This window comes from Oreochromis aureus, linkage group 13 (genome assembly GCF_013358895.1).
Source record: "Oreochromis aureus strain Israel breed Guangdong linkage group 13, ZZ_aureus, whole genome shotgun sequence".
Classification (NCBI taxonomy): domain Eukaryota; kingdom Metazoa; phylum Chordata; class Actinopteri; order Cichliformes; family Cichlidae; genus Oreochromis; species Oreochromis aureus.
Window position 1 is genome coordinate 17,447,071 of NC_052954.1, and position 71,271 is coordinate 17,518,341.

At 40.5% G+C, this 71,271-nt stretch overlaps 6 protein-coding genes across 9 annotated transcripts in view; 3 read left to right on the plus strand and 3 right to left on the minus strand.

The window, feature by feature from the left end:
• The window catches only part of hpse2 (heparanase 2), a 50,697-nt gene extending 41,560 nt beyond the window's left edge, over positions 1 to 9,137 (minus strand). Inside the window, exons 1-4 of one of the 3 annotated variants that reach the window (XM_039622160.1) lie at positions 7,379 to 7,718; positions 7,164 to 7,291; positions 6,927 to 7,081; positions 5,695 to 5,856 (exon numbers count right to left, since the gene is read on the minus strand). In XM_039622160.1, the coding sequence (XP_039478094.1) occupies positions 5,695 to 5,856; positions 6,927 to 7,081; positions 7,164 to 7,189 (343 nt within the window). In that variant the 5' untranslated portion in view covers positions 7,190 to 7,291; positions 7,379 to 7,718. Of the gene's footprint in view, positions 1 to 5,694; positions 5,857 to 6,926; positions 7,082 to 7,163; positions 7,719 to 8,830 lie in introns of those variants that run through there. The other 2 variants (XM_031758745.2, XM_039622159.1) reach the window with 2 other exon arrangements.
• A 3,814-nt stretch (positions 9,138 to 12,951) lies between these two features.
• LOC116335150 (metal transporter CNNM1) lies at positions 12,952 to 29,603 on the plus strand. Its single transcript, XM_031758758.2, has 10 exons — positions 12,952 to 14,747; positions 19,223 to 19,366; positions 20,453 to 20,593; positions 20,708 to 20,877; positions 21,067 to 21,166; positions 22,655 to 22,800; positions 23,283 to 23,526; positions 25,778 to 25,882; positions 27,009 to 27,110; positions 27,491 to 29,603. Exons 1-10 carry the CDS (start codon positions 13,301 to 13,303, stop codon positions 27,568 to 27,570), a joined length of 2,679 nt encoding a protein of 892 aa, XP_031614618.2. The 5' UTR covers positions 12,952 to 13,300; the 3' UTR covers positions 27,571 to 29,603.
• A 799-nt stretch (positions 29,604 to 30,402) lies between these two features.
• On the minus strand, positions 30,403 to 43,898 carry got1 (glutamic-oxaloacetic transaminase 1, soluble). Of its 2 annotated transcripts, XM_039622070.1 has the most exons (11): positions 43,798 to 43,898; positions 41,318 to 41,382; positions 34,769 to 34,858; positions 33,192 to 33,373; positions 32,984 to 33,107; positions 32,583 to 32,695; positions 32,401 to 32,505; positions 32,085 to 32,235; positions 31,603 to 31,768; positions 31,352 to 31,494; positions 30,403 to 31,160 (listed from the first exon to the last, which is right to left on the minus strand). In XM_039622070.1, exons 2-11 carry the CDS (start codon positions 41,343 to 41,345, stop codon positions 31,021 to 31,023), a joined length of 1,242 nt encoding a protein of 413 aa, XP_039478004.1. In that variant the 5' UTR covers positions 41,346 to 41,382; positions 43,798 to 43,898; the 3' UTR covers positions 30,403 to 31,020. The 2 variants fall into 2 exon arrangements, with proteins under 2 accessions (XP_039478004.1, XP_031614613.1); XM_031758753.2 differs by lacking the exons at positions 41,318 to 41,382; positions 43,798 to 43,898 and having other exon boundaries at positions 34,769 to 35,019.
• Positions 43,899 to 44,041: 143 nt separating this feature from the next.
• On the plus strand, positions 44,042 to 46,776 carry nkx2.3 (NK2 homeobox 3). Its single transcript, XM_031758750.2, has 2 exons — positions 44,042 to 44,684; positions 45,443 to 46,776. Exons 1-2 carry the CDS (start codon positions 44,294 to 44,296, stop codon positions 46,084 to 46,086), a joined length of 1,035 nt encoding a protein of 344 aa, XP_031614610.1. The 5' UTR covers positions 44,042 to 44,293; the 3' UTR covers positions 46,087 to 46,776.
• Positions 46,777 to 49,481: 2,705 nt separating this feature from the next.
• Positions 49,482 to 51,620, plus strand: nkx3.3 (NK3 homeobox 3). The gene is made up of 2 exons (XM_031758751.2): positions 49,482 to 49,950; positions 50,591 to 51,620. Exons 1-2 carry the CDS (start codon positions 49,707 to 49,709, stop codon positions 51,121 to 51,123), a joined length of 777 nt encoding a protein of 258 aa, XP_031614611.1. The 5' UTR covers positions 49,482 to 49,706; the 3' UTR covers positions 51,124 to 51,620.
• Positions 51,621 to 70,183: 18,563 nt separating this feature from the next.
• slc25a28 (solute carrier family 25 member 28) overlaps positions 70,184 to 71,271 on the minus strand; it is a 6,047-nt gene continuing 4,959 nt past the window's right edge. The window contains exon 4 of the mRNA XM_031758748.2: positions 70,184 to 71,271. This exon is cut by the window's right edge and continues 692 nt beyond it. The gene's annotated coding sequence lies outside the window, so the exon portion shown is untranslated.

Consider the following 71,271-nt stretch of genomic DNA (forward strand, 5'->3'; position numbering starts at 1 on the left):
AACAGTTGGGCAATACGTTGCATGAAAAAATATGCACACAACCTTTAATGTTTTTTCAATTACCTCCACTCTGTCCAAGAACCACAATAGCTGCTCATATCTAATAATATCATTATGGATATATACAAATCAAAGCAGATTATATTCACTCTCCTGCTGACATGGCAACTGGCTGCACTGTAGTGTTACCGTGTGAAACTTGGCAGGGGAAACTCTCATAAATCTGTATTCGGCAGTGAGCTAAAGATGGTCCGGGTACTGAAGCAGCTGCAACACCAAAAACCAAATCCATTACAGTTCACGCCTTGTGTGAACATACTAACTGAGGGAATTTTAAACAAAAAGATAAGGCAGGCATTGGAGAAACACTTCTGGTCGCTCACGAAAGAGTTTAAAGCATATGATTAAGAAGAAGAGCGATAAAGGTCTGGGAGAAGTTGGTGAGCAGAACAAATACAAAGGATAGAGCATGTTTCCCAATGCTGCGAGAAAATGTGTTTTGATTTTCAAAAAGAGAAAGTTATAACTAGAGGCTATAGACAGCTGTGCCAGTTTGTTTTGATGAAAACATTTTCAAGCCATTCACAGATGTTCAGTGAATTCCCCGTTCTGTTCCTAATGTTTGTCTTTCCAGATTTTTAACATATTCCTGTATGTTAGTGTCTCATTACGCTTTCTGTCAAGAATTTCATTTCGGTTTTCACAGTTGTACTGCACACAGAATAGGAGCTTTTCGCACAAAAAATCCGATTTGATATCTGAGCTGGGGTGAAATATTTCAATATGTGTTTACACATTTGATGTGCAGTTTTACATCAAGTGTGTACACAAAAGTACAGCTGGTTTCACAAGCTAGAGTGCAGCAGTGTGTACAGTATTAATGAAAACAGTCAAAATTAATAATCAAAGTTTGCATGTCCAGCCCTGTTCATATTTTCTAGCAGGCTTAGAAATGCTATCCTCTAACTCTGTGGAACATTTGAGATATGCACACAGTGAAATTCTCCTCTATTCTCCCATATGTTGCAACTCAGAATCTGAACACTAAGTCAATGAAACGTACAGTCGTTGACAAAAAAAACCTTCAGTTTTACATGTAGACTTCATGTTTGGGTAGGAGTGTACACACGCCAAATAAACTACGTGGCCAAGACTTCATTTAAGCATAATGACCTTTATCAAGTGCACAAGCACATTTGTTGAAAAAGAATACATTAACATATTTCACTTTTCTGTCATTCTTCTCATGTTTCCTGGGGAGCTATGCATCTTTCTGTTAGCGGTTTCTAGCTTAGACTGTGCCAACTTAAAGAGAGAGGCTCATGGTATTAGTGTCTGATCTACTCTCAGTAATGTTTGCGTATACCTAACAACTGATTAAATCCTGTAAACATTCATGTCACTTAATACTGTGAGTGTGAGATCAGACTAAGAAACAGAGAAAGAGTAGAGGCTAAATTGTGACGTCAGGCTGCAAACCATCTGCTAGATCATGAAGCCAACATTTGACTCATCTTACATTAAAATAATATTCTTAAGTGTGTTATCTCAAACCAAAATTTGATCAAGTGAAGTGGTCATCTTTGTCTCACTACACTCAATTAAAACTAATTAATCTCTTTGTACCATCTGAATGACTCCTCTTTGCAATAGTTTGTGCAGGGGACGCTACTAATTTAAAGTCCTAATAACTTTACTCCTTCTGCAGTGATCTTCATTCTTAGCTTCTCCAACAAGCAGCAGCTGGCCTTAGCAAGGACCACAAAACTGCCAGTTATCTTGGAGTTTGACATCTTGCCTTCATGAGGAAATCAACTGCTAATCAACTGCCATATTTCATCAAGATACTTCCTCTCCCCAATGATGTAACTATCCATGCATGTAAACATAAAATAACTGACCAAATAATACTGTTACCTCAGTGTCTGAGTAGGGCTGCATTGAATATGACAAATATTGATTTTATGCAGTTTTACAAAAGGTATAAGAAATCATATCATAATATTCAATATTCCCAGTATTGGCTTAAGACAGACCCTTCTTTTAAATTTTAACAGTAAAGAACATTGTAGCTTTTTGTATCTTTGTCACCAGTTGAGGTATGCACGCACACGCACACGCACACACACACACACACACACAACAACATAATATAATAACAAAAAGTGGCAAATACTGTTTCCTTGTTTATCAGTTTGTTTACAAACATGATAATAATTTTTTTCACTGTGTACTTATACACAAACTTTTGATGCACGCATTAAGTTATTCAATTTTTTTATATATTACAAATAATTGTGTAGACACAATGCAGTTTGCCCATTAGTGCAGCTGTTTTCAGCTAGAACCATAAAAACACTGATTAAAAGAGTTCTTTTTGTGTTTAATGTCAAAGAAAACATTTCAAGATCATTGATACTTCTAAAGTAAAATAGAAAACTGCTTTCCCATTCACTCTCCTGCAAGCAGCTGCAGACCTCATTACTGACAATGTCCTCCTCTTCACTCTTGCTTCTCAGATTTCTCTGTTTTTGGAAGATTTTCTTCTGGTTCCTATTCACAAATACTGATCTTCCAGTTTTATATGACAAGAATAACACAGTATAGGAGTTCCTAAATTGAGTTGTGTTTATCCGAGTATTCAATACACGGACGAGGTTTTCAATGTCCCAAGTTGAACGGACTGGTCGCTTCATTCAGTGTAAAACATGCCTATCCTCATGTGAAATCAGAATAGCTAGACTAACAGTAAATATAAGAGAGGCGTTGTGTTATGAAGAAAGGGAAACTGATAGAGTTAGAGAAGAAAAAGTAAAGAAGAAAAAGAGAAAAAAGTCCAGGAAGTGATCCTTGATGGAGGAATATTCTCCTGCAGAGAGACATGAAATGACGCTGGCCATGACCTTGTCTAAGGTCATGGTAATTTCTCAACTTCATACCCCAGCTGAATGTGTGTGCGCATGTAAACTCAGAGTGGCCCCATTACTGATAGCTCTAACAAGCCTAGGCCAAAGGTCAGACAGTGGTGAGTGGAAAAGGATGGAGAGAGACTGTTAAAGGTCTTTAAAACACCACCTGCCTTTACACACACACACACCACAAGCACACACACCTACCCACACAAACACACACACACAGATCTTGACTAATTGTTACCAGACCATATTTAAACACATCCTTAGTGCCTCTGTACCCCCGTTTCTCTCCAGCACAGAGATGAAGTTTCTGCACAGATTGGACTTTACACACAAACATGTTCACACTTTCAGGACTTTTTCAGTGTCATCAGGGTGCATTCTGGTGACTTATCTCTCAACTAATGGTTCCACATTTTTTGTTTTTGTACCATTAAAAGAAACCAATAGCCTCACAAACTTCCTTAATACATTCAAATAATTTATTTTAGCTTAGCCTGTGTTTGGAATAATTAGATGTTTTTGTGAAAAGACTTTACAGTATAGTAAAGTGTCTTTTGCTAAACTGAGTGCAGTCTGATAAGAGATGTGGCACCTGCGTAAAACTACCATTACCCTATGTGTCTCCAAACTGAAGTTTTACCATTCAATAGGACATGATTCTCCATGAGTCTTAAACACTTAAAATGTCTCAAATCTAGGAAAATAACAATTAGTTCATATTCACAAAAGGTTAAATGTATCAACATTTCCAGATTATACTTCATCAACTTCCTTCAGCAAATTTAAATACAGTTTCAAAACAGTATTTAAAGGATAAAAGAACATATATCTTTTGGTCATGGAGACAAGTTGGTGCCTCTCCTCTATGCTGCAGCTGCTGCTAACATCCTCTTTGTGACAGGAAGCAGCAGGGTTTATGGGAAATGTGGTCTTAATTTTGAGCAACATTAGCACTAACCTACATGTAAGACTGGGACTAGCTGTCCTGACCATGGTTTTTTAAGATTATGGCTATTTCTTTTTCAAGAAACAACAACTCAAAAAATACCAGAATGATCATGCAAATGATGTCAATGCATTACAACAACATTGTGTGTGTAATAAGACTGGGTATTGTTGAGATTTGAACTGCAGAACTGGATACTCCAACACTATTTTCTGCTGATCTTACAGGTTCGCACAGTAGTCATGTTATATCCTTTTCTGAACTTATAGAAGTTGCATGTCTCAACCAGCTTGGCCATAACATCCACATTACTAACTGCTCGTACTGTGTCTTTAAATTTGTATTCATGTGAGCAACATATGAGAACAATGCAAGAAAATATAATTACATAATTGCTACCAGCATGTTTGATCAACAATAGATCTGACTGTTAAAAAAAAGACAAAGAAACAAACGGCAAAAAACCCCAAAAAACTACAAACTCTCATGCGCAGTAGATGTCCAAAAACGCTGGGACTCTGTGTAAAATCTGAAGTTCCTGCAGTGATACAATGAAATACTGCAAGGCCATGGGTTTTTTTTGCACAGTCAACAGATCAGTATTAATGATAGGGTGCTACAGTAAATAACTCCTGACCTGAACTTGTGAACTGACCCCACACCCGAGCAGGTACAAATTCTTCTTCTGTGTATTTGCCTACTTTGATAAATGTGATATGTCCGTGTTTTCACTGTTGCACTTGAGACTATTTGAAAATATGCAGCTGATGTATGGTCTTCATATCTGCCTCTATCACTCATACAGCAACACACAGAGGGTCTGTCCCAGGGAAGCAGTACAGTCTGAATACATGAAAAATACTCTGTAGACCAACTCATGCGAGGCTTCTTTGTTCTCTGCATGTTATGACCAAAAATATTAGTGGCACATTCAACTGGGTTGAATTAAAGTATATTTGGATTCTTTATGTAATTTATCAATGACTTTAAGACTCACATGGCCAAATATTTTTGTCTCCAGACAGGGAACACGTGGTCATGTACATCACTGTATCTAATGATTCCCTTCAACTCAGGTGCCTGCTAATTCCAAAGTCCAACATTACTTTCCAAACGACCTTAAAGGTTTTGAAACTCTTTTTTTGGGTGGTTCTGATTTTGGTATAAAAATCCCACCAACCCAAAACACAGTTCCGACCCACTGACTTTTCATGATGCTAACAAAGATAAGAAGAGCGTGTATAAGACTTCACCTTTCCTAGTAATCAACAACAATTTTATTTTGAATCCAAAGTCCTCTGAAACCAAACAAACAGCATGAATTAGTTATTGCTGACAGACGCAGCCAATTTATTACCAAGTCCAGGTCTGTGGACTTTTCCGAGCATTACAATACTTTTAAAACGTAAATCCAATATTTTACTTTTGCCTCTGTTACTATCCTTTCCTGCAGCGTCTTATTTCCATCCCAATCAATCACAAAGGAAAACAGATAAGAAATGCAGCCCACCCAACATCAGGACGTCAGGGTTCCTTCTGCGGTCAGGTTGAGTTAACTGTAACCAGCGAAAATGTCAGTGCTCTGTTTACTTGCCTGCTGTTGCACCCCTATATCCATCCTTACATTCCTTCTTTACAAATTACATTTGTCATTCTGAAAGCTGATGGTTTACACTGGTGTGCTTTGAACCTCATGTGAGTGCACGTGCATGTGTATGACCAAACTGCAGACAATATGCCAGGATATGAATAAGTGCCAAAAAAGACCTATTTTGTGTGTGTGTGTGTGTGTGTGTGTGTGTGTGTGTGTGTGTGTGTGTGATCTCCTACCTGTTATTGTAATGTTGCTGTAGATGTTGGACAGCTGCTCTTTTAGCAGAACAAGCTGGGTGGTGGCCGCCTTCTCCCTCTGCAGCTCCAGCATTATGTCAGGATGGCTGGCCAGTTTGCAGCCCTTCTGCTTGTCCAGTGCAATGTCACTGCGCACAATATCTGAGAACCAGAATAAATGGAAGAAATTATTATTTTATTAATTTGTTGCCATAGGGAAACCTATGTTGCCATTTTCACCAAAAACTAACTGTACATCTCTTTTTTTTTTAATTTTAAAAATTTAATTGAGTCACACTGAAACCAAAAGGCTGCGGCAGTTTAACACACAGGCAAAACCAGAAGATTGAATAGTAACAGAGTTACAGACATGATTCTAAGTAACACACGTGTTTTATTGATATCTAGCAAGACTAAGTATATACGACCGCCTCCTTACGTCGCCATTTACATCCTCAGTTGTGACTTTTTTGACAACACACATTTAACTAACATGAATACAATCTAGTCTACAATGTGCCCAGCCTTCATCATGTCTCTAACATGAAGTGTTTGATCAAACTATCTAAATAAAATTAATCCATGTTCATTTTAGAGTGTACACATTAGGGATGCGTTAAACTGTAGTCCACTGGGTTATACTTAGACGTGTTTCTAATATTTTGTCAACACACTTTAGTGAAGGCATACTATATAAAAATACCTAGCCAAATATCTGCCGTTTTTATTTTTATTTATTTATGAAAAACTGAACATTTGGCTCTGCGGACCACGGCGAAAAACCGCCATATGACATGAAATGGTAGGTAGGTAAATACAGGTGTTACTAACAACTTTAATGAAGGTTTTATGCTTTTAAGGTGTGATCTTAATTAGGTGATTAGTAACACCTGTGTTCATGTCATAACGTTCTGCTGTGAAAAAGGCATAGCCATACTATAGGAGCGATATATTAAAATCGGTTGTAGCGGCTAGTAAAAATATTTTTTTCTAACTTTTCTTTTAAACTTCTGTTTTTCTCGTCTTCTCTTTCGTTTTAGCTAGGAGTCCTTAAACTGGCAGCGTAGCACAGCATTTTGCGAAGAACTCGGCAACCCTAGCTTCAGAGGATTTAACATTCCCTCAAAGAAATGGGGACTGACATGAGAGCAAACATTTAATCATCTTCTAAAAGTCGGTCTAAAATAAATACTGGGGCCAGAGAGAGAGGAGAAAATGTCGTGTCTAATCACCGTCCTCGTAGTTTTTCAGATAGTAGTCTGGTCCCGGCCCTCTGAACTTGGCGAGGTTCTTCTGGTTGTTGAACTGCAGGAAGTCTGTTCGCTTTCCACCAAAGCGCAGAAACGCGGGCGACAGGCCTCGCGCCAGGGTCACGAGCCGCTTGGAGCTGCGGATACGGGACAAAAAGGAAAACACTTCAGCAACTGGGTGGTTTTTACAGACTAGACTCACACGTTAAAACTGCTAACCTGTGTAAATTTATAACGAGGGACATATTTGTTAAAGTCAGTAAAAAGTCGTCGTTCTCTGTTATCTTCCTGTCTCCCGTTCTTCATTTCCGTTTACTTCAGACCATCCAACTATTTAAACAGATTAGCTACAAAAGAAATGGGATTTTCCCGTAACTGCTAATTTGCTGCAGGTCTATCATAAAACTTTTTTCCCCTCTCATCTGCAGACCCACGGCGCATTTGGCAGCCACCACAGCAGGTAGTACAGGGCCACAAGCTGATGAACAAAGGATTAAAACGACACACACACATATGCTTTGTGTAGTTGACGAACAATTCTATCCTCAATATTTTAAATTATACATTTTTTTCCCCAACTAACTTGCTGTTTGTTTATCCATTTTCTTTCATACACTCAAACTGCCTTTTACTTCTTCATGTGCTTTATTCACGTGAAATAGAGGCCGATCAACAGGAGCGTGTATAGTCCATACAAAGCTATTCAGGCTACGTTAATATTTAGTGAGTATGAAGTTTTCACTGTTTTGTTTGTTTTTCTTGGGTTTTTTTTTTTTTTTACACTAATTCAAAGTATAGAGAGAGACTTCTACTTTGCTCGATTGTCAGTCTAAACCACATAATCCAGTTTAATTATGAAAAATGCGGAAACGGCCCACGAGTCTTATTGAATTTTTAATTTTGGTTGATCACACACGTGAATCCTCGTCATTTCAATATAAGGGTGACAAACAGCAATACGAACTACAATAATTATAAATATAAAACCCAAAGTGGGAACAGTGGTTAGGTGACACGTAGAAGTGTAAAGGCTATGTGAAAAAAAAAAAAATCAAATGTTGTCATACATTTACTGTAAAATAATAACCGAGAATGGGCCATGCGCGTATTAAGATGTGCTCACTCTTTGTCACTGAGTGGTTTCCAGTTTATATAAGAAGCTGCACAAAGTACCGAATAACATTATCTGCCATTACTCAATCCATGTCATAGCGGGCCAGAGACTTCTTAGGGTATTGTCAGTGTGTTTAGTTTAAACACACTTTAAAGTTATTACGGAAACTCTGGGTTTTAATAATGCTGTGCTTCATTATCCAAAATATTGTGACAGTGGCGCGGGTCGTGGTCTCAGTCTGTGCTTTCCCCCCACTGTTCAGAGAAATACTCAGGGTGAAAAGTCAGCAGTAAATAAATAAATAGTTACCCTTCATTATTTAAAAAAAATGCAACATAGCTGCCATTAGAACCAGCCAATCTGTTCTTTTAGTTATTTTCAGAAGGTGAAAAGTAGATTGGCTAACTTATGAAAGTGACATTTTGCATTTTAGATTTAGATAGACATTAGATCATTTTTATCAAATCTTGACGCAACAGTGCACACTGCGAACTATAACAGCAGCAACCCTAAATGGACTGTTTTTGAAGGAATCGTTCACTCTCAGTGTAGTCTTTTTTTTAAAGTAAAACTTTGCGAACCTCAGTCAGAATCAGTATGGAGAACTGGACTGCTCGGTTCCCGGAGTGAGAAAGAAACGTGCTGGATCGATCCATGACAATTCAGACAACGTGGCTGCGTGCGTAATGAATAAAAGAACCTCCAAATATTTTAGAGGAGGGCACCCATACAGATCGATGTAGACGACAAGCAGGAAAGGGTTCTTTTGTACCTCAGAAAGTCCAGCCATCCGTCTCTGATGATCGAGGGGTCCAGTTGCAGAGAGAGGAAGTTTTCGTTGAGGACTCTGATTGAACTGCGGGTGTTGACATCCAGGAGAACCAGCGTCCTCTCCAAGAAGCCCTGGCGCTTCCCAGCGACTGCAGGTCTCTGATACGTAGAGGAGGAAGAGAGCACCGACTGCACCATCAAAATAAGCAACGATGCCAGCCACAGGGAGGGCCATGGGAATACGCGCGGAGAGGATTTGGGCATCTTCTTGGTTTGGAGAGCAGGGGGATCAGTGTGCGCAAAGAAGCTTAAAGGTGGGAAGAAATCAAGCACTAAACAAACTCTGCTGTCGAGGAGTTCGATGGCGGTTCTATACCTCGGTCTCATCGATCTGGATCTGTCTTCCTGTCTAGCTGTCTCACCCCCCCGCCTCTGCCCCCCCGCCCCTCCGAGTATTTTTGGGAGCTGCACGCAAGAGCGCACGCCCCGAGCCAGCCTTTCCCGTTGTGAGAGCTAGAACTGGGAGGAGGAGAGAAGACAGCACCGCCCCTCTAAGGTTCTCCGAGGTATGAGGACAGACTGCTCGAAAGTTTTCCCAGTTCACAAGTATAAGAATTTAGTCTTACGAACTATGATTGCAGTTTTTTTTTCCTAAACACCGAATACAGAGGTTATTGTTTTCTGAAGAAACTGACATGAATCTTTGTTTCTTAAAACGCTGCTATAATGGTAAAATCAAAATCAGATTTTGTAGAAAACTCAAGTTCAGTCCAGTAATTAAGCTACACTCAAATATCAACAAGTAAGAAGAGTACATATTTAGAAGCGATTAAGTCCTTCGGGCGAGGATAAAAGGCTTTTTTCCTTAAAAATGATAAGCCATGGCGGCTGGTCCTTTCGCAAAGATAATGATCAATCTTTAAAAAAAAAAAAAAAAAGCTCAAGAAAAGCAAAACTTGGATTAAATGTATGCAATACTGTCATATGAAAAAAATAATTTTAGAATAACTATATTGATAGCGCAATGGGAGACTGTATAAAGATCTTCCAGAAGTTGTGCTTAAACTCACCTAAACTCAGGCTGACCGTACGCAGGCCTCTAATCGCCTGGCTAAACTGAAAATCTCAGTTGTACATCATAGTAAGAAATTATTACTGCAGAGACTGACTGAAGGTCGTTTTCGCCCGTTTTACGTCGTATTTCTTAAACTAAACGTTCCAGCAAAAAGTCGAAAATATTAAACGTAAAAGAATCTCGAGGCTGTTGTTCAAAAGAACAAAAATTCAGCTTCAAAACAAGAACAGATCTTGTCAGCAGCATAACTCATGATCATTGCAAAGGCTCTGCTTTCTTGACAAACAGATTATTGATTGCACATTTTAAAGATGGCACTTGGAGATGCCAGTCTGGATATTTGGCCTCTTTTCAGAAGCATTCAAAACCAATTTGGGATGTAAGTCTCTGCACATGGAACTTACCTATAAATTCTTTATATGGCTTTAGACCAGATGTTCTTGGGACACTTGTGAGCAAGCACACACCAACCAAGGTGCAGGCTACTGCGCTTTCCCCCCCCCTTTATTTATTTTTTCCAGGGCGCAGTGCGCCAAGCTCTCCTGGGGCGATCAGTGTAGCGAACGTTGGTCGTTTAAGGTCACTGCTGTCTCACAGATGAGCAACGAAGTGCTTAAGAGAAAAAAATGCACAAAGTTAAGCTCAATTTTATCGTTTCTTTCCGGTATACAACACCTACTCACGAATCCACGAAGCCACAACACAAAATCATCCAAGCAGTCAGCTCTGTAGGTTTAGGGACGCAAACGGTCCCCACAAAGCAGATTAAAAGATCATCCTTTGATTTTATATGGTACAAAGTGGGCTGATATTTCTTTGTTTAAATGCACAGCTTAGTGTCGCTCACGAGTGTCAGAAACTCTAAAGTAACGTTCTCTGTGGGGTGGTAGCCTGTATTCTCCGGCCTGTTAGAAGAAGCAGACCCACGGTCATCATGAGCAGCAGAAAAGCACAAAGTCTGATTTTCCGCATTTCTTCATATTGTCAGTTGGCGCCGATAACATCATAATTAACATGTGCTTTCAATTCAACCACAGTTTTAGTTTTCAGTGGAAAAATATTTAACATTTTCATATAATTAGATCTCAAATGCGTTTTGGGACATCTATGTCATCCTTGAGGATATTTTTTTCTAAAAGAAGGAAAAAGGAAACTTTAGCCTATCGAAACAGCACTATCATATAATATTCCAAGAGGAAATGGCATGGATAATGTGGATGAGTACGCAGGGAATTTTTTGTCTATTATATTTCCTCTTTGCTGTTGTTTTAGTGAATGTTAGACCACCTTTAACTCCTTTACGGCCTACCGATCGACTGTACTGCTGAAATTTGAAAACGGTTTGGTTTGTTGTTTTTGGATTTGAAACTCTAATTTAAATCAAATAAAACAGAGCGGTGACTTTTTACACTCTCAGCTCCTCCACGGGCCGGTATAAAAAGAAGTGAAAAATGCATAAGTTATATATAAAGTTATGTTGTTAACTTTAAGCTGTCACTGGAAGAAGAAAAACATTCTAGGAAAATATTAAATCAGTTAAACATATTCGGTGAGGAAAAATAATCTGCTACTACAATAGACTAGTTCTTCGATCAAATCTAACCTACTCAAATATCGGATTTAATAATTTGAAGGGAGAGTTTAATCATGATCTGCGATAATGTTCTCGTTGCTTCTTTTGAATGTAAACTTTACAATAGTTTGTTCAGGAAATGATTCGCAGCTTTAATTAAACTGAGTATTTTTCTGTCTGTTTTGTGTTTAATGTTAAAGACACTGCTGCTGTTTAAAAATCAAGATCTGTTGCTTCAATCGTGGGAAAGTATTGCTCTGTGAGGGGAAAAATTACTCGGCAACACTGATCGCAGCAGAAAAGCAGCATGAGTTATATCATTCATCCAGCAGGGTGGCTGAATAAAAGGATAGAGCATACAGAAGTTTAAAAACTTCCTAAGCAGAATTAGGTTTAGACAAATACACTGAATCGTCAGAGCATTTTCGGTGACTTTTGTTGGGCGGACTCAATGGTTGGCTTTCTTTAAGATTTATTTTACCGCCTGCAATGCGTTTATTTTGATCGATCATGAAAAATATCTAATGTAAAACATATAGTCGACATATTTATACATCAGCAGAATCTTTAACGATGCGAAATTTTTTTATACGCATATATTTTTTGGTTTTGTTTGGCAAACTATTTAATGTGTTATTTTATCAGGAAAATCGTCTGTCGATGACTTTAGGATGACAGTTGGAGTGACAGTTTTACAACCTGTTTTGCTGTTTTTTGTCGTCTGAGTAAAGCGTGGCAATGACTGTTTGCCCTTTGCGCCTTCAGTTTTCTGCATCGTAAATCCCACAAACCGGTCACCGAACTGAGATGCGTTAGATCTGAAACAGCTGATCACTGAACGGTATATAATAATAACAACAACAACAATAAAAAAAAAATAATGGTGATAATAATAATTATAACTATAGTAATAATAATAATGATCTGTGGGACTTGATTGTAATTGTTTTATTTACAACTTACTTTGTTTTTACAAAAAAAATCCCAACGAACAAACAAGAACAATCCTCTTCATGTCAACATTAAACGTCATGGAAGTCAGTAAAACGTTGTTCCTTGTCATATAATATTTCCAAAGTATATAGAAGGTAAAAGTGATATCTATAATATTTATACATATATATATATATTTACATATATATAAAATGTGTGAGTGTTGTTTTAAAGTAGATTTAGAGACAGCGACATTTTGTTTTAATTTGTTAAGGGATGCGGATACTAAAACACAAACTATTATAACAGAGATTTTAGAAACACATTACATTTATGTGTTTATGCTTAAAAGCCAACAAGTACAGTTTTTCAAACTGTACTACACCGAAAACAGGTGGCGATGCTGCCATCTAGCGGGGAGTTTAAAATAAATAAAAAAATAACTAAAAATAATAATGAAATAAGAGTCTGAGCTCTGCACTAACGCACAAACTGGCACACAACACAACATAGCATTTCTTTCTATTGATTTGCTTTCTTGATACACATCCCAATCTTTTTTGTATTCAGCTTGTATCTCCTTACTATTTAGCAAGTAAATATCTTCCTCTGGCGTAGTTGTAGGTGCTCTGTCGCATGAATCATAAATGATTGGGCATTTCCTGCTTTCTATTTATAGAAAGCGGCAGAAAGCAAAAAAAGCGAGGCTTACGTCAGGGTTTGTCATTTATATTTAAGGTGCCAGCCCACAAACACACACACACATACGCACACACACTTGAATTCCTCTCTGCTCTCTCTCTCCGTGGCATGTTACCCAGCTGCTCCATCCATCCCATCCGCAAACCACGTGACCCAGTTCTCCCGTGTCCTTCAGCGGCTCATTCAGCATGATGGCTGCGGATGCTGCGGATGCTCTCTGCAGCATCCTGCATCCGCGCCGGCTCTCCCTCCTCTTTCTTACCGTCACCATCTCCTCTCTGCCGGCCAAGACAGCGGCGCTGCTCGGTGTCCGGCCTGAAGACACCCAGAGCGGAGAACTGTCCGTGCAGGATGGGATATTGAGGGCTACCGAGGGGACCCGCTTCATGCTGAGGGTTTACTACTCCGCTTCTCCAGCTACCGAAAATCCCAACATCCTGAACATCAGCGGCAGACCGGACGCAGCACCTGCCGCTCCGTGGATCGCGTTTATAGAGGAACCAGGTGGGGACAGTGGAGATGCAGAAAGTCCGCTCCTGTCCAGGGGGAATCCATGCGAAGAGGAGAATGCCCGGAGCTCAGACATCGAGCTGCTGGGTTCCTTCAGATCCACCTCAAGTCATAACTCAGTCTTAGTGGAGCTGCTCGCCAAAGACCTGCGCAGAGACGAGGTGATCAAATACTACTCCATGTGCGCGTTCGATGGAGTGAAATGGGAGCACTTGAGCACCAAAGACTTCTGGTTGGCCGTGGTGGAGAGACCTCCAGAGGCAGATGCTTGGCTGCAAGCAGGAGTCTCTGTGCTCTTGTTGGGGCTGTCTGCTCTGTGCAGCGGGCTGAATATTAGCATGCTGTCTCTGGACCCGGTCGAGTTGCGGGTCCTGCAGAACAGCGGCACAGAGAAAGAACAGAAATACGCGCGAAAAATAGAGTCAGTGCGTAAACATGGCAATTACATCCTTTGCACTGTGGTGCTGGGTAACGTGCTTACAAACACGTGTTTTGTGGTGTGGATGTGCCAGATTTTAGGAATGACCGCTCTCTCCACTGCCTCATGCACTCTGGGGATATTTTTTATTGGCGAGATTTTACCTCACTCGGTGGCATCCAGGCACAGTCTCGCCATCGCATCCAAGACCCTGTGCGCGACCCGCCTGTTGATGCTGATATTTTTCCCCATCGCCTACCCGGTCTCCAAGATTCTGGACATTATGCTGCACCAAGAAATCAGCAACTTTTACACCAGGGAGAAACTGGTGGCCATGCTGCGTGTCACAGACCCCTACCACGACCTGGTCAAAGAGGAGCTCAACATTATTCAGGGAGCCCTGGAGCTTAGGACCAAGACCGTAGAGGATGTGCTGACACCGCTGTCAGACTGTTACATGCTGTCCTCAGATGCTGTGCTGGACTTCTGCACCATGTCAGATGTGATGCAGAGCGGTTTCACACGCATCCCTGTTTATGAGAACGAAAGGTCCAACATTGTAGACATCCTTTTTGTCAAAGATTTAGCCTTCGTGGATCCTGACGATTGCACTCCTTTGAAAACAATTACTCAGTTTTACAAGCATCCCATGCACTGCGTCTTCAGTGACACCAAGCTGGACGTGATGCTGGAGGAATTTAAGAGAGGTAACTCGCTTCACTTTAAATCATATCAGAGGTTTGGTCTCTGCAGTCTCCATATCTCCCTGTGTGTCCTGTCTAGGACCTATACACAACTTATGAGTAAGAAGTCAGCTGAGCATGTGAGGCGCCATATGTTTTAAAGCAGCCTCCCACCAGTTAGGAGTTAAATGTTCTTTGAAGTGACTGTGCACTTAAGAACTACATTTTCAGTCCAGAAGTCAATGTATACATCAGCCCATTGGCTCAAAGTGGGCCTGCCAGTAAAGCCCTTTGATCCCCAGAGCAGTGAGAGACATATGTGAAATCTGATACTGTGTCACACAGTGTGTTTGGTTCAGCTAGAGTTTAGAGGCTACCATAATAGGGTTATCTTAAGAATTTATGTGATGAGAGAGATTTAAGTCGTTTTCCCATGACAACACTGTGAACTTCATCTGGCCCCATGCTCGGTACCCCATTTCTATGCAAGTATCAGTTATCGGCTCCTCACTTAAAATGCTTGAAATGCTAAACTGTATCAAAAAAGGAATTTTGCACGATTTGCCTACACCAGAATTCGTCTTTCTCTCTCCTCTGATAGCCATCTTTGCTGATAAGTGAATTGACAGTATTGCCGCACATGCAGTGATAGCATCTGTTTACTATAGAGGAAAAGTGCATTGCCTCTATTTAGGGACTATGTTCAGGCTTGATAACATTAAATATGATTCAGATTTAGTGCTCAGTAGCGAAAACCTCTGACTGCTCGACTGACAGTATCACACTGTAAAATAAAGACACACGAGAAGCCACTGCCACAGCTGTTATGCAAGGATGGAAATCTGTTTTATAGACAAAGAAAGGGCAATACATGTCAGCTGAATGCAGCTGGCCTTGGCAGGGTAATGAATTATGTTGCCACTTACAGTTCAGGAGGTCCACTACACTTCACCGTGCCTGGGATTATGAAATATAGCTTTGGTCTGGCACAAGTGATCCATGAGCTCACACTTGACCCATATGTGTGTCGGCATCGCTTGTGTGTCTCTCTTGGGTGTGAAGCCTGGTTTCACCTTTACATTATTTGTGCACACTTAATTGTCAGCCCACTGTGACTTTGAAGTTCCTTCCACTCTGTAGGTCATCGCCAACCAACCCTGCAGAGCAACCATGAAAAATTCAGCTCCAACCTTTCCCTTCCTCTCTCACCTCCCTCCGACTTTGCTTTCATGGCTAAAAGCCTCCTGCTGGTCAGGAAGCCTGGCTGGAAGCTGTGATGATGTCTCACTGAGATGGTTGGTGGGCAGAGGTGAGGTCTGTGTTAGAGTAAAGAATGGAAATGTCACCAGGAAGAAACTATCGCCTGCAAACATACTGTTGAGTGGAGAACTTAGCCATGCAGACAGTTAGCATTTTTCAGTTTTTCAGCCCTCATAAACATTCAAGTTGAAATAGAAAGATTCTCCAGTCTCAGCTACAATTATCTTTTTTTATTTTTTAAAATTGTTTGGTAAAAAAGTGACAGAGCAAGTGAAAAAGATAATGCAATTAAACAAGTAAAAATCTATCAGACATATATAAAAGTCTTTCCAAAATCGATAGCAAAGAAGCTGCTTTTCTTGTGGATGTTCATGCTGAAGAAAACCCCCCTTTATGATTGCACAGCAACTCAAAAATGCTTTCCACAATGTTCTTTAGAGGCATGTTTTTCTTTGTCAGCCATCAACAAAGAGAATACTTAATGACCACAACCTCAGACAATTCAACACGAGATACAAAATCCTGCAAACATCTAAAATAAAAAGATGGAATGCACTTTACAAAAACATACAAAAGGAAGGCCGGGGGAGTCGTGGAAGGCAAATCCTAAGGATTGTTGAAATAAACATCAGCCACTATCCAAATGAAAGAGGAAATACCAGAGAATAAAAAGAAACAGTTTATGAGTCAAAGCATACCACCTCATATGTCAAGCATAGTGGTACTCCTCTTATGGCTTGGGTGTGTATGGCTGCCAAATGAACAGGCACACTGGCTTTTATTTATAACTGTCTATTTATTCATTCTGCTGGTGAAGCGCCAGGATAAGTAGCCTGCTCACTCTGAGTCATACACATCAAAACTCTCAGGGTGAATTTTTATCATGCAACAGGACGGTTATTCTAAACACATGACAACAAAGAAATTTTCAGGGTGAAGAGGTTGGATATCCTCAGCTACCAATAAGCAGAATCAACTGATTCCTGAAGACCAGAAAAAAGATATTGAGACTTCACAACGAGTAAGATTTGAAGATGGCTGCAGTAAAAGCCTGGAAAGCTTTCCCATGGCACCTTCTTGTGTTTGTGTGTCAGAGCCTTCAGGCTGCAAAAGATTTTAAATATGACAGTTTCAGACATTATGTTATCTCTCATATTATTTGCGAACACCCAACCCTTGGAAAGTACACTATAAGAGGATTACATTCTCAAACAGTTGCTCTTATATTGATGTAAGCCTGCTCAATGTAAAGCTAACACACAGCACTTGGCAATCAAATTGACTGAGCTGATGTACGAAACCTTAAGACCAGAGCAAACTTCCCTTTATACATTTAAGCTTTTGCAGCCAGAGTGTTTTATGCTGCTGTAAATAATTGATTTTTATTAGGAAAAGACAAGGTTATTATTCTTATATTATTCTTAAGTAATAGTAGCAACACCCCTATAAAACACTGCATTATAAATTTTACTAGAATGCATTAAAGATAGACAGTTTTTCCTTTTAATATTGCTTTTGGTTGAACTCTAAACAGCATTATACAATTATAACACATTTATCATGTGTGTGCGTATATATACACACACACACACAAAGTAAAGACTTGTATCTAAAACAGAGCTGAATAGATTCAATTACACATATTTTGGAAAATAAGCCACTTTAATACAGCATCATCCCTGCAACGACTCAATAGAGTGAATGTTACAAGAAGGCAACGCCGCAACTATACTACAAAAATAAGCCCAGACTTAATTAACAAACCACAGAAGGTAGACACAGTTTAAACCAACTGTTTTCATAAGCTGTTTGTGCACCAGTGTAGAGGAAAATTACTGCTCCGGAGACATAAAATGAAATATTTTATTCTAGATCTCATTATGGCTTTAATGCTGTGGTTAAATAAGCAGATAGAAATAGGTACCAACATATGCGCAATCTAAAACACAGTTTTCTAACATAGACTGACGGAGCCACTGAAAGTGGTAGAGCAGAAACGTTTTGCAAAAGGGACAACCATGGAGGACCCAGTTTTGCTCCGGGCATGTGTGTCTGCGTGTGTGAGTAAGTGTGCGTCGTTCTGCAAGAGTATTATGTAACATATGAATGATGTAATGCGGTGCCCAGGCACATCAGCAGCTGAGAGCAAATCCGTCGCTGACTCACCTGAGCTCTGCAGAGACATCGACCTGAGTGAGTGCAACCTCACCATCTCAGTCAATCCCTCACAACCCAGAGGTTCATATTTGGATACGACTGCCAGTCAGTCAATCAGATTTTTTTTCTCTTGTTGCAGTGGATTAAAGCATTTGATCCATTTTATCCCTTGGCGATGATCCCCTAAATCGGCCCATCTTATTTGAGCCACAGATTTTATTCAAAGTGAGGCTGGAGACTTTTTTTTTATGTGTCTGTTGGAACCTGTGGTCTAGTGACATCATTTTGGTTAGGTAACTTATTTGGTCACCAGACTAACTTGTGTTGATGAAAGCAGAACAGACTGATGAGTTCAGCATATTTCAACATATCTGATTTTTTAAGTGAGTGGAACAGAAACTAATGATAATAAAAAAAATATCAATATAGAGCAACTTGTTTGTGTTGATAATTATTTTTTTGTACTTTTCTGTCCTTGTATGTTTGAGTTTGGTTGCGGCGTTGACTTCTTGTCACATTCGCTCTATCGTGTCGTTGCGAGGATGATGCTGGCGAGCTACGTCAGTGTGTCCGACAGGCTTGTCGCGTTCAGCTAAACACAGTCGCAGTGAGGTTTGCTCATGGATGTGTACAGATGTGCTGTGGGTGTGTGTGTACGTGTGGGCATGAGTGCTTACCGAGGTGGCAGCAGCATGGGCAGTTTATTCAGCAGATGCAGGCATCCCCAGACTGATTGTGTAATCTCAGTGTTTACGTAAGGAAGCCAAGTCTTCCAACTGTCAAAGTGTCTGGAGACTAATCCCCCAATGTCCACTTTCTTTTTGTCTGAGAACACAAACAAGGGCAAGTCTGGCATTGAAGTCATTTTCAATTTAACCTCTGGGATAGATCCCTCAGGTTTTTAGTTGGTGAATTAATGCTGATTTTCATCTTGACTGCACAGAGCCAGTTGGAGGCTGTTGACTGGAGTTATTTTTATCTGCTCACTTTGCCTCTCGGCACATTGCACGAGCAGTTTTTAGCCCGAGCTCCCATTTTGAAAACATTCTAACCTGTCCTCTTCTCTTTTCTGATGACTGCAGGAAAGTCCCACCTCGCAGTGGTGCAGCGGGTGAACAGCGAAGGCGAGGGAGACCCCTTCTATGAAGTGATGGGCATCATCACCCTTGAGGACGTTATAGAGGAGATCATCAAGTCTGAGATTGTGGATGAGACAGATCTGTACAGTATGTATAAACATAGTGTTTATGAAGCTCTGCATCAGGGCCGTCTTATTGCTTCCAGCTCCCCTACTGAGAAGATTTTCGCTTAATTTATTGCAGCAGCTGTCGCATTTTGTTCAGCTTTGTGCTCTCCATCAGTCACTGGAAAATGCCCAGATAATCAGGTTAAATTCCCATATCAGTTATTAGGACTGCAACTAATAATGCTGTAGTATGAATTGTGAATGGAATGGGGTTTTTTGTGGTCCATCTACTTTGCTGTTTTCTCATCCTGCTATTGGTTCCACCTTCTCTCCCCTGTTGTTCCCAGCTCCTTCCTAATTCTTAATTAAATAATGTGACTAAATGACCCAGTCTCTTCAGATAATCGCCATAATCCCCTTATTTTTTAATTGGCTGGAAACACTCTCCACGGATTCAAATGAATTCAAATGCAAAGCGCCCTTCATTTCATATCTAGTCCAGTCTGCACCTGCTTTCGCTCACTGAATTTTAGTTTCCTTTGTTATTCTCCTGTACGTTTTCACAGCAGCCCCTGCTCTCAGAAGACATCAAGATATAAGTGTGCTGCAGTTTAAATTATATACAGTGTCTAAACCAGTTTCTGTGAGTGGTGCACCTGTGTGTCTGCATATAATATTTGTGTGTTTATATAGAGCATGAGGGACCTAATCTCTTCAAGCTTTGTCATACAGTTTGTCATGAACCCAGCTGTTCTAGAAATAATGTTGTAGCAATAATGCATTTAATGAAAAAATATATATAAATATATATATAATACTCTGCAGAGGATAAGCCAATTTATCAGTCAGAGGTTACAGCACTGGATAATCTCCAGCTCTGTGCAGCTTTAGATAAATATACTAAGCATGCAGAATATAGAGGTGCACCAATTAATTAGTGCCACATCAGAGTAGTTTCTAATTAATTATAGTGCAAACAAAAATATTGACCTCGCTCTGCATATATGGCACATTAAGTAATTAAACCTAATTAATGAGGTAAGAACTCCTTAGCTTCTCTAACCTATTATCAGAGAAAGTGCTACGTTTTTTTTACTCACTTTCTCGGATTTGTGTCTGTTCATAGCTGATAATCGCACAAAAAGGCGCGTGTCCAACCATGAAAGGAAACAGCAGGACTTCTCTATCTTCAAAGTGGCAGAAAATGAGCTGAAGGTGAACATCTCGCCCCAGCTGTTACTTGCAACACACCGCTTTTTGGCTACAGGTAGTATTTGTGTGTTTGTCTCCATGAGCTGAATGCTAAGCATTTGCAAATAACATGAGAACAAAGGCCGGGGGACGAGGTGTTCCTCCCTTGACTTGTGTTGTTTCACAACAGAGGTGGAGCCCTTCAGGCCGTGTCACCTGTCAGAAAAGATCTTGCTGCGGCTGATCAAACATCCCAGCGTTGTGCAGGACCTAAAGTTCGATCCCAAGAACAAGCACGCTCCTCAACACTACCTCTTCCAGAGAAACAAACCTATTGACTACTTCATCCTGATCCTGCAGGTACTTCTAAACTGATGCAAAGGGTGTGAATAAGAATTAGCTCAGCGTTGTTCTGGCAGTGAATTTGCATTTGAATGTGCATTTTTCCCTGCGTGGGACGCTCCATTAGATGAGTAATCAATTGACTGTTCACATTATTAGCGCACTGCTCAGACCTAATCCATGTAAATGGCTGTGTTAATCTTGCAGGGACGGGTGGAGGTGGAGATAGGAAAAGAGGCTCTTCGGTTTGAAAACGGAGCATTTTCCTACTATGGCATGCCAGCGCTCATCCCACCACTGCCTATCGGTAATTCACTGGAAATATGAAGCAATATGGATGAGTAATTTTGAAGGTTCTCGCATGATGAAAACATGCAGTGCATTGGGGGAGGTGAAGTGTTTTTCCTGTCTTAATGCCACCCTGTGTCTGTATAGTGTCAGCCTGCTGAGCAGCAGCAGCCGTGGGAAGTAAGTAATTAAAAGAAGAGATTTCAGAGAATTTCCCAGTGGAAGGACATGACCTGCACAGGATTATATGAAATCCAGCTAAGACTGCAGAGCAAGTAGAAAGCCTGTCTTTTGCTTTCTCTCCCTGGTTTCTTGTGGCGGTAGTGTGTACATTTTGTACGTGTGATGTTCAGGGTGAGCTTAAAGCTATTTGCGAGACCTCATTTAAAATCTGAAAATCCCTACTTAGGACATTTCAGAATTTTCTCTCAAACAGCTGCAGAATCATCACATCTTAAAAGAGCAGCTTTTTACAGTTTTTTTTCTCTCTTTCCGACTCATCGCTCTGCAGTGAACTGACAAAAATAGCTTTTCTTGCCATTTCACTAGACAGTGCTGAACACAAAACAGGAAGAAAACAGTGTAGATGAATTAAAAAGACCTGCATGACCTTCCATCAAGCATGCTCAGTTACTGTTCAAATACATTTTTACTGCTCTCTTGCGATGCAGGGGAGATATCTTCTTTTCACTTGCGAGGGAGTCACTTAAAATGCATTTGGGGTTCAAATATGACTTCATTTTCCAAGCATGAGATAAAAGATGAGGGTGGCCAGTGCAGCATACGGCACCATGGAGGGTCCTGTTGGACCACTTCACCCACTGTATAAGTAAAAGCTGCAGCACGAGGGCCCAGTTTTTGACTTTTGCCTGTATTTTTAAGTTGTTACAAACGAATCACATCACGAGAACGATTGTTGATGCTTTTAATTTTTATCTGTGCCAGAAGTCTTTTTTAGCCTATTTTTCTGACAAAGACATTACCTGTGGCTTCCATGCTACACTGAAATAAGATGATTAAGCCAAGGAGCTGAGCCAGTGTGTGTCTTTAATGTAGTGACAGCAGATTGATTGAATGTGGAAGACTGACATGCACCGTTGAGATTGTGCCTAATTTCTCTTGACAGATTGCTGGTTATTCATCATCTGCTTTGCATATGAATGGCTCATTAAACAAGGACCTTTTTAACACTGAAGGAAAGAGATTTTTTTATTATAAAATGGTTTTATTATATAATGTTAGCTACAATTAAAGTACCTCAAGAATAACTAAAACCTGAAGGAGAGTTATGAGATTTGCTTAAATGAGCTTAGAAATATGACTCAACACTTTTTCCTAAGTGACAATTAAACATTTTGTTGAGGTATATAAAAGAAAAAGACATTACTTGGACTTGTTTGTGTGAACTCTTTATGCTTATTCTGGTTAAGGATTTGGACCCTTTACAAATGATGTATGTAGAAAAAAACAGACCTCAAAATATGTTTCCTTCTTCTGCTCTGTTCAGGTCAGAGGTATAGCTCCCGGGCCAGCAGCCTGAACCAGTCGGATTCATTACTGAGCGGAGGCAGTGTGGGTCAGCTCACTGCAGGTGGAGGGGTCTATTTACCCGACTACTCAGTCCGGCAGCTCACAGACCTGCAGATCATCAAGGTTACAAACATAAACGGCTGCACACACATAACCCAGAAAAATATGAAGAAAACCACTGTTATTATAGGCTAAATTAAATCTCTAATTTCCTGCGCACTGAAGGAAAAAATTGGGACCACAAAGGAAGAAAATGCATTTTTAAGCTCCCTCCATTTAATCTTGAAATTTCCCAAAAATGCTTCCGCTGCTGCTGGATTTGCCTTTGATATGTCCTGATCCCCGTTTCTGACTGAACACAGACATCCTGTCTCTAACTCTCCCACCACACAGCCTCTTTCCGCTAATCACTGCGGATAATTGAGCTCCATTTCAAGCATGAATATCTTAACCTTAAATGGTACATGTGCCCTCTCACTTCACCTCGCCTCCCTTTTCTTAAACACAGTGCACGTTTCCTCTCGGCCACATGCGCAACTCTTAACGGTGGCCGCACACACAGATCTAACGCTTATGATAATGGCAGATTTCTTGGCGCCCCACAGATCACTAGAAACCACTACCACAACGCCCTAACGGCCACCAGGATGGACAGCAGCCCACAGACACCAGAAGCGGTGGACCCTGATGGCAAAGGGAGGCCTCCGGTCCCAGAGGCCCGCTCACACAGCATCGCCCTCCCCCTCACGCACACACACACTCGACTGGGACTGGCACGCCTTGCACATCTCCATCCCCATGGTGGCCTTCGCAGCACCTCGCAGCTCAATGAAAGAAACCGTATTGTTCGTAAGTAATATAGATGCCTTTATTTAACAAAAAGCCAACTAAAAACTGTAATTTGTTCATGAGATTTTTCTAAGGCAGCACGAGGTTTTTACACCAGCTAAACTTGAAGTATGAGGAATTTCCTTGTGTTGGTAAAATTTTCTGTCAAAGAGGAAGACGAGCTTTAAATGCACAAATTGAAGTTTGTGTGTTTGAAAGCAGGGATAGAGAATTTTAAAGAAACACCATTGATTCATTGAATTATTTTAAACAAACATAATGATAGCCGGTGATGTGTTGTTCCCCATGTTGTTATTTGAAGATGAGCTATTCTGTACTACAGCTCATCTTCTATAGCTGTACTATTATGGCAAAACTAAGAGATTAAATGAAATCAGCTGCTCATAATAATAAAAATTTCATCCTCTAATCTTACCTACTCGTTCATAAGTATGCATGTGTGAAATCAGCACATAACTTGGAACAAATAGTTTCTTTTATACAGTACAAAGACTTCTGTCCCTGTACACCACTGCAGTGGATTGTAAGTCAACATGTGATTGAACTGCAGACTTTCAACTTCACTTCAAGGGGTTTTACAAGACTTGTGCACAAACTGTTTAAGAATTGCAGTCAATTTTATACACACTTTCCCAATTTCAGAGGTTCAAAACTAATGGGACATGCTGACATAAATTTAAATATGTTTTTAATACTTGAAAATGAAAAAACTTGGCTGCCTAGAACACACCAAATGTTACCAAATGTTGTGTTTGCTCCCTTGAGATTCTCTGCCAGGCCTTTTCTGCAGCCAGTTGTTGCTTGTTTTTGGGTCATTCTGCATTCATCACGCACTGATGAGTTGAGATCAGGTGACTGACTTGGCTGTCGAAGACTATCTAATTTCTTGACCTGGAGAAAGTCTTTGTTGCATTTGCACATAATGAGCAGATAAACAGTGTGGCATGCTCTGGATCACAAACCCTTTCTCTCCTTCTCCACATTTTTCTCTTCCCACCATAATCATACAAGTTCATCTTGTTTTCATCTGGTTGAGTGATTTTTATTTTTTTTTTCAGAACAGTGCAAGCTCTTTTAGAGGTTTTTTGGCTAAATCTAATCTGATCTTTCTGTTCTGGAATGTAAACGATGCTTTGCACCTTGTTGTAAACCCTTTGAATTTCCATTCATGAAGAAGTCTCTTGATCGTAGGCTTTGACAGTGATTCAAAACCTCCTCGAGAGAGTTTTTGACTTGGTTAGATGATGTAAAGTTGTTCTTCAGCTAGGCCTTTCCGTGTTGCTGAGGTTGCCAGTGCATTCACTCTTTTTAAGAATGTATCAGATTGTTGTTTTTACCGTCTCTGTGAGGTTTTCACTGTCTCTAATGATGCCTAATGATGGTGTTTTTTACTTGCATTAACATTTCATTGGGCCTCATATTTAAAATCAGAGAAAATGATAATGAAAAGCTATAACATAGAAATTCAACACTTTGAATCTGCTTTATTTGTCATGAAATAGCAAAGAAGCAGGTCTCATAAATGCTTTGAAACTGCTGGTCAGTCAGTTTTCCAGTTAATTTTGAACCTTTAAAAATGGGAGATGTGTATAAAAATAGCTGCAATATTTAAACAGTTCATGCAAAATTTTTGTAAACCACTTGAAATAGAGCTGAAAGTCTGCACTTCGGTCACATATTGATAGTTTGATTTACAATTCACTGTGGCGGCATACAGATGCAAAACAACATAAACTTATGTCTTCGTGCAACATAATTACGGAGGGCACTGACGGACGTAAAGAATGACTCACAAACAGCAAATATTCAAAATGACTCACTCACCAGAGTCATTCAAATGTGACATCAACCAATCTGTACTTGTTTCGAGGCTTAAAGGGTGTCCCACATACCATCTGTCTTATGCAGTGTGTAGCCCGCCACCCACTTTTGTGTGTTTGTTAGTTCCATTAAGAAAAGTCGTGGACAGATGGTTCCACTCTGGTTGTCAAAAAAAAAAAAAAAGTGTTTACAGCTTTAAATTACCATGTAAGAATTAAGCCCCCTCTGCTAGTTTTAAGTCCTCTTTAGCTCGATTTAAACTTTTTACTTTTAATCCTACACTGGGTACTATTTTAAATATTCAGCCTCTTTGTTGGAGGCCCCCAAAACACTTGAATAATATTAAGCTCTCTAGCTCCCTCTTTAGGTAGAGTTACAAATATGCTGCTTCTTGTTTTTGGTGGTTTACTTGTTTAATTTCATTTTACAGGCAGTAAATCCGATGGGCAGAGAAGTCCAAATGATACCGTGTTCCTTCGCATGGATGAGATTCCCTACATCCATGAGGACCGGCCAGAAAGTCATGGAGAGGATGGTGAGCGCGGCTCCATACAGCCAACAATCAAACATTTTAATTTTTTCATCTTCAAAGGAAAAAAAAAAGTTTCCAGAAAACGTGTTTTTTCATAAGTAAAGGGATACATTCACTGGTCACTTTATTAGATACACCTGTTAAACTCCTGTTTAACACAAATATTTTTTCACGTAGCAGTAATTAGGCATATAGACAATGTCAGGACAACCTGTGCGTCAGAATTAGGAAGAGAGGTGACTTGTGTGGCATGGTTGTTGGTGCCAGAAACTGCTGATCCCCTGGAATTTTCCTACACAACCATGAATGATGATGAATGATCTGAAAAAGAGAAAACATTCAGTGAGCGATGATTCTCTGGGTGTTCAGAGGAGAATGTCCGGGCCCCTTAGTACCAACGTTTATAGGATAATGTGACATCTCACAAATCTCAGATGATGTCAGACTGTTCTACTGAACATGACAGTGAGTTCACTGTACCCAAATGGCCACCATAGAGCTGAATCCAATAGAGGTCCATTTGGATGTGATGGAATGGGAGATTCATATTGTGGATGTGGAGTCAACAAATCTGCAGCACCTGGGTGCTGTAATCATGATCATGCCATAAAGAATTAAGGCAGTTCTGACGGCAAAAAAGGGGTCCAACATGGTACTAAGTGTACCTAATAAAGTGGCCAAAGAGTGAATATAGCTCTGTATTTCATGGTTTTCAAGCTGTGGAGGATGTGTTCATGAAAACATAATATGAGTATAACAAAACAAGGTTACATATGTTTCAGTCAGTAGCCAATAAAATGAAATGAAATGAAAGATTTTCATGTTACAAATTTGCATTAATATTGCAAACAGATTAATGTACCTACGTGCATCACACCACACCTTTGTTCAGTCCAGTGATTGTAACCAGGAGCTTGGTTGCCACAGCTTTAGTTTGTTTGATATTTGAGTTTCAGTCTGTTGATGATGTTTTTAAGTTCAGCGTGTATTTTTTTTACTTACGTCACAAGTTAAGGAATCTCAGTTTAAAGCTACTCTACAAAAGCTTTTGCAGAACTTGTCACCTAGTGTGAGCCGTGTATCTACGTAGCACCCCCCCTCCCTTTTACTCTCTCACTTTCTCCTGCAGATGTGCCTACAGAGTCTCAGCCGTCCACCTCTCCCTTCATAAGCTCTTTGTCTCTGTCCAGCTCTGAGGAAAACATTGGCAAGAAGCTATTGCGTAAATTGAGTGAGTAAGCCATTTGTCATGAACACTAATGCGACAGCACTCCCACACACGCTGTCAGATATGCCGTAACTTTTCTGTCAGACATAGCGACAGTGCCGAGTGTATCTTAGCAACAGGTGATGTGCTACGTCCTTCTCAACAGCCTGCTGCTTCCTGCAAAGCTCATTCTCCAGATGCAACTAAGCCATTCTGGCTCACATACAATATAACACAGTTAGTTTTATTTATTTATTTGAGGGTGTAGCTCTGCTATACTGTACATCTGATGTTATATCAGTTTGTGACAAGTGTAATTTAAAAGTAGTACAAGTATCATGCTTTTGGTCTTTATAAAGATGAGAGCTGCTGCATTTTCACAACATGTTCTCATCTGTTTCTAGGTAACAAGAGGAGGAAAAAGTCTCGGGATGGAGAAAACAGTTTGGAGGAAGGTTCAGAGCAACAGCCAGTGACGAGCTAGCACAGCGACATGTAGGAAGAGGGATGACGCACACATCCTCTTCCTCTTTATCATTCACAAGATTAACTACATTAACTACAACCTCTTCGTATACCCCCTTCAACTCTCAGGATACTGAGCCATCTTATCTGCTGTAGCCATCAAAAATACTCAGGTCCCACCCTGGCCCACTTGATGTATAAAACGTGATTGGACGGATCTAAACAGTAGTATCTGAGTTATCCAGCTTTGCATCAGTGCATCTTTTGTAGTTACTGGCGCATCCTTCTTTTATTTGTTAGCTCTATCCACAAGGTTAACATTTATTCATAACATTTAAACTGTAACTTGCTTTTGAATTTTGTCACTATAAACCCAACAAGGGCCTTAGATAGTATCTGAGCCAGCTGATACACTGATATTTATTATTGAGTTGTTATGTTAACAAGGCAGTTTCCACATACTGTACTGGAACCACTGTTTGCACAGGGAACTGTCCTAATGTTGCCATAAGGGCGCCACCTACTGCCACACAGCCCAACACACACTAACCAGTGGCTGAAATAGAAAGCCAAACGATAAGAGCACAACTTTTTTTAAGAGAAACATTGTAACTATATACCTATATTTAAAAAAAGCCACCAATTAATCCTCAGCTTGAAAGACTACTTGTTGTATTCAGTGACTCAGCAACGTTAGAGGGTTATAGTCACATACCCGAGTTTTTATATGGAATTGTGAGGAAAGTAATTTAAAGATAGCAATAGAAGTCCTCCTAAATGCTGTAAATCGCTTGGATTTATCACTGCACTCCATGTTCATTCATAAAATTCATAAATGTAGCTGTACAGACACACCTTAGGTGTTTCTATCAAGCAACCACCATTCCACCTTTTTTCCTCGGTGTCTTCATGTTTTAGATAAACAGTCATTAATCTGTTGTTTGATTGCATTCAGTAGAACACATTGTCTTTTGTGCATTTCATAGGGAGCATAGAAAGTTGTCTATGTACAGTTCATCTCGCACGGGGTCACTCACTAAAGCTGCATACACCAATTAAAAATAAGCTAGGGGTTTATGGGCTTTGGATCTTTGGGTTTGGGGATCCAGATGAACATTAGGGGCATTACTGAAGAAGAAGTTGCTACTTGCATGTTTCTCTGTGCTGCTTTTACTATAGAGTTACCCCCTGCTTTTCCATATGCATGACTACGATGCATGTCTAGGCTGCAGTACGTTCTCAGCACTGAGACGCTGTTTGACTTTCCTGAATCCTAAGTAGATTTTAAGGTGGCTTACACATAGGCAGCAGACATGGGTTTTAATTGCTAAAGTTGAAAAGAATCAGCAAATGCTGCCAGCTAATGGAGAAGCACAAAACAAGGCTGCAGGTTTCATCGAAGGTTCCGCTTTAACAGCTACTAATGATATACACGGGGATTGGGGAATTCAGAGGAAGCCAGAGAAAGCTGCTCAAGAAGGAACATTTTAATAAGAAATAGGAAGTAATTTCGTACTGCAATAACAAACAAATGGATTCTATTTAAATTGTGAGTGAGTCCCCCAGTGGACTACGCTGATCTCTTTTCTTGAAATCTTGAACCTGAACAGAGGGAGATTTGCCTGACGAAAGCAATATGACATACACTGACGTCAAGCCACCACCTCTTTTCAAACGCACACAAAGGTGGTGTTCTGGTACGCTCAGTGATTTAATTCAATCTGCCTGGTAAGGCTAAGTACAAAGGTTATTGCACTGCTAAGCTTTTTACAATGACCCCGCTGTACCAAACACGCAGTGGGGGCGGGGGGAGTGTGTTTTGATCCGTTGACTCTAAGTGTGAATCAGGAACTTAAAGGATGATGCTTTTACAGAATTGCAGTTGGTTTCCATCTTTATATTTGTAAGGATTGATGTACTGTTTGTTTGGGCTAAACTAGCAAAGATACATTTTGTAATGCAAAATTCAGAAGAATATATTAGCAACCCAAAGATATCAAGAAATGGATCAATTATTCTACACAAGGTTAAATTAATTTATTAATAAATCTACTGGAGTATTGCTCTTGTCTGCTTCATTTGTCTTCATCTGCAGGGCCTGCTAAAGGTTGGTGCTTATATGCAAATGCTATCACTTAGTTTCACACACATCTGGCAACACAGTTTGAAAGTTTTTTATTGGAGTAGTTCATTCATTCGATCAGAATGTCTGAGGACATTTTCATTGCTAAACAATACGACTGCTTCGTAAATGCCCTGCGTAGTAGTGCGACAGCAACCTGGTTGATCATTAGTTTGTTTGTGCCGTGACAAACGAATGTTGCGTAACAGTGCCCTGGTGCTATGAACAGTCAACATCCACTGGCAGGTACCTGACAGAACCAGAAACATCAAAACCCTTCAGCATGCAGTGACGACCCTGGGTTCACGACACCTGTTCAGAACGCTCAGTGTCATTTGTGCTCTCTGAATGTGCTCTGAATGCCAAGTGGAAGCAAGAAAAAAAGACTACAAATACAGATTAAATGTGAGGTCATTAGCATAGAGCAGGGGTCCCCAATCTCAGTCCACGAGGGCCGGTGTCCCTGCAGGTTTTAGATGTGTCCTTGATCCATCACAGCTGATTTAAATGGATAAATTACCTTCTCAACATGTCTTGAAGTTCTCCAGAGGCCTGGTAATGAGCTAATCATGTGATTCAGGTGTGTTGACCCAGGGTGAGATCTAAAACCTGCAGGGACACCGGCCCTCGTGGACTGAGATTGGGGACCCCTGGCATAGAGCCTTGTCATGAATATGATTACATAGTTCAGGCTTAAATCCTCCTTTGAACATTTGTTCACATTTAATCTAGAAATGACAAACACTGCTTCTTTATTCTTCATTCACCGTCGGGGTGGTAAACACAAATATACAGTTTAGTCATGTTAATATTCTCTTTTTCTCATTGCCCTTAACAACTCTTACTGCTGTCCACACAAATACTTATATTTCACACTTTGAATGGATGAGTCATGAACAGTATAACATTTTTAGACTGTAGAGTCAGCGCTGCTGAGGTAACCGTAATACAGCCACAGACTTGCTTCTAATGATGCATAAAACTTGAAATACCAAACACATATTTTGAACTACAAACAATACATTGGGGACTAAGATAAGGGTGAAAAATTATGAACACAATTACATAACTACTGCATAGTTTGGAAAATTGTGGCTCTTAAAAAAGATCCAAACCATCTTTGTGCAGTCTATAGAGAACTTGGTCCAGCATGTGTTTAGCCTAGCATAGCACAAATACTGAAAAAGAATGAGAAACCAGGGGCCTGTGATCCCTCTGTGCAAATGAGAATTTGTATTTGCTCCAGAAAAATCTGGAAACCTGGATGCAAACACATTCCCTGTGATCAGGATGGATCAGGAATGGGCAGCAGGAAGTGGTGAGAATTGGAGGTATGGTGCCGTTCTTCTACTGGACCTTGGTGACGGCCTCGTGGATGGACTCGGCCACGTAGTCGATGTTCTTGGTGGTTAAACCGCACATGTTGATGCGACCGCTCGCCATTAAGTAGATATGTTTCTCCTTCACCAAATATTCCACTTGTTTGGCTGCAGGAAATTCAACAGATACTGGTTTAACTTTTACTGACTGTGCTTGAATCATTTTAAGATCTTTTTAAAACTGACCCCCCCAAAACTAAAACAACTTAGATGCCCTGAAATTTTTAGTTAACCTGACTAGCTTCTAGTGGAACGTGCATTTTTGATTGTGTGCATAAGGAAGTGATTGCTATACTCACGGTTGAGGCCTGTGAAGCTAAACATGCCAATCTGGTCTGTGATGTGGTCCCAGGTCCCTGGTGTCCCCAAAGCTTGGAGCTTAGCTTTCAGCTGAGACCTCATCAGCAAGACCCTGTTAGCCATGGTCTTCACATTCTCTTGCCTAAAGTCAGAGAATGAAAACACTCTGCATGTCTGATATCGACTGCTTTTTAATATTGCCTCATGCACAGATATGAGTCATCTTTTAATGATGCTATTTTACACTTACCATTCACTAAAAAGCTCAGGTGAGGTAAGAGTGATGGTGACAATGCGAGCTCCCTGAGACGGTGGGTTGGACCAGGTGATCCTGACAACCTTCTCCATCTGGGAGAGAACTCGCTTCAGGTTATCTGCATCGCGAGCCACAACGGTCAGGTTGCCCACACGCTCGTCTGATGGGACAAAAACATGTCACAGCTAAACAATACAGCAGCTAATACCTATTACCTGATGTGTAGGTGCAGTATCTGATAAACAGCTCCTCCTCTGGTGAATCTGAGACTTGCTTAATTTGAATTTTGTGGCTATTCCTTTCAATTTAACTGAGTTTTTGATGTATTCTGTGCACATTATACTCAGCATAATCTGAAAATAAGACCGATGTATATTAAGATTACTCTTCCTGCAATGTTTAATCCCTGCAGTTGATTTAGCTTGGGATTTTCTGTAGATTCATACCAAGCACACTTTACACACAGGATCACTCACTATAGAGTCCGAAGTTCTTGGAGAACGACTGGGCACAGAACATTTCAAAGCCCGAGGAAACAAAGTAGCGCACCGCCCAGGCATCTTTCTCCAGACTACCTGAGGCGAATCCCTGATAAGCCGAGTCAAAGAACGCAAACAGCTTCCTCCTCTGTGAGAGAACCGGATAAAAGATCAGAGGGTTATCATACTGCGATAAACACTGTGCATGCAAAATAATATCCTGTTTAAAATGACACCTTTTGCCAGTAGTGGCAGTTCAGACCACAGTACAGACACTTTGTATATGTTTGCATGCACTTTATACGCATGTTACCATCATAACTTCAGCGATTTGCTTCCACTGCTCCTGCGTGGGGTCTGTGCCTGTCGGATTATGGGCACAAGCATGCAGGACAAAGACTGAGTGCTCTGGACAACTCTGTGGGAAACAGAGACACGAAAGAGCAATGTGAAACCCAGAAGATCAAAATGAAGTAGTAAGTGAACAGTACTTACTTCCAAGTCACCAAGGAAGCCAGCCAAATCAAGGCCTCTTTTCTCCGCGTCCCAGTACCTGTACGGACGCACATCCTCGAAGCCAGCGCTGCTGAACACAGCATTGTGATTTTCTGAGAAAAACAGTAAGAAAAACTCTGAGGGCAGTGTTCGATTTTTATCACTGCTTTCTTTAGATAAAAGAGTGAATAATGTTTTTTTAAATGCTCCTCACATCCGACCTGACAATACAGCCAAGCTCGCTGATAACATGCAGCTGTAGCAAGACATTTATCAATAGAACACTTTATCAACAACTACAGTTTAAAGTCTATGGAAAGTTCACAAAACAACCTGTAAATTAAAGTCCTTTACAGCTGTGTGCTACTTCACTGCTGGTTTGTGTGTGGGCTTGAATGTACCCCAGGTAGGTGCAGACACATAGATGGGGGTTTTGGTGTTGTTGCTCCCATTGTAGAACCGCCTTAGAAACTCTGCGCCTATCTTCAAAGCGCCCGTACCACCCAGACACTGGACAGCCCCGACCTGGCAGTGACATTCGAACAGTCAGTTTAAATGTAAAAACATTAGAAATTCAAAGAGTGTAGTATGGCTTTTGACTCCACAAACCCTGTTTTCCAGGATGGCAGGGCTGTTGTCTCCCAGTACTATTTTGGAGGCTGAGGATCTGAACTCAGGCAGGCCCAGGATGGGCAGGTACTCGTGGTTTAGCCTGTCATCATGCACAATGATCTTCTCCACTTTTTTCACCACCGGCAAAACCCAGGGCTGGCCTTCATCTGTCCGATAGGCTGCAAGGAACAATGCGATTTAATGTTACAGAAAAAAGTGAAAGAATGGCTTAATATAGTAGGAAGCAGCCCTTCCCTTCTGCATTGATATGTTGTTTTTTAGTGAGTTTTAAGAAAAAAGAAACCTCTAAGTAAGATTAAATATAACATTCCTTAAACAAATTGAAATTGCTCAGTAAACAGATACAGCAGACAAAAGTGGTTAACTTGCGAGCTTAACACCTGTACCTTGGTAATCCTGATGTTTGTGAGTTTATGGGACTCTTGAGTCATAATAGAAGTGCAAAGATCACAGGGTTTTGTGACAGGCGCACTTTCAGTATCTGTTGGGTGAATTAGCCAGGTGATGTCGGCAATCTACCTTTTTCTCTCTGTTATGTCCACTAGCTGGAAAGGCACTGATTATCTGTAATAATACATCTAAATTAAGATCTAGGGTCGGAACTAATGACGACAACATCCCGCTAAAGTCACGTGTGACAGAAAAGTCACAGAAAAGCAGAAAATCCTTACAGTCAAAGATCTTTTTCAGATCTCTGTGTTTTTTTTTAGGTAGAGAGAAATGTGTGGCCTACATTTCCCAGCTGCCATGTAGCAGCTGACCATCTGGAGAAAGAAAGGGATTACGAGGCCTCGGCCTCCTCTGCTAATCACAGGACTCAGGTATCCTTGTCCTGCCAAAACAGAACTAAGCGATCAACGCTTCTCACACTGTTCCTGTGCAATGCAAGCAGCGAAGAAATGACTCCATGCAGAGAGGTTAGCACAGAAAACAGCTGCTCTCAAGGACGAAATGTGGCAGTTTTGGAGAGAAGCACGACTGAGCTGTAATAAATTTAAACTCCTGCTTGTTCTTGTGTAATGACAGAACAGTAATCCAATCAGCTGCCTGGTCTGCTGAGTGAGAGGTGCAGGATAGCAGAGGACAGAGATGATTCAGCTCTCAGTGTCACACTAATTGCAGAACAAAGATATATTATCAACAGAGCTGCAATCAGTAGTTGGTGGGTGTGTGATGACTGAGCAGCCTGTAGCGTGGCCAGATTAACTGATCCTCACAGTCTCTATGTTAATCCGAAAATGAATTTAAGCAATAGCAATAACTACAGCACAGGTGAGCCGTCACCATTCTGGACTTCCTGGTGTACTAAACTGATTAAATCTACATCTAGATAGCCTCTGTTTAGATTTTACAGCTCAGATATCAGTCAGCAGGCTGTTTTAACTATTACTGGCTTAGTGTCTCTTTCTGATTATAATGACACTAAGCCCAACTTGTCAGAAATTCATATGAGGGCACCATCATACAAACACAGATGAATTCGGTGTAACACAGGCTGGAGAACTTTTCCGCTCTGGGATACAATGAATGACTGACAGCAATGCACAACTTACCTCCTACTCCGAGGTTCACCTTATTTGGAAACTGGTCGTTATTGAAATCCTGCGTCAGCTTGAAGACAGCAACAGGGGCAGCCTGGGGGACTTCAGAAAAGAGCGACATTTTAAAAAAAAAAAAATATATATATTTTTTTTTACTTTTTTTTTTTTTTGCACTGTGGGAGGCTGCGGCAGCACGAAGAGACGAGCTGTCACTTGATCAGCTGGCTGAGCGGGATGATGGAAGACTTTCACCTTCAACTTGGATTTGGTCACCGCAAAGTGGGTGTGAGTGGATTTACCAATAGAAATCGCTCTCGGGGTTGATCCCTGTCAGTTCAAAGGTCAATAAAACAAACGCACAGGCGCTGTTGCCCAATGAACGCCGCGGGCAGGGGATTGACAAATCCTCTAGCTAATGTGTGGGGTTGAGAAAGCATCACTGCGAGTGGGCGGTGCAGGAGATTAGCGCATTTAATTTCTACGCCACAAGGTGGTGCTATAAACCTGCTTTAAAGCTCATATCTAGAGCCTCTAACCAGAGCTTTAGTTGGCATGACTTGGTACAGAAAGAAGTCTTCCATTAATAGATTATAGAACATAAATTAAGGTCAGAGCTCACAGACTGATTGCTGTATCTGTATCAGTATCAGAAGACGCATCGTCATCATAAATGTAAATATGAACGCCGGCTGATCAGACAGCTATCACGCTTAGGTCACCACGCTCTGCAGACGAATGTGTGCAAGTGTCCTAATCTGTTCTGTCCTGAGGGCCTCGGCTGAGCTGTGGTGTAAACACACTGGCTCCTCTGTGCTCTCCCCACAGCTGTCTGCAGGAGCTGAAGTGGTTGATAAATGAAGGCCACTCCAGCCTGCTCTCCCGGACCAGGAGGGCGACTTTGTGGGAAGACAAGACTTAGTTATGTTTTCTGTCTGGTACAACAGTGCAGTTGCAAGGCTCGACTTCAGTTTTTGTAGTTCAAAAGTTTCACATTATGACAGATGATGGGTTATAAAAGTTTATGTGGGGTGAAATTAAATACACATATTTGTCTAGTGCTGAAGTGCTGGCTTTGAGAGTTTTCATGCTACTTACATTTTTTTAAATAAATTATTTTCTTTTTTCTATTTTATTTAACAGTAAGCCATTTTTAACATATCTAATTAAAAGTGCGTGTGACGATTAGATTTAAAACATGAACAATACAATAAGATTATCCATGCACTGATGGACTGTTATAGTTTAAAATGCTGATTAGAGTATAAAGTACAATTTAGCTCCACTTTCTGCATGGACAACATAAAAATCACACTTGCATGTCCTGGATAATAATTTGCAATGCGCAATAATTTGCACAAAACATATTTTAAAGAAATATATTTTTAACATTCCTTTCCAGATTAGGAATATAAGAAGATATCCCGAGCATTATTTCTTTAGTATTTTGTGACAAACCAGTTATGTTGTTAATCTTATTGCAAGGAGAAGTTATGTCATTAATTGCTGTTAATGTTTTGGTCAGATAAAGTAGAGAACACCACATGGACCAAGCCAATGTAGTTAAGACTGTGCTTATTATGTTACTATACTACCATTGGCTCAAATGACACCACCAAATCTGAAGCAGCTCACTTATAGCGATAAATGCACTGAGAACTGTCATCCTACACTAGTTCTTTATTTTTCTTTGTTTTGCTTCTGCAGCTTTGCTCTTTTTATTCAGTCCCAGGCCCGTCTGCCTTGATTTTAGCTGCAGCAGGATGATGTCTTCAGTAAGAGGTTCTTACAAATCTCTTGCAAAATATTTGCCCAGCACTAAACAGAAGACAGACAGAGTTGGCAATGGGTATAATGAAACGTAATTGTTATAGATGATTTTTTCCCTCCCAGTATTTAGTGGAGACCACAAAAACAGAACAGGATTAAATACAAGCAGCAGAAATTTATTGTTATCATTAAATCATGTGATAAATATGTACGCAGTTGTAAATAGTCTTAAATATATATTGCTATAAGTAGATAATATACAGATATTATTTTTAAACATTGCTTCTGTTCCTACAGTTAACCAGAAAAAAATGCTTTAAAAACCGATTGTGGTTTTTAAATGCCTTGAATAAAGGCATGAATGCCTTTATTCAAGGCATTCATGCTTTATGACTCAGAGAAGCACTGTTACAGACAACCTTTTCGGTGGAGCAGCGGTTAGCTCTGTCTCCTCGCATCGAGAAGGACTCTAGATTTGAACTTGCAGAGGCCTTACTGTGTTTTAGTTTGCATGCTGTCCTTGTGCTTTTGTGGGTACAAGACGTACTGTGGGTGCTCAAGACAATTCCCAAGTATTTGTCTGGATTGTTGCATCCAGGGAAACTGAACCAACTTTGCATTCCTCCCAATACAAATGCATGACTGTTAGATTAATTAAGTGTGAATATGAAGTAATGCTTTTGGAGCATACACATTTGTCAAATGTACTTTCACAATCTTCACCTCCCATCCTACCCCTCCTAAAAAAAAAATCATATAAGATAATGATAATAACTAGCAACAAAGTCTAACTTCTGATCTTTCAGCCATGGACAAATCATTACTTAAGCATCTATATATCTTTGGTTAAGCCTTATGAACCCCTTACAAAAACATACCTAGCCAAAGTGCTACAGTTAAACCCACACCTTGCTATCACACAACACCCAGTTACTATTTTCCCCAGTGTTTTGTCCCACATGTTGCTAACTTTCCCCACCACTTGGTCCCACCCCCACTCATCTCCTCACTTGACGCTGACAGTAGATGTTTTCATTCTTTCCAACCAGGTGAGGGTGTCTCGTATGTTAGCTATCGCTGTCAGCCCTGCAATTATGGGATTTGAGCTCCCAGAACAAGGCTTGGGGGCCTGGGGCGGGGCTCAGTGTGTGCATACAGAGGAGGCCCAGAGCCACGATCTGGGCTGTGATGTGAAGCGTGAGTCAGAGCAGGGAGTGACAGAAGTAGCCTCTGGCAAGACAGTTTCTCCAAAGAGAGTGTGTCACAGCTAGATCGATCAATTACTCTGCCCAACATTCACCGGCACTTTCTCTGCATTTCCCTGAGAAGGAAACATGGAACATTTGTTTTGGCATCCAGCAGAGTAACATAAATATGACCAGAAAGGCAAAGTGTGAATGGGGTTTTGTTTAATGTGATTTTTTTTTCTCTTTAAAATTTTGCATGAAGGTTATCAGCGCTGCTTATAGGAAGCTGACACTAAAACACACAAAGGCACACATTCAGGCACAAGACAGTCACATTCCAGCTGCGGTATCACTGAAACACAAACAAGAGCGTGTGCGCACACACCGCTGTGCATTCCTAGGGCAAAGTTTCAGCGCCGTTCACATGTTGCTCTGGCCCCGGTGTCTCTGGGTCAGAGAGCTGTGGTGAGTGACCACCTTTTTAGCTTCCCGCTTTGTTTGTTTTCTAAAGACAGTGTCATCAATTCTCTAACAAGGAACTAGACACAGCAACAACAAAGAGCACAGGACCTCCCTGTTGCTCCCTGAGCAGATCAGTGACTGACGGACCGTGCAGTAATAGATATCAGTAATCTCTGTGTCAGACTACATTCCAAGCGGAGTGCATGAGCGTATGTCTGTGCAAGTTTAGGTTGCAAATGTCTTTTGTGCTCCATTTGATATCATGACATGAAATCTGCTTTTTTTTTTTATTGTGCATGCAGATTTCTACCCTGCTGACAAAAGATGACAGCCTACAACTGGACTCAGTGAACTACCGTAGTATGAGCCAAGAATACATCTAAGGGCAAACTTAGTTGAATTGTATTGGAAGATGCAAAATCTCAGACATCTCATGCCTAATATTGCTTTGAACGCGGTCTGTATGTTCCACAAGTTCAAATCTATGGATCTCACAGCTGGAGGCGCATTGTTTCCACAGTTAAAAACATGGAGGCAAAAAGTAAACTCACTGACATAAGGGCTACACAACATTGGAAGAAGCCTGACAATATAAGACTGCATGTGCCACTCACGCAAAATAAAACAACACCTAAGCACTATAGGGAGCATATTTCAGCTGGATAAGAAGGTATATAGTCCTCTCGCACCTGACAATACAGAAAAGGGCAAATTGCCAGCAGTTAGCTTAACACAATGCTAGAAACAGATAATAAGATACAGGAAGTCCTATATTTATTTTACATAACATTCTCCTGAAATTTGTCTTAAGTAATCAAACATTTCCAAAACTACAGAGTTAAATTAAAACAAACCATTAAAATGCCTTAGCTGTTTTGCTCGAGTATAAGTTGGTACGTATACGTTCACATACAGTGAATAAGAAAGTGTACACAGGGCAGTATGCAGTCCTGTGAAACATGCAGAGAAACTGGACAGCTACATCTCAGACTCCACAGAACTTAGTTAGCATGTTAAATGTTAAAGTTCATGACAGCACAATTATGAAAAGACTGAACGTGTATGGCTTGTTTGGAAGAGTTTCCTCTTCTTTCTAAAAAAGGACATGGCAGGACGGCTTAGGTTTACAAAGTTGGAGCTTGCAGTCATTGAGTCGACATTGAACCCCTCTGAATACCAAAGTATTGTAGAAACAAATGTGAGGCCATCTGTCTAAAAGCTAAAGCTTCGCTAAAACTGGGTCATACAACAAGACAGTGATTCCTGGCACAGCAGCAAATCCACAGCAGAATGGATGAAAAAGAAAAAATGAATCAAGGCGTTGCAATGGCCCAGTCAAAGTCCAGACTTCAACCTGATTGAAATACTATAGAGGGGTCTTAAAAGAGCTGTGCATAAATAAATGCCCACAAACATGAACTGAAGCAATAATTTAAAGAAGAGTGGGCCAAAATTCCTTCTTAGCGATGTGAGAAACTGATAAAGTTAAACAGAAAATGATAACTTCGAGTTACTGCTTCCAAAGGTAGCTCTGCAAGCTACTGAATCATTGGGTGTACTTTTTAACAGGACTGCATTTGGACTTAGAAGGAATATTAAAAATGGTTGTGTCTCATTGTTTTTCACTGATGTGGCCTTCAAGCTGGGTGGAACCTCAAACACAAGGTCTACGTTGTGTTGTTCTACTTGATTGATTTTGTCTTTTGCCCAACTCAGGCACTTTGGCTTTATACAAATATGCATACTAAGACACAAAGACAGGAAGTGGAAGACTTTTTTTCTATTTTTTTAACCCAAACTACTTGCTTTTTTGTCTGCATTAGGTAAAGAGACACAAAAATGATAAGTGACAGAGGAAACAAACTTTATCTTTCATAACTTCTAATTATGTTGTATATTTTCAATCCAGATGGGGAGACCAATTCTCCATTTTGCAAGGAGGTCAAAGTTCAGGGTCAGCTACAGATCTGGGACTCTGTATCTTCATATATGAGGATGAATGCCTGCCAGCGCTGGAGCTTGTAGCAAAGCTGTCCAATTGAAGGCCTGGTCAGCTTTGATCCTAATGGTTAATCTGAGCATCAGCATTGCCAAAATCTGCTGCGTGCTGAAGCTGCATTGTTAGATATTTTATACAGTTAGTATTTACAAAAATGGGACTTTATTGATAACTAGTCAGATATTTGCCAAAACAGTCTGTCACTTTGATAGAAATACCACCGCGGTTGCTGGACAGACACTAATATTTTCTCTCAAGGATGTTTACCTCTGGAAGCCAGGATGCACGCATACTTTTATTTTATGGTAACATTGTCCTTCCCAAGAGAGCTGTTACTGATTCAGCAAGTTAGAGAGAGTTCCTCCAGCAGCAAGCTGAACTTGATTCAACCTTTTGATAGTTTTTTTTTTGAATTTTTCACCAGCTCTAGCCAAGTGGGACAGCGTATATAAGCAGCAAGAGGCACACACATCCTCTCATTTGAAAGCCTGCCTCCCCGCACTGTCTTTATCTACATTGACTGCGTGGCAGCAGAGAGGATAAGCATATTTAGGTTGCTTGTTTCCTCCCAAACTACATTCCCAACACCGTAGATCATAGATATTACAACCCTTACATCCCCCTCTGTTAGCACTCATATATACAAACACACACCTGCTGGGGCAAGGCCGTCTGGGAGGGAATTACAGCAGCCTAATTTATGAGGCCCAAGGGAGGGCAAAGGGCAGGGGATCCAGACTGGCCTGACCTCACTTCCTCTTTTCATGGTCTCTAAGTTAGAACTGTGATACACAGAACAAGGTGTCAGCTCTCAAACAAATCACCCTCTCACAGTCTTTCAAACAAGGCAGCTAATTAGGGTATCTTTTTTCCTAACCTGGTTAACACAATGAGCCCTGAGGGAGTGTTAACTATTATCATAGGCCTGCCATTGTGGACTATATGGCTCTATCAGAGTCCAAAGTAAGTGGGTGAGAACAGGGTTTTTGCTGAAAAATCTGGCCCTGCACGGGCTCGCCTTTGGCCTCCTCATTTCCTCCAATGAGAAGGTGCTGTCATCCGTCACTCGGTCCCAGGCAGCGGCACAATAGCACAGTCTGGGTCCTGGCTACTGACACCATCACATGGGTTGCTGATAAGACTCACCTTCCGGGACCCAGAAGAACTGAGACATTACTGCCACACAACGGTTTGGTCCACTGCCATTCTTTCTGTTGACCATGAAATTAAAGGAAAACGGAAAGTTCATTATGAGCTACATGAGGCGGACACACTCTGTATCTGCTCTCACAACCTTTTCAAGTTTTTTTTTTTGTAATGCACAGCCTCATTATTTACATATTACATGCCCTAATGCAAGACGATGGGGAAAGCGTCACACCCAGTTAAATAATCCTGTTGGACTTGTTGGACATTGGGGAAAACGCACTTGAGCTAATCTATTTTCCTAAAGTAGCAATCTATTGTTGTTATTGGCTGATTAAGAGCACTTTAAGACAAATGGATAGTCACACTTGAGTTCCTCGTCACACATACAGGCTGTTGGTAGAGCCTGTTAATAATCACCTCCATTGTAAAAGGATTGTAAGTGCTCTTCTACACAACTCTGTCAAGTCATAATATCAAACCTTCATTCTTTCATAAATAAACAGCTATTTGCATCAACCAATCAGACACAAAACCCAGAAGCAGCGATTGATGATAAATGTCGATATTTCTTCAAACGTCTGGTCTGTGCTCTGTGTACCCTGTATCTCAGTGGTGTACTGTACACCTGCGCCTCTGATGCCGAAGCTCTGCTTCAGTATATGTTAGACTGCCAGAAATATGGAGATAAGGAGGGAAACAAGAAGAGACACGTTAAGCGCTGCTTGGCAAAACACTAACTTTGAAGAACTCACCAGAAAGTGAATTGTGCGGAGTGATTGAAATTTGACTCCCACGGAGGCAGAAAGCAGATCGGTTTTTTTTTTGTTTTTTAAGTTATTTTTCAAAATCCCTTTAATTTTTTTTTAATGCTTAGGCCTCTGCAGGCTGTATCCGCTCTGACCTCTGCTGTGGACTCGACCTTACCGAGGCTATCAAGACGATTCAGAAATGAAGATGATGTATTGGGGAGTCGCATTCACCAACGAGTAGCTCCTTGACACTCTCTGGGAGTCTGGGTTTTGTTAAAGGCAGGAAACAGACTCTTCCGCTCCGTAAACACGAGTCTTTACTTGGCCACTTTTGGGCTGCCGGTGGCACGCGAAGCCCGTGATGATGGTCAGTTGGGAGCTTGAGAGGCCCTGCACACTCAAGGTCGAAAGCGTGGTGACTCTGCTCGGACCCGTGTATACAATTAATTGTTTTAACCGCGTAATCTCTTTTGGGGTATTAATAATTTTCTCCTAAACACTTTAAATAAAACAAAACAAAGCACACACATACCCCCCACCCCACACACAGCTATTACGCATTTATTTCTATGTTTGGTATGTTTAAATCATTGCACTCATTAAAAAGGAATGGGTAAATATTTGGGAAACAAAATGACCAGATTTACTGCCCTTTGGGTTGCTTTACGAGCTAATTCTATCACATAAATTCCACCTAACTCGCGCAAACTTCCACTGTGTGGAAATGACTTTTCCTTATTAGTAAATCTTGATAAATTATTTAATGTTTAAATTTGCGTCCAAGCAGCACTAAGTGACCACTATATTTTTGCAGAGGGCACAGACAGTTACTGTGGCCTAAAAGCTTTTCTTTTTTTTCGGATTCAGTTCAGCTCTTCACTTAAACTACTCCACTTAAACCGGCCTTTTTTGAAAAGACGTGCATCTCCATGGGAGGGGGTGACGCTATCCATTTCTAAACAGCGCCTTGTTGATGGTGAGCGGATGAGATTATGTGGACATGCTCTTCTTTTCTTTCCACACGGTTTGAGAGCAATGGGCCCTCAAACCCTGGCGCCTGGACCTGGCCAAAGATAGTCGACCAGAAGAGAGGTGTCCCGTTTCAGCACGTTTATCCCTTAAGCACAAAGGTAAAATTAAAATGAAAGCTCAGTGTATTAATATACAATATAATATAATTATTACTATAATATAATTATTATTATTTTCTTTCCTTGTAGCGCTTGAAGCTGATCATTTATTTATTTATTCAAAAAAGGCTTTTGCTTTCCTTTTACCAGTGTCAAGGGGAACTATTATTGTGGCCAAATTTTCGTGGCCATCCTAAAACTTCCACAAATAAATAAGCCATAAATAATTCACAGACAACCATTTAGCGCTGAGCATTCTTTATGCCTCTCACGGTTGCCAGATTTATCTCATTTCCCACACTCTCGTTATATGATATAATCCAGGAATTGCCGAGAGGGGAAACAAAGATAGGCCTAATCTTAAAAATCGCCAAATCTACGATATTGTGGGACCGTCCAAGAAATAAGTGAAATCCTTTAAAAATGAAAAATAAATAAACGAATAAATAAATATTGGTTCTTCCAAGTTAAGTATTTTTGTGGGCTATTTGCATTAAACTACACAGCATAATATGCTTTGCCCAATTATTACAATTGTGTGATAGCGTTGGTGCAGTTTATTAGAAACATTTAAAGCATGAATTAAGAAGTTCCTTACCTTTAAAAATATTTCAGTTTCATTGCAGTTGGTGGCATCAATATTATTTCATAAGTAAGTTAGGGATAACTTCCTGACATATGTAGGCTACACCTAAATAGAACAGAGAGGGAAAGGGGGGGAGGAAGAGTGCGAGTGAGAGAAAGGGAGAGAGACCCTACCAATCCCTCCCCCGCTTCAGAACGTCACTGAGAGGGAGAGGACAGCATCTTGGCTGACCCTCTCTCTCCAGATAACTGAATTCAGCCAACCAAACGGGATCGACCTTTCTCTTTCTCTCTCAGCCATCCAGCCACAGACGCATATGCAACTAAGAGGGATGTCACAGCTGAGAGAAAATCAGTCGTCTTCGGTGTGTATGCAAAAACAACAGAGCGCGTCTGTTCCTCGGGTTTACGCACGCCTAATTTTCTTCTTTTGCTCGTCCGGAGGCGAATCGGTCCCGTTCTTGGACTGCTGATCGGTATATTTTGCCATCTCTTTCTTGGTGGTAATAATGATTCCTAGTCCGGTCATAAGTTCGTCCTCCACGCCTTTTTCTGTGAAGGACATTCTGAAGTTAGAGCTCCAACAGCAGTCTCAGCAGCACCAGCTACAGCTGATCTCCTGCTTCGGTCTCTCTGGTGCGCTCTCACAGCCTGGAGCTCTATCGAACAAATCCTTCCGTTCTCACTCACCGCCCTCCTGCATGCTGGCGGGCAGAGACACCCCAAGCCCCATCAGCTCCTGCCTGTCGGAGAGCGAGGAGAGGATGGCGTACCTCAACTCACTGAATGTGCAAGACCGACTGACAGACTCCGGTATCCAGGTGGAGGTGTTCGGCAACCTGGGGCAAACTCACTCTGCAGACCTCCGGCCGGAGACAGAGCAGGACGAGCATGACAACAGTAAGTACACAGTCTACTGAAGCGAGTTACTCTGAGGATGTTAATTGTATAAAAATGCACATGGACGAAAATGCCAAAGGAGAAAATCAAATCATAAAATATTAATAAAAGCTTATACGTGACAAAAACATGGCTCATCTAATCTGACATTGATACACATTTCTGGAGAAACGTTTTCCAGATTCTGTTTAAATTAGTATAAATTGAACACCTAACGCGGACAACGAAAAATACGCCCCTGGTTAATAATATACATAATATATATTTTCATAATAGGACCAAACAATGGACGGCAAAAAAAAAAAAAAAAAAAAGATTATTATTTCATACAATTCATTAGCTGCCAGCTAACTGAGTAAGCCTGGCAGAGATTAAAGTGTTTACATTTGCAAGCTGCTAATTTATGTTTGCTGAATATATTAAACTGATGATCCAAATTATCGCGCATTTAATAAGACGCAGACACTTTCAGAAACACAAAACAGAAACTATATTTAGCCTCATCTGATTTTAATGTATCAACATTGACGTTTAGTTAATGTTCGTATGTAACATGATGTAACATTATTATTATGCCTCCCTAATTTTATTTTTCAGTACATTTTACTAGCAATTTTCAATTAGGTCACTTCCACTCGAAGCTAATTCTAAAACTGTACAATAAATAATAATAATTAAATTTTTAATAGTAAATATATACTTGAAAATAATCAAGATGCCAGCTCTGATGTGTAATTAAACATGGGTTCTCCATGCAGAGAGCTGCGGTGTCATGCCGGGTGAATGTGAGGATCCAGACTCAGAGAAGCCGGCCACCAAGCAGCAGAGAACCAGACGGAAACCTCGCGTCCTCTTCTCTCAGGCTCAAGTGTTTGAGTTGGAGCGGCGTTTCAAGCAGCAGCGTTACCTGTCCGCCCCGGAGAGAGAGCACCTGGCCAGCTCCCTTAAGCTCACCTCTACCCAGGTCAAGATCTGGTTCCAAAACAGGAGGTACAAATGCAAGAGGCAGCGGCAAGACAAGACCCTGGAGATTGCCGGTCATCATCACCACCATCACCACCCACCACCGCCTCCAAGGAGGGTGGCTGTGCCGGTTCTCGTCCGAGACGGGAGGCCTTGTCTCGCTGGATCTCAGAACTATAATCCCCCTTACACAGTCGGAGCTCCCAACCCGTACAGCTACAACGGCTATCCAGCCTACAGCTATAACAACTCGGTGTATAGCAACACTTACTCTTGTACTTATTCTAGTTTCCCTTCTCTCCCGCCCAGCAACGCCTCTGCCAATGCTTTCATGAATATGAATTTGGGGAACATTAGCGGACAGACGCAAAGCCAGGCTCCCCAAGGACCAAGTGTCACACCCTGCCAAGGAGCTCTGCAGGGCATCCGGGCATGGTAGCGCGGTATTTGCGCACAATCAGAAGCCTGTCTTGATGGATAGACTCGAGCATGTAAACAACTTCAACTAATGCCTTGAAAACCACAATTTCAAATTCCGTAACACATTACAGAAAGCAGGGGTCAGTTGGTTCTAACTCCACAGGCATATGAAGAAAAATGGACTGAAATAAAATACATCTATTATAATTTTTTCCCCTCTGAGCCACGTGTTTAGAAAACTTACTGAAGTTGTTGTGTTATGTTTGACGGAAATAATTATGCCGATTAGCCAAAACTATGCGTAATGGTTCAAAGCTGATGTATTGTGCTTAAAAAAATAAAGGAAAAATCCATGCAAACTAGCGGTTACGCAAAGACCTATAGGTTTCATTAAGAAAGTGAAGCCTTTCATGGATTTTATTTGGATGCATAAAGTTGCAAGAAATTAACATGGATCACAAATGCCGGACAATTCAGTATTACTTTTATTAAGCTCTTTCCCCACTCTTTTTTAATTTGTGTGACTTGGGTTTAACCTTTAGGCCTTGTTTTTTTTTACTCTAAAACTGAGTGACACTGAAAGCCAATGAACTGATTAAAAAAAGAGGCGCACAAATAAGGCTGTTTTTAGACTCGAGTTAAAACCACAAAACGATGCAAGTTATCAGCGATGGTGGAATTAAAGGGCATAATAACTGTCATGGCACGACTGATTGAAGTGGAGTGTGCTTTGTGTGTGAGTCTGTGCGTGTATCTGTTCTTTTTATTATTTTTTTTAATGATGTTGACTGAGGTTTATTCCAACATTTCTTATCGTCTGAAATCTTTTCTCAAGCCAAGAAAACGTTTTTTTTCCCTTGTGTGAGAAAGCTTGCACTAGACTTCGGCCTGAGACAAGAACCAGAAACAGAGAGAATTTAAAGGCGAGCTAATGTCCGGTCAGGATTCAGAGATGGACATTAACCAGACGGCCAGCATCCCCGGACCCACAGAGCATGAAAACGAGAAGAGCATTGGAGGATAAATATTCTTAGAACACCTCTTCTTTTGCTAAATAATAATAATAATGATGATAATAAAATAATAATAATAATCATAATCATAATAATAACAATAATAATAAATTATCTAAAGTTGTGTCAGATTTATAATTACAATAATGTCATAATTACATAATAAATACTGATCTGCACTCACGCACAGTGAGGCAAACCCAGACCACATATATATACTCTTTGTCTCACTCTCTCTAACACACACACACACACACACACACACACACACACACACACACACACACACACACACACACACACACACACACACACACACCGTTGTTTAGAGATGGACTTAAGCAAAGCCTTTACCCACCAGGCACGGCCGAATACCCTGACGCTATTAATGGAGATAAATGGCAAAGTAAACAGCGTGTTTGTCTCCCCTGATAGCCTCACTGGCCACTTCCCTCGGCTACTGCACTGCCGGTAGGACATACCTGGTGTCAGCTCTAAGTGCTGCAGAGTCACTAGTGTAAATAGAGCTGGCGACAGGACGGCGATGCCTGAGGACGCGGCTTGGCCACGGGTTCTCTGACAGGCACTGCCGCGATCGCTATCTTCTGCTTCCAAAGATAGCAGCTCATCGCTGCGCTGTATAGGCGTGGAGTTTCCTAAAACAAAGTGTCTAGAGGCAGACACTCAAGGAGCTCACAATAGAACCGAGGCCCAAATATAGAGAGGGAAAGAAAGCGGGAATAAAAGCTCTATCATTCGGTTTCATTGTGGCTTCACGGTGTCAGCTGTTCTAGAACATGTTTTTATGTCTACAGCACTATTACTAAGTATACCGGAACATTAATATCCAGTTTAGGGGTAAAACAATAATAGGTAATCAAAAATTCCAAGTGACTTGATTGCCTTTTGTCTAATATAGAATTAAATATTTAAAAAGAAAAAGTTTTGACTGATAAAGCCAGTTGTCCATAAACGTTCAAACGTTATACTCTTTCTGTGTGAGCACAACAGTAAACTAAATCTTTCCTCACAAACCAAAGCTCATCAAAAGTATCTCTTTTGGCAGAATATATGCGCTTGCAGAATTTCACGCTTAACACTCCTCACTGGACAAAAGAAAGTAGGGTCGAGGTTTTATTTGGACACGTGTAATGACGCCTGTGTGCGAGACTTTACTCCACAATTATAATCAACAAGACACCACTGATTTCAAACCGTTTGTGCAAAATGAATAATAAACTACATTCCGACGCTGATTTGCAGAATTCAGACACGCTGTGGTTTGAACACAGGAAACTACGCTAGAATTTTAATTTATGCCTCCTAGACATTTAAAAACACCCTGGAGGGTGATCTGGCTCTGAGGTAAAAAGGGAGATTTTACTGCAATTACGAGAAACAAAACAAAACAAAACAACATGGAGGAAGCAGCTCGTCGCATCTGTCAGTACATCTTCTCACCTCAAAGGTAGATTGTGTAATCCTGGTCTGTATGGGAGTGCGTATGTGCGTGTGCGTAGCTGTCGTCTTTTATTTAGACTCACGTCTATCTTCCAAGATCAAGAATCCTGTCCACACGGCGGCGCTAGGCACCTGTTCGAGCAACAAGGCAGAACCAGCAATGTCCATCTTTACACTGGACTGAAGATGTGTTTGACTATAACAAATTTAAAGCTGTAGGTTTGTAGGATTCAAATTGTGCACAATTTTACGAGCCACATAATTCACAATGATTAAAAATTGGACATTCAGTTTAGCGAGGACCAAATAACAGATGGAAGAAACATTTTAAAACTCCAAATAGTCCTTTTTGGATTAGTTTAGACTCAAGTGGAAAGTAATCTTGAATTTTCAAAAGAGTTATTTCTGGTTTTAAATATAAATTCCTATATTGTGAAATGCTTTAAAACCAAACTCACAGGTGAAAACCAGAACTGAGCGGCACTTTTACGCACGCTTAGTGAACGTAAACCGTCGGTTTTTCACACATGTACATGACATCTGATAGTTGGTAAACCTAAAGGAAGCAGCCTAACGAAGAAGAAGAAGAAGAAGAAGAAGCAGAAGCAGCAGCTGTTAAGCAAACAAAGCAGCTCTGTGCGTAAAAACAGCTGAAAACTTTTACCAATAAGTCTGATTCATGTCTAATATCAGATAGGGTGTGAAGAATAATCAGCAGGTTCTACTCATTTTCTTAGGGTCTTACAAATTAAAATAGATTGATTTAACTTTTTTTTTTTTTTTAAATCACAGTACTCATACCGAAAGCTAAAGAAAATAAAACCATGTTGCCTTGGGAATCAATGTCCTTCGTCCTTTACTGACACTGAGCAAAGAGGCCAGCGTTAAAGCTGGGCGGTGCGAAGGAGGGACCAGCAGGCACAGATAACATCCTATCACAACTTAACTGGAGCTGCAGTTGAAATACTGCTTGACAGTCTTGACAGATCCTGATATAGGCTGCTCATTAGCACATTGGACTGTTCGCCGCAATTAAATTAGAACAACGCGCAAAAGAGCGAATCAGTAGTGAGGGCTTGTTTTTGCTTTCCAGTGGCGGATTTCTTGATGCCTCCCAAGAAATCGCGCGAGAGAGTGAGGAAATACCCGTGCTCTTATCTGAATTATGACATTAAGTTTTTCATCCTTTTCCATCAAAAACATCCTCACTGGACTCGATGCCAACAGCAAGTCGGGAACCGCGGAGGAGTTCTGCGCAACGCAGGCGAACAACACGCGCACCGGCTATGGTGGCAGGGATGACAACCACGTCTACCCGGAGACACTTCCCACACATCCCCGCGTTATAAGCGCCCGATCGGAAGTTTCTACAGAGGAGGACACAGGAGAAGAGACAGAGCTCATAGAAGGTGCGATTTTTATATATTTTTTTAAGATCTGTAAAGAGTATCGGAAAAAAAAAATCTGAAAATGAGGTGTAGGCGTTCTCATCTAAATTATATTTGCACAACGCAGCATGTTGAAGGAACATAAATGAAGCGACAACATTCATCACAAAACTCGAATGTGTTTCACTTCATAATCACTTTATCGAGTTATTTTGGATAAGAAACCGTTTTTACAACAGAAAAAAATCCCGTTTCTATGTCTAAAAATCGAAAAACTTTGTATTTTCCATATAAAAATACTTCGATGTGTAATTTAACTAACTACAGTGTAATTATTACTGTGTCTCAAGAATTTGTATCTATTTATTTATGCCCCATGTGACTTTGTTGTGCGTAAAGAGCAGCTAGCTTGTGGGAAAACAAAAGTATAACACTGTGTCGTGGAAATCTGTTTGTTTAAAATTGTTTAAAGCATTTATTCAGGTACATCCCTTAACTTTAATAGCATGACAGAAATACAATAGTAAACCCTCATATTAGCCAGCATCAGCACCTTGTTGGAATGGGCTATCAGAAAAAAAATAGGGACCTTGTGCTTTATCACCCTGACGTACAGAGACAACACATTTACTTGTGGTTACGGATTTCTATTTTATTTCAGTCGCTGCAGATGACAAAGAGCAGTGCAAGGAGCAGGGCGAACAGCAGAAAAGACCGCAGTGCGAGAGTGCAGAGGAGGGATGTAACCGCGGCGGGGAGACCTCCTGTTCGCCGGACGCGCAGCAGTGCAGGCCCGGTGCGAAGAAACGTTCCAGGTCGGCCTTCTCTCATGCTCAAGTCCACGAGCTGGAGCGCCGTTTTAGCACTCAAAGGTACCTTTCTGGTCCCGAACGGGCCGATCTGGCAGGAGCCTTAAAGCTTACAGAGACCCAGGTGAAAATCTGGTTCCAGAACCGGAGATATAAAACCAAACGTCGCCAGATGGCGGCCGAACTGGCCGTATGCAGCTCCCCAAAGAAAGTGGCTGTAAAAGTTCTGGTGCGGGACGATCAAAAGCAATACCACCAGGGGATTGGAGCACATATCCCCATGACTGTGCCACTGTACCGGGGCTATCAGTACTACCCCTACCTGCACTACTACTACCACCAACCCTGGAACATGGACAACATGTTTTGTGGAGGGATGCTTTGAGGCTCCGAAGCTGAACTGTTTTCAACAAGTGTCACACGCAAGCGTTCTGCTTTCTAGGAGTCTTCTGCTGACTCGGTGGATTTTACGATGCATTTGGGACATTTCATACAGAAAATCCTCCATTTTTAAATCGGAATTAGTAATTTAGTTTAATATTTTGTCAGTTTCATATTGTGTAACTATTTGCAAGTTAAAAAAAAAAAAACATTTTAAAGGGAAATACTACTGACTTCTTCGAACCTCTTATGTGCCAGGTATATTTTTGGCCAGGATCATGACTTTTAAATATTTCTTTTAACTTTTTAAAAAGTGATTTTATGAATTTTATTTCAAAACTTTCAAAAGTTTAAAAATATATATTTATTATTATGATTACGACCGGAAGAGGAGGTCATAAAAAGGGAAGGTTGCTAAGCGGAAGAGAACAGAAAGTTAACTACAATGTTATATTTCAACCTTTTCTTGTGGGATTAATAAAAGAAAAGAAATACAACAAAGCAAATCATTTTCATTGTGTTGACGGTGGAAATCACGAAAGTTTGAACTTTATTTTTATTTTTATTCGGTGGGGAAATAATTCTATAAGAGAAATTATTTCTCTCACGACCCTAAACGTTTTCTTTACACTGAGTTCTTTCTTCTGCTTCAGAAAAAACCCCATTATGTTTGCAACAGATTTGTAGATCATCCATTTCTCTCTGACTGCGTAATTTGGGGAAACGATGCACCATCTCAAACACTTCATGCTTTTATATCAAGATTTTTATTCGGGTTTTTTTTATCATCAAATCAAGGTCACAACAGTGATAAACATAAGGACTGTATTTTTTAATATCTTTATAAGGACATGGTTAAAATAAAATGTAAATAATGTAGGTTTGTTGCCATATTTAACCTCTTACCTATACTACGGCGTCAGATGGTGCACAATATGATAAAGGCAATTTAGAAATGCAAAGGTGGTATTTGATTTGGTCATATCTGCACTGTCTTAAAATGAAGTGCTGACTGGGTTTCTCACAAGTTCATAGGATGATATATATGTTGTTTTTTTCTTCTTCCCCCATGACTGCCAGCAACAGCTCATTGTGAGCGACCAGACAGAGCAGAAAGGAATCTGGAAGTTATACAAACCCAACAAGAGAAAGTAGCTTATCTTGATGTGTGAGAAGCTTGACCGAGGCCTCTGACACTTTTAGTGGGCATTTATTTTATTTATGGGACACCTTTATTGATTGTGAAACTTAACATTAACACCTGCAAGAAGACATTCTTCTTTCGCGCGGTACTAAAGCAACAGATTAGAAAGCAATAAGGCTTCTTCACACGAATGTACTTATAACATTCTGTATCTCACACGAATAGAGTTTATGCTTTTAAAGTGTCTGTTTGGAAATGGTGTTCATTTAGTTGGCTGACTACCTCCTCTAACATTTCAGCATTGCACAAACCTTTACATGATATTAGGAAGAAGAATCTTTGCTGTTGTTTTATACAAAAATTGTGGGGGGTTTTCTTAATCCTTCTGCATAGGTGTGCTCTCTACTATGTGCTGCACTAGTCAGAGAAGGTTAATAGACCGTGGAGATGTTGCACCATGGAGCCAGGCTGCACAAGACAGTGCACATTAATCATGCTTTACTGAAAAGACACCCTCATCATCACTCTCAAGGAATGACACGGTGATCAGACTCCATAGGAAAATGAAAAACGTAATTCCTGTACAAGGGGACCAGCATTTTAGTTTGGTTTTTAACTGATTGGATTTACCATCCAGGGGGAGTTAACATCTAGGCCTGTGTTTTATCAAAAGAGCTTGCAGATGGTGGGGAAGGGCAGGATGGACAGATAAAATAATTTATCTTCCCCCAGAAATAAAAAAAAAAAGATACAGTTTATGTTGCATGTTTACTGATCCCCTTGACACTGCAGGGTTACAAAAGGTTTGCAAGGTCTTAAAAGCACCGTAGTGTCCTGTCTTTATAATCCCAAACAATATTATCATTACAGTACTACAATTAACGAGACATCAAAGAACTGGGATGTAACAGTGCTTCAGCTTCCCTTTTCCCAACGCAGGCAGCTTTGGCAGAGATGATCACCTTTTGCTGCACTCTGGCTCCAGCCCAAACCCCATCTATCTTTTGTATCAAAACAGCACTTCAGACTACAGTAAGTGGTTGGCACTGTGCGCAGCAGGTTTCAGGGTGGGAGGAAAAACACATCTTCTTTTCAATGCCTAACCATAATTCACAGATAAATTATTTTCATTTGCGCACATTTGCTTTTAAAGACTTAAAAAAACAAGACTTTGCAGCAGAAAAGGTCAGGGTGTTACACTGTTGCTCCACGGTACGCCACTTTCTATGTGCTCTGATTATTCACATTGTGCTGGTGAATAGTTGGTCTAGTCAGAGCTTTCTACCGTGACAAGATAAGAGTTTTTCTTTTCCTGCACCTATTCTGTGATGCGTCACACTCATGTAAATTTCCACCCACAGACAACAAAATAGGCACAGTGAAAAGGAGACTGCGAGAAAGGATAAGTTTAAGGTTTTAACACCAGTTAAAACTCATTCACAGGTGAGCTTCAGCTAAAAGGCCAAATGACTTTACTGCCGTCTGATATTATGACGCTGTCTCCATCAAAATCACTGCTGAGCTGCTGGGAGATGTACGTACCACTCATAGTACAAAGTTCAGGAACCACCCCCCCCCCCCCCAAAAAAAAGCACAAGCAGTCAGACATCACAGAGGTTAGAAAACCAGTCAGGGGTTTATCCATAATATGTAAACCACCCTATATGAATGCAAAACTAAAAGTAAACACATGAAGCATCTCTATTTGCATCGAAAAAGCAGCATGTAAATGATGTACTATATTAAGAATTTTAGGTCAGTGTTGGGTCAATCTGGTAATGTTATTTGCACCCGATTAACTTTAAAAAACAATGGAATAGATCACCAGTTTAAATATAATGCCAATGCTCATGTCCCCTCAGAATGAACTTCAATTACTGGATTGACCTTGGCCCTTACTAGTTTTATCAGGTCAGTTCAGTGGTTCTCTATTTGGTGAGATTACATCCATGCACTGTAGTAATGATCAAAATGGTGTTTGTTTGTTTTTTCATGGAAATGGACTGCCTCAGCTGCATTTCACCATATTTAATCTGTAACCTAAGATGTTTGTCTTTGAATCGTGCCAAGAGGAAACCCATGCAGGCTCAGGGAGAACATGCAAACATGCAAAAAGGTGTGAGAGTGCTAACCACTGCATCACCATGCCAGTCAACATAATTCCTAGCATGGATTTAGCTCGGTGCCTCATCATAACAACAATGCCAGTAAATTTTTATGTGGTATAAAAATGCCATATCGTGACATCATTGGTATTGTACTGCCATGTCCTAGCGCACGCAACACTGAGATAAGCTCGGGCATGTCTGAGAGCAGGAGCCGTATGTCACCACCATTAATGATTTATCACCCAAAAACGAAGCTACAAACTTTAACAAAGCACAGAATTTGGCAAAGCATAGGAAAAAAATTCTCCTGCTTAAGGTGGGCAAAATAAACGTTTCATCATTTGAGGCAAAAACACACGGTTGATTACGACCAGGCTATGAAAAAGGAGAAAATTACTGATAATGGTTACATGGTGGAAAACCAGAGCTTTAAGCAGCTTGTTGAAAAACTTAACCCAAGATACAAGTTGCCAGGTAGAAAATATTTTTTCAGTTTTATGACAATATTGTGCAGCTCCTGAAGAGTTGCAAGGTTCAGTTGATTTAGTTATTGTTAAACTAAAGTGCTGTACGGTTATTTCATACTTTTACTTCAAATTCCCAGAGAAAACACTTAGCTAGGCTAGTTTTGTGCTCACAGTTGACTCATACTGTGTCCCTGGATATAATTCTATGTTACTATTATTGCACTGCAATGCTGCTTCTGCTGCTGCTGCTGCTGGCACCTTATTTCAACAGATTTGCACTTAACGTAGGAAGTGTCATCAATGACAGTAGCTCTTTGTAAAAGGATACAAAATGCCTTTCCTTTGATAGCACAAAAATGTTATTTCAAATTTTCTTGTAATACTGTGATCTAATCTTGAGGCTATATCACCCACTCCTATGTGGATTTCCCAAAAAATGTGGAGGCTAGCTCCAAGTATTCATAGACTGCTGTGGTAATGCTAACTGGGCTGTGGATGCTTTAACTGGATTTGGAGATCTACAAAAACAGCTGTCTATGAACTGAAGCTGCTAGCAGTCTTTGTGGTACTTTCGGAGCATTTTAAGGCTTTTACTGCGAACAGCGTAGTACATTAAGTTCATTTCTAGTCATTTGTTAATTAGTAGTTTTTGTGTGAATTAATTTCCAGGTGTCTGAATGTGTGTAGTGACCCATGCAAAAGCTTGCCCTGAGCATAATGATAGTACTTAAACTACTACTGTAGCTGATTCCCATTTTTACATACAGTCTATTATAGCAACATACATCAGTGTTTTAAACACAAAGCCTTGCTTGAGTGGAGCAACTGGCATCTCATTTTAGTATTTTTCACACAAAATGCAATGATTTCCTAATGGACAATCCCACTGCTCTTATTTTGAGTGTTCACTTATTATTAACCAGCTACCCCGAGCCCTCACTATATGTTTTTCCTACCAGCCTGCGTGCTATCAAGGAGCTCTTCCATGTCACTCATCTGTTTCTTCAGAGAGGATCTGGTGTCTGACGACTCTGCAGTTGGTGTTGGCAGCTGGTGTCGGTAGTCCTTGTTCTACTCTGGAGAGGCTTTTCAGTTCATTTATTTACGTAGCACCAAATCACAACAACAGACAACTCAAAGCCCTTAATGCTGTGAGTTAAAGACCATAAATTATTAGAGCAAAAACCCCAACAGTCTGATGATCCCCTATGAGAAAGCACAAGGTGACGGTGGGAAGGTAGAACTCCCGTTTAATAGAAAAAAACAAAGAAATCCTTTGGCAGAACAAGACTCCTATTGATTGTATACATGCACATTCTGACCTAAACAGATCTATAAAGAGGTGTGGGATGGCAGCCATTGGTAACAGCACATTGGTTATCCAATGCAAGCATCTTAGATCTCATAATTCTAATATAATACTGAAACTGGATGTGATGAGCAAGGGTTAGATCTGGCTAAGAAACTGAGGAACCCAGTGCACTCACATGGTAGAGACTTGTCAGCAGTTCAAGAGGGAAGAGCTGAAGTTCATCTGTGGGATGAGAATCACTGGAAAGGCAGCTGGTTACATTGCGCAGTTATTTCTTTTAAATTATCTGATGGCGTAAATATAGAGATCTCTGCAAGGATTTTAACCCCCACTCCAGATGATTGTGGCCTAAGTAGCAATTAGTGCATGCTCTACTAAGATAACCATAACATAGGCATTGCTTACTTAGTATCACTTTAAACACCGTCATTGACAGAATGTGCAGTTGACACCTAAGAGTTTACCCAACAGGTAGCATCAAATTAAGAATTTTTCGCTCACCGTCAGCTATTGAGCTTCATAACTGTCATTATGGCATCTGTAAAACACAGCTCATTACATTAATGACTCCTTTTACTGCTCCACCTCTAAAATCATATACTGGGGAGTTTAAAAAAACTAGCACTCCTTTGTCATTATCTGATAGCTATTTGATTTGTAACCATCGCACCAGCTTCACTATTATCACCAAAGTTCAACAATTGTTTAGAAGTGCTTGCCACCGTTTTCTGGGTAGGTCAGATGTTCTGTGGATAAGAAACTCAAACTCGTTCCAGGTACGAGTTCCGGAAACAACATCTCTTATCCGTTCTTTATTATCACTGCAGTGATTCACTCTAAGGTCACATCCTTTATCACTTCTTTAAGAGCATTTATGCCCGGGAATGTGCTCCAGCCAGTAGTCCGCTGAGCTGTGAAACATTACTCTAAATGCGATGCTTAAGTATATAAACATTTTGAGTTGTGCTTTGTTTTTGTGTCTCCTCGCGAGCACGCCCGGAGACAGCAGAGAGAGAGTGAAAGAAAGGGAAGAGACGGCCAGACAGCGGTGCAGAAGAACGTGTTTGTCCGCCTCTTTGAACAATCACTCGCACCAGCTCCCACAACTTAACAGAGTATTAATAGCAGATTTAAATAACACTCAATAATGGCGGTGGAAACAGGTAATTACCTGCTGTCTTTTATGTTGCAGAGGAATGCCTTGAGGGTGGGGCTGCCTCTGTAGTGTGCAACACAGGAATGGCAGTCCTCACCTAATCCATGCTTGGCTGCGTTTTTAAGATACAGATCTATTGACAGAGCATTCTCACAAGGCTCCTGAGCAGCAATTATACATGCATTTCCGATGCACCTATTGCAATAGGAATTATTTTCTTAAGGGCCTTGTTGATTTCACAATACCACGGTCACATAACGGCTGCTGGCACTGAGACTTCTCGGTGAAATGGATGGATTTAGAGCTCACGCCACACTGAGACTGGGAGAGGCTGCCCTCTCACGAGTGTGCCAGTTGTTGATTGTACCGTCAGAGACAGCCAAATGTCTTTTTCTGCTTTGGGAAGAAAATGGAGCAGTAGTGAGGGGCTGTTAATGCGCTGCCCCCCAGGAGGCGCAGGGCAGGACTCAGGAAAGAGAGGGGTCATGGTTAATCCCCGAGTATAAAGACGGATCTGCTTCCCTTTGACCTGGTCTCTGTCTTTCTCTTCCTCTCTCTTTCTCTCTTACACACACACACACACACACACACACACACACACACACACACACACACACACACACACACACACACACACACACACACACACACACACACACGGAGCAAATAATCCCACCCAGAGGACTCCTCAGGCTTGTCCCAGAAACTATTAGCAGATAGCATCAGTGCAAGTAGGAATGTAAACATTTACAGTAAAGCCAAAAGACATCAGCTACCCCAGGGGAAGGCCCATCCATCATAGGGCAACCACATCAGCACTCACAGGCCTCGTGGTTTCAAAAAGAATTAGATATGACACCTTTCTGCACAATTTGATCAGATTCCACATAATCAGCCCTCATTGTTCCTCTGGCATGCTGGTAAGTTCGTTATGTTACGTGATCACGCAGCAGCGTAAGAAAGTGAGATGTTTTGATGCATGCTAAATCATCCAGGTAAGGAAATCCCAAAAAGTTGATTCTGTTCAAATCGCTACGTCCAGATGAACAGAATCAGCGTTTTGGGAAGAAGGTGACATGTTTTGTTTTTCTTACCAACATTTGGCATTTTATGAAAATGTGCTCTCTTTTTTTGTTTAATTTTATCAGGGATATTTTGTGTGTTAGGAACTGTAGTTACCCCACCGCTGTGTTTGTATGAGTGGGGACAGAGGTCATGGCAGGGATTAGAAAGGATACAGAGATGAGCCCACCCAGATCTTATAAAGAGCAGGGCCGTATTTAAGGAAGTAGGTCTAGTCTTTATTGTTTGTGTGTGTTTCTACATGTATGTGTGTGTTTGTGTGTGCTGTGTCCATTAGGAACAGACACAGATAGGGATGAGGGTCTGAGAGTTAAGTAGGAGTGCAAAGGTAAAGCTCGTGAGAAAGCAGGAAGTACCATAAATGGATTTGCCCCTCAGCACCTCTCAGTTGTATTTATGTTTCTATGAACAGATTAAATATATATTGTTTACGTATTTAGATATGAAGTGCTATTACATGATGAGTAACAAATAATAAAACAGATAAAAATCATTTTGGAATATTAGCCTGAACGTGCAGAAAACACAGCTGTCTCTAAATAAGTCTCTGCAGAAACAGCACGTCTGTCAGCTGTTGATAGCGAGTATGTGTTGAGCCCTTCTGTCCATAGATGGACAGGAAGTCTTTCAAGCTGCAACATTTCCTTCCTTTGACTCCTCTCCGCTCTCATGTCTCCCACGCACATGCTCAGACACACAGCAACTCCCCCAGAGCCAGCCAGAAGAATCCAAATGTTTTAATTAGCGGTGATAAGCAGAGACAAGCAAAGCATTGAACAGCTCTGACACACACATACACAGTCGTCTCCTATCAGCGAGTTGATAAAGGAGCTACTCGGGCTCCACTTATGGCCTCTCAAGCTTCCCTCCTCCTCCACTTCCTGGTCTACACCTCCAGGATGTTAACGTTTTGCGGGGCCAGGTGTCATCGCTTAGATATCATCAGCCCACCAATTAAAGCGCAACTTTCCATTGTCCATTTTCTCGCGGGCAATTTAGATTGAGTCTTGTTTATTCTGTTTTCTCTCTTTATCATTTAAGCTGAGTTTTTCCTCTCTTTTTTCACTGTCATCACTAACTTATAAATATTACTGAGGCCATTGAGTCAAGGTGAGGGAAAAAAAGCAAAAAGAGAAAAAAATTCCTAACCTTGAATAGCCACACATACAAGCCTTACTTCCCACCTAACAAACACCAACGAATGCAATGTAAATTAGCCAGATCCTGCCTGGAGCTGTTTGCCAGAGAGTGAGAAAAGAAAAAAAAAATTTTTGGACATGAGCTGAGACAAAATTTATGATTGTCACCTGTCCTGTAACAATATCTTCCAAGTGCAACACCACAAATCAGAAAGGAAAACTATAAAATGACAATAGCTGTCACTGGAGTTGTTTTAGACAAGAGTGTGAATAAAACTTTTGAAATGGTTTGAGAGCTTCCTGTGAATAAATGAATAGCTTGTAGTTTTTGCCAGACCAGTTTGTGCTGACTAGAGCTGGAAGGCATAACAGTTAAGCTTATTTGACAGGAAGCAAAAGCAGCTTTCTTTTCAAGATCAAGTTCAAAGGGCAAGAGCGTTGTTTCTTCCTCCGTGTCCCTGACTGCACCTGTGTTGCTTCCACACACACACACACACACACACACACACACACACACACACACACACACACATGCAAGGAATATTGTCCACACTGTTTTCCCCTCGCTGACAGACAACTTCAGTTTTGGTCTAAGTTTGCATGCATTAGCTGTTGATGTATCTTTGTACTTGCACATCTGTTGTGCAGCGGAAATTTTTAATTGTGCAGGTGTTTTTCCGAAATGTTTCCGAGATGGTTTTATGACCTCGACTACCTTTTATTCACAGAATGTGTCACAACATTCAAGGCAGAGGGAAGGTCTGAGGAGAAAGAGTGCTAGACACCTGCAATGATCTGTAACAATGCTGCAGTTCATCAGACCCTGCCAAGGCTTCGCTCCCAAAGGCCCAAGGGTTTGCGCGTGCACGTGTGTGTGCGTGTGTGCGTGCGTGTGTGCGTGTTAGCCCTTTGCTTTGATCATGAAAGTAGCATGGCAGAGTAGGTTTTTAATTGGTGGATTCCTCCTGAGGCAAAAAATACATTTCCATCTTTAAACAAAGAACTGTTCCACAAAGCCTCGTTAGCTCTTTTATAGGCCATTGAATTCATTTTTTTGATAACACATCTTGGCTTTGTTGCTCATTTTTAAAATATCAGCATCCATGTTGTAGGAGGATTACCCGCCTCTCCTTATTCTGGCCCATTAGCACTGGCATTTTACTATACTGTAAACACTTGGCTTTATCAAGGAGCTTTGTATTCAGTGCAAGTCTTGCATGTTGTTCTTTTATTGCACGACAAGTGAAAAGGATCCTGTTTCAAACTAACACGCACGCCAAAGCCGCCCACAACGTCGCCGCGTTGCTTGTGTCTTTACATCCCTGAGTATGAATGCTCAGAATCAAAACAGCTGGTGTGTCTTTATCTCCAGCCTTCTCCCACAGAGTTACAGAGTTACTGTATGTGCGAGCATGTGTAAGCATTTTATTGCGTTTCACTGATCATCTTGTATCCTTGGCAGTGGTGGGAAAATGTTTCCTCCCCTACTTGTTCTCTTAAGTGATGACAGGAGCTGTGTCTCCCCCATATCACAATTCTTTATAGCACGCGCGCACACACACACACACACACACACACACACACACACACACACACACACACACACACACACACACACACACACTATGGGAGACATTCAAGTCACAACTGGCACAGCAAGTTGGTGATCTGTGAGCTATTTTAGTTGATATTTTGTTTGTTTGTGCTTCATAATTCACCCCGATGTTGCCATCTTTGGAGTCATGTCTGAGTTAACAAGAAACAGCCAGAAACCATTTGTCACTTGTCTCTAAAGGTTGAAAGTGGTATGCTCGGAACTTTGTGAGAACATCTAAAAAGAGGCGAGACGAAAAATGTCTGTTCTCATGGATTTATTCCAGGAATGATTTTGTGTTTAAAGAATCCTTTTTTTTTTCATTGTATTTTCATGTGTAAACACAAAAAACCTCAATATTCCAGCTGGAGTTTTCTTAAAGAAATTTGAAAACTGTTGCACAAAACTTATAGGGGTTTCTGAATGCTATTAACTACCGGTGAATGTGGGTCTTACTAAACAAGACAAAGTTGATCAGACAAACGTGGGCAGCATTTAAAGTGTTTTATCATTTTCTTTGGAGCACAGAAAATACTGGAGACCAGCTTAGAGCTGATTTGTAGAGCCTTCTCCGTAGGGATGTGTCAGTTTGGAGCTTCATATTATGGACTTTGAATGAAAAGACTGCAGGCCCTGTGACAGACTGGCGACCTGTCCAGGGTGTACCCTGCCTCTCGCCCTAAGACAGCTGGGATAAGCGAATGGATGGATGGATGGATGGATGGATGGATGGAGACTGGCTGCAGTGACTTCTCTTAACCCTATTTCCGACCCTACCTCGCGTTAACCTTAACCCAAATTGAGCCTCACCTTAAAGCATGTCTTGACTGTAAAATGCAGTTATTTATGCAAAATGAATGTGTAATCCATTGGATTTTGTCCCATAGTGCTGTGTGTGCCCAAATTACCAAACGCAGAACATACAAGAACCTCGTGGAAAAACTTTTTCAGCACTGCGAATCATCTTCCATTCAAAGAATTAAAACACCACCTTGTAATCTGGCAGTTTAAAGACAAACGAGTGTGTGCCATCTTTTAGTTTAACTGTCTTTAATAAATTCGTCACATGTCCTTTTAGGATTCATTTTAGTATTCCTGCTGACTGAGAGCTATGATTGACATTTTGTCTGTTACACTTACTGTCTTGTCTGTTTATTCTCTTATTATAAGAATAAACGGACACTTCATACTGCTGTGTTTGCCATTAAGGTGTTAAACTAATGAAAGGCAACACCCTGCACAGCTCGCTTCATAGGTCTGGATTCAACTCTAATCTGCACCTCTGTGCTTCACACCTCATCCAATCCAAACCAAACACCAACATGACACCTTTAGATACAGCCTGTTGTTTGTACCAAAATGCAGTTTTGAGTATTTTAGCTGATGTCACAAAATATTTTTAATTAATAAGGTTAATGAGGTTTTAAATATCAGAATTTGAAATCACCTGGTCCCTAACGAGCTTCAAAATTACTTCAGTAAAACCTGATATCAACAACACATGACATACTATACTGTGTCATTATTTGTGTAACACAACCAAAACCACAATACAGAAACTGTGTGTGGGAAAACTATGTTCACTCCATACTTCAGTAGCTTGCAGAACTGAATTTAGAAGCAATAACTCAGAGTAACTGTTTTGTGCATGACTTTATCAGCCTCTCACATTGTTGTAAAGAATTTTCTTCATTACAATGTTGTTTCATGTAAATGAGGTTTGCATTTTATTATTATTGTTATTATTTATTTATTTATTTGTTATTTTTATGCACAACTCTGTGAAGGCTCCTTTTCACTCATTGTTTGAGGACTACTTTGGATTAGTTCTCTTCTTTTTCAGCCATTCTGTTGCTGCTATGTGGGAGATCATTGTGCATACTTTAGCGTACAGAGGAGTTCATGTTAGACTCAATAAGTGCAAGCTGCCCAGGTCCTGTGGTTACAAAACAAACTCAAGTCATCAGGCTGTATCGATCATTTCTAATATTACTGTTATAAACTTTGACATTTAACATACTAACTGAATCCTATAGAGTCTAATATGAAGGTTTTGGTTCTTTAGCAGTTTCTCTAAGAATATTGGAGTCTGACCTTGGAATGAATTTGCTAGAAAGTCCGCTCCTGGGAAGACTGCCTTCCTCTTGTAAATAATCTTTCTTGTTGTAGAATGACGGACTTCAAATTTGGAAAGTTTGGAAAGGGCCTTTATAATGTTTCCTTAGATGTGCAAGAACAACTGGTTCACTGTGTCATCACCCACCTGAATGCTCCAGACCAGCAAACTGCCACAAACCTCTCTGTTTAATGAAGTGCTCACACTTGCTGATGATCAGTTAATCAAGTGCATTTGATTAGCTGCTACTTATCCAGTAAGGAGGTGCTTGGTTTTTCACACACTACTTCAGCATTTTGGCTTCATTTTATCAGATATATATTTACACAGTGTGAAATGTAATGTGTTGAGTTCATGTTTGTCTTATTTTCTGACCTGCTAGGGACTAGATGATGATTTTTAAACCTTAGGACTAAAAGATGGGTTGCTTTCTTTGTCTTGTGACTTTATTTTTACACTCATGTGGATTTAAATTCTGAGACTGAGGGGTGGGGGTTAATGCTTCAGCATCACTTTAGCAAATGAATTAGATTATGAAACTCCGGTTAGCACTCTACTAGACCCGTGGATATAAAACAAGAGATAACATCTCAATTCATGGCTGCAAAGTGATTTCAGGTTTTACAGAAAGCCAGTAAATAAAACAATCTAAACAAATTATGCCGGCCATAAATGGATATCACATGATCTTTTATTCACTAACACCAATTATGTTAGCTCCTTTCTGCTTTACCGGCTTCTCCTCCTCTCTTGGCTCCTTGCCTTCCCTGCAAATCTGCCTAGAGCTGGAGAGACTGCAGCAGCCAAGGGGATTACAGCAACAGCTCCTTTATCCAGCAGCACCCCCAAGGAGCGTGAGATCACAAACTTTATGTGTCTGTGTGTATCCCAGCGAATTAGATGAAGAGACCGTAATCACACCTCATTTATTATCTGCTGGCAAGTGTGGAATAAAGTGGACATTATGGCATAATCCTGTATCACCCTGTAATTCATGCTGAGTGGTCCAGTTGCGATTTAGCTTAAAATATGGAGAGAGATCTGACAAGAGAAACAACCAAAGAGCAATACAGGGGGAGAGAAGGCTACTAAGCTACTAAGGAAGAAATCTTGTAGGGGACCTGAGTCCTTCAGGCGTTCACACTCCTAATACCCTTGTTGTGTGTTACTGTGTGTGTAAAAACACCGCTCCACAGGTGCTTGCTGTAAGGGGCTTTGACTGCAGGCTTGAGTTTCCAAAACATGGACTTACGCTAATGTGCAAGGGAGGTTATGTATACCAGCCCTTCAGCATTTTGTAAGCATCTTTTTCACCAGTCACTATGGTGAATTATTGTAATAGAAACACAACTGCATGAATGTGTGTGTGTGTCTGCCTTATTGTCAAAGCAGTCGTGCAAGATGTCCGTAAAGCAGAGATAATATTCAGTGGAGAAAGTACTCCAGGTTTGTTTTAGGGCACAGCAGCTACTGAGCCACACACTTACACATTATACCTAACACACACACACACACACACACACACACACACACACACACACACACACACACACACACACACACACACACACACACACACATACATATACACATACACCCACTGGGTAAACACCTCGGCTTAATTATGACTGAAAGTGAAAAGGGCGTAGCACTATAGCTTCTTTTATCTCTGTGTATCTATATAAATGGGTCATTGTAAATGTAATTTGCGCTGTTTGTGGTGTATGACTGCTGTAATAGGTAATACCATATTAATTATGATATTGGTACCCTATATTATCAGAATGACAGTGCTCTAATTAGAGGCTTGGCGCTGTAAACGTTTAAATGTTTGACAGTTTGAGTAACTTGCCAAACATGTCTTTCTAAGTCAGGTTATGCAGCGTTTCGTTTCTCACTACCATCTTTGGCTCAGCAATTTTATTAGAGCTCAGTCTCACCATAAAACCGGCCTGTGAATGAAAGTACGAGTCACAAGTTTGAACACAACTTTTTATTTTAGGTTTTTGCATTATTTTTAGTTTCTGCACTGAATAAAAATGCTGAACATGCAGAAAGTGTAAAAAGTAGCTTGAATTACAGTCACTGGACACTTCATTAGGTACACCTCTCTAGCACATTGAGCTTTGTTTGCCGTCAGAACACTTTAATTCTTCGTGGCATAGATTCCACAAGGTGTCGGAAACTTTCCTCAGAGATTTTTGTGTTTATTGAAATGACAGCATTACACAGTTACTGCAGATTTGTTGCACATCCATTGCATGAATCTCTTGTTTCACCACATCCCAGAGGTGCTCTATTTGATTGGTTTGGAGGCCAATTGATTGCAAAGGGATAGACACAGTCACCAGAAAAACTCAGGTACTGCATTTAAACAATGCTCAGTTGGTTCTAAGGGTCTCAAAGTGCGCAAAGAAAATATCCTCCACACTAACTACCACCACCCTGATCTACTGATAGAAGCCAAGATAGATCAATGCCTTCATGTGGTTTACACTAAATTCTGACCTGACCATCTGAATGCTGCAGCATAATTGAGACTCATCGGACCAGAGAGCCATTTTTTCAATATGAAGCTTAAACATAAGTTCAGTAGTGAATATTTGTATTCACTCATTTGCCCACTCTCCTGGTTGTTCAGGCTGCTAGTCTGTTCTTTATATCATTTGCACATGCCCACGCTGTCAAACTCAATACTGACATCACTATTCATTAGCTGCATCTTCCTTCTGCAATAGAATCAGCATCTGAACTTCTATTATCCCATTTTGATGAGTCTGTGCAAATCGTAGCCTTAGTTTCCTGCTCTTAGCTGACGAGAGTGACACCTAGTGTGGTCTTCTGCTGCTTCTCGGTTCGACATGTTTGTGTTCCAAGATGCTCTTCTGTAACTTGAGTTAGTGTTGTCTCCCTTTCAACTCAAAGGAGTCTGACCAGTCGACTCTGACCTCTGACATCAACAAGTCATTTTCATCCAGAGTACTGCTGCTTTTTGGCTATTTTCTCAGACCACCTCATCAACAACCATTCCACACACTGAAATCACCTTTCTTCTTCATTCTGATGTTTAGTCTGAAGTTCAACAAGTTCCCATGCGATTCAAAAATGAGATATTTGCAATGACAACCTAATAAGGTACCGACGCATTTAGTAGGTAAAAAATGAAAATGATGTGTGTTTTTCCAAGTAGCCACCTTTTGAGAGTTTTGCGCAGGCTTGATGTTTTCTCAACCACCTTCATGATGTCATCAACAGGAATGTATTTCCCAGCAGTCTTGAATGAGTTCACACATACAATGAGCACTTATTTTTCCTGCACACTCATCCCAATCCTCCATCAGCTGGGTTTAGGTTGGATGACTGTGGAGACCAGCAGCATCCATCCACCATTACACCTCCTCCTCCATGCACCATGATGAAAACCACATATGCAGATACCATCAGTTCACATTCTCTGCCTCATCTGGACACACTGGATACTGGTTAAAAGAAAATAATGACACATTTCCATTCCTTGTGTTTTTTGCTTAAAGAAGTCCTCTTTTTCTTATTGGTCTCTTATTAGACTGCTTGCTTTTTGAACTCTAGGAAGCACTGACGGGGGTTTCAATCTGAGGTGCCATTACCTTCCAATATAAAACTATAACTAACATCCTTGGTGCCACAGAGGTAACTATTTTTTAAGTAATTTTGCACTGTTTTGTTTATTTGCCGTGCTGTTCTTGTCATAACATGGATTCAAATATGTTTGCACTACCTTGCCGTAATACAGTTTATGTATTATGTTTATGTTTAGTGCTGAAATGCTATCTCAAATTCTGCCTTATCAGAATGAATAAGTTACTTACATGGCAAAATATTAACCTGCTTTCATCTAGACAGAATTTTCAGATCTCTGCAAAACTCTTAAGTCATCTTCCCTAAAAACACATTTTTGCACAATGATTCGCTTGCGGTGCCGAACGAGGCAGAGGTTAAACTGCGCAGATTTCTTAAATCCAACAACTCACAATTGTTTACACTTGTTGCTAATGATGTGACGATACAAATATAAGCCAGTTCAGAGTGCTCAGTCTGGAAGGGTGTGTTGAAACTTGAAACCAGCAGTGAATGGAAACAATCCGAGAGGCAGACGAGGAAGACAAGGAAGAGGAAGAAGATCCAGAACAGTAATATACGATTACATTGGAGCAAGTGCTGTGGATAATGTTTTTTGCTATATGTAACGACAGCCCATATGAAAGCAAACTGAAGAAATGTAGAGAATGAGACATGATTTATTTATTAAAATGTCCCCTTTCATATATTTCTTACACAAAATAATGGCTACTTTCAAAATTATAATATGAGACATGAGATTGACAGTATAGATAATAGTAAACATTAACTACATGTTACATTCTTGAGTAAAACACAGGCTCATGTTTGGCAACCTTATGAAGCTGATTAATATAATGTCAAGAGTGGGAAAACAGTGGTTTCTTCTTAGCTTACTTTATTGTGCTTTACCATATTTCACTTAGAAAAGAAGAGAAGAGAAGAGAAGAGACATTGCAGTCTTCCACATATTATTCAGGCATATAATGGATTAATGTCATATAAATATACATAGTACCATACTCCATTTATCTTCATTGAAGCGCACATATGCACACACACAAATATAGTAAGAAAGAGACAGGCAAATGACCAGACTAAATAGTTTACTCCTTTCAGACTGCTGAGATTTGGAGCAGACATGCTTATTCACACAGAGAGAGGGAAGGAGATACAAGTAGACCATTTTAGCAGGATAAGCTATGGCAGACCACACATACTGTGGACTGTACATGCATGCAGACATAGTGGGAGAGCCTGAGCAACAGAAACAGTTCATTAACACTCCCTGTTTGAACAGGTGTCTGCCTGACTAACATGTTTATGTGTGTGTGTGTGTGTGTGTGTGTGTGTGTGTGTGTGTGTGTGTGTGTGTGTGTGTGTAGAGTCTGAGGTGGGGGAGCTGTCACTCATCACCAAGTGCTAAGCCTGCTACTCTAAAATGCATGCGTCCAAATGCTGTTTTCTAACTACAGGATTTTGGTGTTTATCTAGCGTTTGTTTCATATCGGTACAAAAGAGCAATAATGGGACCAAGTCAAGCAATTTTACATCAAAAGACTGCCGATCATTAAAAGTCTGCAAGTGTAAGTAAATATCCATTCACAGCTTCTTCCGGGTGCAGACATGCATCCTCGTCACAGTCTGCAGATTTACCTTACCCTTTTTAACCTGATTGATCAACAGCAAAGTTGAAGATGTTTGCTGATTGGATATACTTCTGATTAATTCAGCTGATGCTATGTTGTGATGTCAAACTGACACTTCTACAAAAATCTCTTAATAGGTGTTAAAAGAGCAGTCACAAGTCTGAGTTTCCGGTTTGTATTTGTAATGTACATGAATTACTCACAGGAATGCACTCACATGAGTTATGTACTTATATAGTATATAATTTTCATATATGGTTTAATCCAAAAGCAAACGAATTAATGGAAAAAATATGGAATTTCAGACATTATGATTTATGAGTAACTAATCATATTCATTTCTTTTTTTGTTGTTGTCTGTGGTTCATGAGAAAACTAAGAACTGAACTATATTGTATTTGTTAATATTTTTACTTTCATGACAAAATTATTAAAACTAGTCCATCAGGATTACAACGCTTGAAAATGACAGAATAAACATTCACTGCTTCAGATTTTTTTTCTAGCTTGTTGCATAAATTGTAGACTTGACACTGAAGACATGTGAATATGATGAATAACTCCTGAGTCATGATGACTGATGTACCTTTGTTTCATTAATACATATATCTGTCTTGAAGCACAGCATGCATGACATACGGTTATTTATTGAGTTTTTTTCCCCAGCTTTTACGCTGATGTCTTCTTTAAACTATGTAATTAAAGTTTACAGTAAAATGTTTCTTTTTGAAAATATTAACTCAAAATCTGATGTTCGCGTCTGTGTCAGATTTTAAAAATGGACGCTACTTCAACATAGACTCCTGCATAATCAATATGATCCATCTCTGAAGTCTTCACCATTTACCCTTTTATTTATAGATTTTTTTCTTCCAAATTCCAAATCTTCACTCTTCCAGCAGTTTGAATTCAGCCAGTGTGTTCACAAGTTCAAGTTGCGCTTTCAGTTTTGAGGGGGTCAAAGTTGAAATGTGCACCTGTGCTCAAGACAAAACAACTGTACCTGCCCTGGATGAAAAGTAAATACCTGCAAACACACACAAACTTACCATGTGTTTCTGACAGCACAGATGTGGCTGCAGGCTTCGCCTCCCTTTTGATCCGCCCCGTTCTATGCTTTCTGCTCTAAAGGGAAACAAACGCTTTGGATCTTTTATACAGAGTAAAACGGCAATTGTTACTTTTTTGACTGGTGAATTTGCAAGAGCGTTTTAAGTCTGGGGTGTCAAATATATCGCCCAGAGGCCAGAAATGGCTCCACCGAAGTGTCCGATCTGGCCCAACAGATGGCTCCATAAAGTATGTAAGCTTCAGAGGAGCAGGGCACCAAGCATTGTGTTACAAGTTGTTAAGAATACATTCACGAGAGCTTTCCAGTTACTTATGAGTTCTTACTGATAAGAACATTAGCTATGGGCTGCCATACCACAATAAAAGAAGGTGAATGGAGCCCTACCACCATGTTCTCTCTCAGTGTTTTTTTTTGTTAATAAATGCCTCATTTATTGGTTTTATGTAAGGACTTCACTGCTCCAACCCACTTAACATAAAAGTGGGCTGTGTGTGGTCCGTGAATATGAGCTTCACACCTTTGTATTGAGTTATTCTCTTGCAAAGCGTGCACACACACACACACACACACACACACACACACACACACACACACACACACACACACACACACAGAAAAAATAAAACATTTAAAGAAAGTTGGGCTCCCCACCTTTTAATAGCAGTGAATAGAGCCCGACTGCTGGGTCTTTATTCCACAAGTGCAATTCAGTGTCAGAAACAATCAGACATCAATCAATAAGAATGACAGCTTGCATTAAAGTGTATTCAGTGAGGGTACAGATGTATAACTAGCCTCTTGAGACTCTTTTGGATACAGCATAATGTACACCTTTTCTGTTGAGCACAAACAATGAAGCTCTGTTGTTTACAAGACTGTTAGTGCCAGCTGATGCACATAAAAGTCTTCTTCTTCTTCTTTTTTAAAGCTGTTCTCTGCCAAACAGGTAGACTGTGACTAACCACAGAATTGGGGAAAGTAATAATATATGTTCTGGAAATAAAATAAGATTTTAGTTTTTTTGGTCATTTTGATAACTTATTAAATACACAATTCTGACACCTGGGAGGATCTAAAAGTTTATATTTTTTTCCCAGTTAAATCATAAGCAACTGCGTTAAACACTGATATTTGAAAAAACTAAACAAAGTAGATTAATTATTTTTAATTAGTTTGCCTGCAAAAAAAAAAAAAAAGGGCTGCCTCAATCTGTCGAAACTAAGATGTTCTTTCCTAATCTGTGGAGTTGTCAACGTCTCAAGTTCATTTATAGGGAAAAAAATAGACTCTCTCAACTTGAGTTGCAGCTTTGGCCAAGTTTGATTTATTGTCTCAAGATTTCTGGACAGTGACACTTTTGAGGAAATAAATGTAGATGTTGTCGTTTTAAGTTGATTGCTTAAGATGCTGAATTAAGAACTGAACGCTCTGTCTGTTATGAGGGATCTGGATGACGAGTCAGTTACTTGCAAACAAACTTTGGATGGGAAAAATAAAAATCCAGTTCTAGGACAGCAAAGCTACAGAACTAAGAGAGGCAACAAAGTAACACTACTGCCCCCTGCTGACTATTCTTCCAGCTTATAACTCCTTACAGCCTCAGCTTCAAGAATCAGAGGATACTAGTTTGAAAACTTCTCCAGATCAGCTAGTTCTCTTTTACATCACGGTGTTGTCCTATGACTCAAACAATATCTATTCTCGAGTAGTAAAGA

What these genes read in the sequence shown, in the direction of transcription:
- nkx3.3 (XM_031758751.2), top strand. Translation starts at nt 49,707, where the DNA reads ATGACATTAAGTTTTTCATCCTTTTCCATCAAAAACATCCTCACTGGA. An exon ending in AGAGACAGAGCTCATAGAAG is followed by an intron (nt 49,951 to 50,590) that starts GTGCGATTTTTA and finishes ATTTTATTTCAG; the next exon opens with TCGCTGCAGATGACAAAGAG.
- nkx2.3 (XM_031758750.2), top strand. Translation starts at nt 44,294, where the DNA reads ATGATTCCTAGTCCGGTCATAAGTTCGTCCTCCACGCCTTTTTCTGTG. An exon ending in GCAGGACGAGCATGACAACA is followed by an intron (nt 44,685 to 45,442) that starts GTAAGTACACAG and finishes TTCTCCATGCAG; the next exon opens with AGAGCTGCGGTGTCATGCCG.
- LOC116335150 (XM_031758758.2), top strand. Translation starts at nt 13,301, where the DNA reads ATGATGGCTGCGGATGCTGCGGATGCTCTCTGCAGCATCCTGCATCCG. An exon ending in CAGACCTGCAGATCATCAAG is followed by an intron (nt 22,801 to 23,282) that starts GTTACAAACATA and finishes GGCGCCCCACAG; the next exon opens with ATCACTAGAAACCACTACCA. An exon ending in TGAAAGAAACCGTATTGTTC is followed by an intron (nt 23,527 to 25,777) that starts GTAAGTAATATA and finishes TTCATTTTACAG; the next exon opens with GCAGTAAATCCGATGGGCAG.
- got1 (XM_039622070.1), bottom strand. Translation starts at nt 41,345, where the DNA reads ATGTCTCAGTTCTTCTGGGTCCCGGAAG. An exon ending in GCTTCCTTGGTGACTTGGAA is followed by an intron (nt 32,506 to 32,582) that starts GTAAGTACTGTT and finishes TGTTTCCCACAG; the next exon opens with AGTTGTCCAGAGCACTCAGT. An exon ending in TAGCTTCACAGGCCTCAACC is followed by an intron (nt 31,161 to 31,351) that starts GTGAGTATAGCA and finishes AATTTCCTGCAG; the next exon opens with CCAAACAAGTGGAATATTTG.